This window comes from Nelumbo lutea, chromosome 6, assembly GCF_056320005.1.
Source record: "Nelumbo lutea isolate HS-2025 chromosome 6, American lotus-T2T, whole genome shotgun sequence".
In the NCBI taxonomy this organism is placed as follows: Eukaryota; Viridiplantae; Streptophyta; class Magnoliopsida; order Proteales; family Nelumbonaceae; genus Nelumbo; species Nelumbo lutea.
In genome coordinates, this window is record NC_142689.1 from 36,708,303 (window position 1) to 36,780,391 (window position 72,089).

Genomic DNA, 72,089 nt, shown 5'->3' on the forward strand with positions numbered 1-72,089 from the left:
TATCATTGCGAGATGTTCCCAATACATGGTGGGGATGTGTTGTGGGGCATTGCGGGGCAGAGATGTGATCTCCTCCTATCCATGGGACACCATAGCCACATACATCAAGAACATGTCCTAATAATGAATGAAGTGATGTTATCAATGTGCATTTCAATTTCCATGTCTAGGTGCAAATGGACAAGATCTTGATCCTATCCAAATTTTAATCTAATCAAATTTTGTTGGATTTGGATATACCTCTATATATTATTTATTTATTTAAAAATATGTTTATGTTGTACTTTTGTAATTTATTTTTATATTTTTTATATTTTTTATAAAAAGGGGTAATAACATATAAGGGCAACTTTTGGGGTTTAATATCAATAAAAGTAATATATTTAAAAATTTCAAAAATATGTTAACTTTTTAAAAATAATATCAATAAAGGGCAAAAAGACTGTTCATTTTCTTCTTCTTGACATTTGTTCACCAGAGCTACCATCCGCCGCCGCCCACCGCCGCCTCTGCCTCCAGCAACGTTACCGGAGGTGGCCAGAGGCAGAGGTGGCAGTGGCGATGCTGGTGGTTTCTCTGCCCAACGCCGCTACCTCCACCTCTGCCTCTGACAACGTTGCTGGAGATGGGTGGAGACAGAGGTGGCAGCGGCAACGAGCAAAGGAATGACCACCAGTGTCGCCGCTGCCACCTCCGAAAACATTGCCGGAGGTGGAGGTGGGCGGAGGCGATGGCGGACGATAGTGGCGACCGGCAACGAACGAAGGCTCTGGTGAACAAATGGCAAGAAGAAGAAGATGAAGAGTGTTTTTTCCCTTTATTGATATTATTTTTAAAAAGTTAACTTATTTTTTAAATATATCACTTCTATTAATATTAAACCCCTAAAGTATCCCTTTTATACTAGAAACCCTTATAAAAAAAGACGTGCATATACATGATAAAAATAATTAAAAATGCTTGTATTTTTAATAATTGATTAAATTTTATATGCCTATGAGTAGTTAAATCAATACGGATCAGATTCGAATACTTATTCAAATTAACTTTTGTAAGATTATGCTCGGATCGAATTGGATATAAATTTGCATCCCTAGCTACCCGTCTGGCCGTGTCCCACTCCCATCAATAAACGTGGGTAGGATCTTGTGTGCATACTGCGTAGGACATCTGAAGGCGTGTCCAGTCCGGATCTCCTACCCACAAGAAGTTTACAACCACACATTTAAAACATGTCCTCTGAATGGCAACATATAAGTAGGGAAGATGTTGTCGATGTAGCGATGTACAATATAGATGTGATAGATTTCTTGTGAATAGAGATCTGAACGCGTGGCTGAGTCTGGATTTCCTGTCCACCAGAACTCTGCCCACATTTGTCTCAATCATATATGGAGAACATCTCATCTTGTGGCAAGGGAAATGTTCTCAATTCACGGGGATAGTACATTATAGGTAAACGTGGACAAGATTCTCGTGGGCAAGAGATCCAGTGTCCGCATGGCCTAGTGCCCAAAAGGAAAATTTTTCACTCCCTGAATGCTGGACGAAGCATTCCAAAACATGATATATGTTCAGCCAGATTACGCGTACCAGTTGAATGCTTTGAAGGATACAGGAGATAGCCAAAATATATAAATCCAGCTTGCTATAGATCGGTCTATCATCTACGGCAAGAAAATGACATATGAAGGGAGCACCCTATACTTATTAAGAGTTAGGAATTCACCTGTACCGAAAATTGGAAATACATGTACGCCTTGTTTTAAAAGAGAAAAGATTACTTCTTATTGGTGTTTTTGTTTTAAGCCCCGTTTCGACGTCAGATCTTAGTTCTTTGTAACTTGTAAGTTAGAAATTAAATGCTTTTAATGAATTTGGCTTCTCAGAAGTCGAGTCAGAATAGTTTTGTTTTCATTTATTCAATAATTCGTGCATTAATTTCAAGAACCTGAGAAAACTGCTGTATTCTATTTGAAATCAACCTCATTACAGCAATGGTTTACGAGTCCCTTGAATCTGCCTACGAGGAAGAGTACAATATATAAATACAAAACCTTGTATTTTGTATTAATATAAATGATAAATTATGACTTTCAATTCGGGATATGTGCTACAAATTAATAATTAAGACATGTATAATTTAGGAATGATAATTTTTTCCATTTTTCGGATAACCACATGGGAATCTGTTTCGAATGGGATAGGGATGGGGATGAAAATTTTTCTCAATTGTTGTTTAGTTTCTTCTTCCATTAAGACCTACTGCTTTTCTTGACCAGCTAGGGCTAATTGATTTAATTCTCCCTTAAAGGATAAGGAATCAACGCTAAGACGACTTGAAGTCTTTCTCGCTTGTGTAACCCAAGTGGGAGAACTGTAACCAGTGCTTTATGTCGTATCCCTATGATTTTTCCTGGGTCATTTATGGCTTTCTTTTTGTATCTTGCCCTTAATCCATGAACCAGAATAGTCAACAAAATGTGCACTGGACTGGACCTGGTGTCTGCAGCCCCACCACTCTATAAAAACCTCCTTTGGGCTTTGGGCTTGAACACAAAACAAGAATACTACCTATATCTTTCTCACTACTTTCTGGGTTACTGAAGATGGCCTTTACAAGTAAACTCCCCACCTTCTTCCTCCTCTATTCTGCTCTCCTCTTCACCTTCACCCATGCAGCCCAATTTGAAATCCAAAACCAATGCGCCTACACAGTCTGGGCCGCTGCTTCCCCGGGTGGTGGCAGGCAGATTGAACGAGGCCAGTCATGGACCATCAACGTACCTGCCGGCACAAAGGGAGCTCGCATTTGGGGCCGCACCAACTGCAAGTTCGACGCAAACGGCCGGGGACGGTGTCAGACCGGTGACTGTGGTGGGGTACTACAATGCGAAGGTTATGGTGTCCCACCCAACACCTTAGCTGAATACGCATTGAATCAATACAATAACTTGGATTTCTTTGACATCTCCCTGGTAGATGGATTTAACATCCCCATGGACTTCAGCCCTACCAGTGGCAACTGCCAGGGAATCAAATGCTCAGAAGATATCGTGGGGCAGTGCCCAGCTAAACTTAGGGCCCCCGGAGGCTGTAACAATCCATGTACCGTATACAAGACGGATCAATACTGTTGCAACTCCGGGATCTGTGGACCGACTCCCTTGTCCAGGTTCTTCAAGGATAGGTGCCCCACTTCGTACAGTTACCCCAAGGATGACCCTACAAGCACTTTCACCTGCCCTGGTGGTACTAACTACAGGGTTGTATTTTGCCCATGAGCCCCTCTTAATGAAGGTGTGTCTCAATAAATAGCATCTTAATTTGAATCCGCCTGTAGCTCTGTAAGGATTCAATAAGTATGACGAAATAAAACTTCGACACATGTTTCATGTGTACTTGTTTTGTTGTTAAATTTCTGTTCTACTTGCTTGAAACATATTACTAGAGCCTTTCAAATAACACACATAGATCTGTGCCTACCAGTGTCTGGAATCAGATGGACAACTGACATCGTAGTAATGCCAGTCAAACAGACTTCGATATCATACCTTCAAAGTTTAAGCTGTTAAGAGTGTTTAGGTGTGGTCTTTCAATAAGTTTTTATTCTTTAATCAAGGTCTTTAAAATTAAAATCGAATGAAACAAATAATGGTCATGGGTTCGTATTAAGGAAAGTTCTCCAAAAGGCAACTCCACAACCACCAATGGAGTCTCTTAATCCATAATAGCACTTAAGAATAAAGGATATTTAGCAGTTGTTAATTATAAATCTCCTCCAATTATTAATAAAGGTTCTCACACTGATTTGGCAACATTAAATTAGAAAGAATTAATTAGCAGAAATTAGTTAGAAATTTTTTATACATAGGCTCCTATTCTTAGTTTCTTTATTTATTCTTTCATCTTTGTGTATATATATTGTTTCTATCTCAAACTGATTGACAAGTCAAATAATACAACCATTCCTTTATTTTTTACTCTCTCCCTGACATCTTTATCTATTTGGTTCTCCAGTTGAAAGGTCCAATCGTTCAAAAACAACCAAAATCATTGGGCGGTTCAAATACTTCGACCACCCAGATCAGTGATTTATTGACCAAATCAACGGTTTTTGGTGAAATAATGGTTCTGGGGTAAAAGAGATCAGTCACCTAGTTTTTCTGGGAAAACCATGCTCATGATACCTATGGGTTGATGCCTATCCCAGTTCTTCAGGAAAAGGTACCCAAAATGCTTTAATACTTGCAGTGAACCCAAGGATGATCAAACAAGCACATTCTCTTGTCGTGGTGGTATTAACTTCAGCGTTGTCATTTTCAGATGTTCACTTACGTGTACTATTGTAATTACTTGTTGATGAAGGGTGATTTGGCACGACCTAGCAGGAAGGGGATACATAGGCACGATCTGAACGAAGGATGACAGCTCAGTCTGGCAAGCCCAGTTCGCAGCATTCGTAGTTCGGGTATTTAGCCACCTCGGCCCAAAACCCGCCTCAACGTAGAGGCACCTCGGCACCCAATCCAGTTCGGGACTAAAGAATCAAAGTCCCAACTCGGACCTAATGAACCGAAGCGCCACATAACCGACTCCAAAGGCCTCACCAATACATCATGAATCTCTTGAGGTCACGATGGGCCAACAGACCCCGAATTTTCCGAGATCACGATAAGAATTTATCCCGATTCTGCCTGAATCGGATGTAAATGATAAACCTTATTAACGTATTGCTCTCCTTCAAAAATAGAACCAACTTATCTCCACAGCTCGAAGATCCCAGAGCTCTTCCATAAGACCCATGACTACTCCGGTATATAAAGACTTGAAATCTCAAGGCAAAGGTATGTATGGTTACTCTAATCACTAGCAATCAAGCTCTCAAGCATTCAGTTCGCATTCACAGCATAATTACTGACTTAAGCATCGGAGCGACCTCACCAGATTTGGTACTACAGATTCTCTGATACAATGTAACTTGTCAAATTCAAGTTACATGCTTGGCTGCACAGTCTAAAATTTTAGCGGATTGTTGCTAACTGCATATAGGAGACTTTTGATGAGCGGATTTTCGAATTGTACTCTCCTTCCCTCTCGTACAGGGAATCATGTTGCTCATGCTCTAGTTAAGTTTGCTTGTAACCACACACGCACTCACACTTGATCCTTTCTGTTATCTGTTCGTTGCAATGAATTTGCCTTAGGGCCCTTCAGAAAAGAAAAAGAATAAGTATTAAGAGTCCAGTCATGATTCACGAATGGTTTACTTTTCTATGAGTTAACGCACTGATCCGAAGATCATATTGAATCCAGAATAGACGATTGAAGTGGTCTTCTTTATATACCATGTGAGATCTTGTAGGGTAGGTCAATTGTCTCCATGTGCAATATTGAAATTTCAGTTCTAAACAGGCATAATGTAGAAGATAATGAGGCACAAGTTAGAAAATAAACTCTCCACTATAATTAAATGTCATGTACTAGAAGGAATGAGCTATTAATTCTATAAAGTCTTGCTTGGTGTCTCCTGAGATTTACTGTCATAGAGGCATCCCACACAAAATCACAATTTAAGCTCAAAACAAGTTCTCACTTCTCTCGAGCGAAACGATCTGGGGCCACTTTTCAACCTTCTATTTTGACTATCCAACAGCTCAAGGCTATGGTATTGGTATTGGTATTGGTATTGCCTTATCATAAAATTTCTCCAAACACAATAGATTCCAACCCATACGATACGTTACCATTTAAATATACTTTGATTAATTAATACTAGTGGCCCAGTGGGCATCAGCACGCCAGCGCCCCACAGCGGGCGCCTCATGCATTGGTAAGATGAGATGTTTTCAATATACAGTTGGGATGTGAACTCATCGTGTGATGTATGGGCTTTTGTTAATAAGAAGTTGAAGTATGATAATTAATTAATCTATCTATTTTATATATATAAAGTAAGGTTGCTCATCTCAAATCCTTTTTCTAATTTTTTAATTTTTTATTTTTAATTCTACCTAATTGTCGATTAAACCAATAAGGAAATAATATAGGCAATATCCCCTTACCTTATTCCTAAAATCTCTCTCTCTCTCTCTCTGCCAATCACCTAAGTCATCTTTTCTCCTAATTTTTTTTTTCTAAAACTTTCTCCTAAAACATCTCTAATCTATCTCACATGCCTAATAAAACATCTCTTTCTCTCCTCCTATCTCTCTCAATCTCTCTCCAGCTTCCAAATACTACTTGTTGGTTTGTAAGGCGTCTCCTGCTGATAGTAGCAGAGACTGGGAATCGAATCCCACCTATACCTAAGATGGGGGGGTACGGGTTTGGGGGATGAGTTACCCCCTATTGCTTAGTCCCTTAGAGCAAAAAAAAAACAATTAATTAAAAATATTATTATAATTATAAATAATATTTTAATATTGATGTTATAAAATCTATTTCTCTTTACATATGACACTGTGAGCCCCGCACATCACTATTTGTATTAATGCTAAAATTTGCCAAACACTATAGCAAAAGGATGGTCAAGAAGAAATGAACCAAGGGCCCAAAACGCACTATGCATTAAGAAGACAAAAGTGAATGGTTAGGTTCTTTGAATACATAAAAAACATCCAACCCCTTAGCTTCAACTACCAGTTAATACTAAACTAGACTGACCTGATTTGATAAGTTCAACTCAGTTATGCAAATCTGGAAATAAAAAGAGCAAATAAGAGAAAATTTCACTAAGTTATGCAATCAGTTCAACTCTGCAATCTCTCTCTCTCTCTCTCTCTCTCTCTCTCTCTCTCTCTCTCTCTCCATTCCTTCTTCTCTCCCTCTCGCCCCTGTTTCAGCACTGCCGCAGCAGCGGCATACCTCTCACCCTCCCTCTCTCTCTCTTCATCCCCTTCGTTTTTGTTGGGGATGATGGGGTCATTGTAACTTAGGAGGAGAAGCTCTGAGGCGCGTCTGAAGACACTGTCTTTAGAATGTTATTTTCCCCCACTCAGTTTTACTGAGTTTGCTATTGGGTTACAGGCAAATTCGTTCCCAGGATACAACAGAGCCTTGGGCGAGAATCTGCAACCAGCAAAGTTGAAGAGTCTCCAAAGAAACATTCTATGAGACTATAGCAGATCGGACTGAGAGAGAGAGAGAGAGATAATGAATTTCGAAATTGTGTGTTTTGGAGTCTGATTCATGCTCCTTAAATAATTTGTGAAGAGGTATGAGGAAAAGGTAGGTGCTAGTTTAGAGAAGGCACCTTGAACAGTCACAATTTCAACCATTGTGACTGTTTAAAAAGTTGTTAACAGTTGGTCACTATTAACTTTGAATTGTGCCTCTGGATCACACCCGATCAAATCATGACCGTTGGTCTCATCAACGGTGATCAACAGTCATCAACACACCAAAACTAGAGCAGCCCATCGTGAGCCACGCGGGTGCGCGCAAAGTGTGCCTCTAAAGCGCCTCATTGCGCCACACACACGTGCGCACGCGCGTGCGCGCGCATTGCGCGGTATCGAATCCCCATACTCTCCTCTACTAATTCTGAGTGTAAATCAGCTCCTATTGAAATATTGAAAATAAACCTTGTAATTATCCAATGTGGGACAAGTTCAAAACTAGGTTTTTTTTTTTTTTTTTTGTAAGAGAAAAACTGATTTTTCAACCAAGTGTGCAGGTGCAATTTCTCATGTAACTGACCAATCAAACCCATTGGATTTAATCTCTTATGAGATTAAAATCCAACAATCCTCCACATTGATTGATCAATTACATGGTTCTATCTCAATCCAAACTATTATGACACAGTTATGCATACAAAAGGTGTTTATCAACTTAAACCTCTTGTTAGTATAGTTATCTCAGAGCCTTGTCAAAGTTATTGGTGGTAAGACCTTAAACCAACTACTTTCAAGACAGACCAGAGACACCTATCACATAAAAATGTTCATTCTTTGCAAGAGTTTCAAATTTTGCTCAACACTGTTATGGCCATGTGCTTCTTTCCTAGTTTCATGAACAATCCCGAGAGCAAACCCAAACCCTCATGAGAAGCGGCACCACTTCTATGTTCACATAAGTGAAGCTCCACTATGTGTTCCGTTATTTGACACATTTCAGAACTTCATTAAGAGTTTATCTCAACGTCTCATCATAACGGACATCATTGTTTATGTTGTGATGGGAAATTTCTCAATGTCAGTGCTAACAGTCACATTGTTGTAACTTGTTGTTACCCATTAAACCCAATACTGATGGCTTTTCAGTTCAGGTTGGGTTACCATTACAGGTAACTAAGGGTTTTAATCTCATCTCTTTAGTTGTCATTCTTACCAATTCTCTGGCTAAACCCTTGGTAAGAGGATCAACCAAGTTTTTACTTGACCTCTTATAAGTTATAGTGATGACTCCATCTTGAATCAGTTGCCTAACAAATTCGTGTCTCAGACTTATATGTCTGGACTTACCATTGTAGGTACCACCGTAGGCCCTTGACAGAGTTGCCTCACTATCACAGTAAATGAAAATTGGAGGCATAGGACTAGGCCAAAGTTTTATATCCAATAATAAATTCCTAATCCATTCGGCCTCTTTTCCAACAACCGCTAAGGCTATGAACTTAGATTCTATGGTCGAGTGAGATATACAAGTTTGTCTCTTGGACAAGAGATCGCACCCCCACCAAGGATAAAAATCCATCCAGATGTGGACTTGTTATCTCCATTACCAGTAATCCAACTTGCATCAGTGTACCCTTCTAGTACAGCTGGATAATCACAATAAAACAAGCCAAGTTCCAAGGTTCTCTTGAGATACCCAAGAACTCTCCCAACTGCCTTCCAATGCTCTGCACCGGGATTATTTGTAAACTGACTGAGTTTACTTACTACAAATGTAATATCAGGTCTGGTACAAAGCATAACATACATCAAGCTCCCTACTACACTAGCATACTCAAGTTGTGTAATTGCTCTACCAGTATTTTCTACTAGCTTTATACTAGAATCATATGGCGTGCTATATTCTTTAAACCCTAAATGCTTAAATTTCTCAAGTACTTTCTCAATATAATGTGATTGGCTTAATGCATAGCCCCTACTATGCTTTTTAACTTTTATTCCCAATTTGGTATCTACTTTTCCTAAATCTTTCATCTTGAAAACAGATGATAAGTAGTTTTTAGTTTCATTTATGCCAACCATATTTGTATCCACAATAAGCATATTATCCACATAAAGACACACAATTACTCCATAATTTTCAGTGAATTTTGAGTAGATGCATCTATCAGTACTATTATGTTTAAAACCAAAAACTAGAATGCAAGAATCAAATTTTTCATGCCACTGTTTAGGTGTTTGTTTTAATTCATATAGTGATTTAACCAGTTTACAGACTTTCTTCTCGTTTCTAGGAAGAACAAGTCCTTCTGGTTGTTCCATGTAAACCTCTTCATTTAAAACACAATTTAAGAAAGCAATTTTAACATCCATTTGGTGAACAAATAAGTGATAAATGGATGCTAATGCTATAAGTGTTCTAATAAAAGTTGTTCTAGCCACTGGTGCATAGGTGTCAAAATAATCAATCCCTTCCTTTTGACTAAATCTTTTGGCTACCAATCTAGCCTTAAAAGTTTGCACAGTTCCATCAGTGTTGTATTTTCTTCTAAACACACATTTACATTTTATTGGTTTTGATCCTGGAGGAAGATCTAATAGTACCCATGTGTTATTTGACATTATTGAATCAATTTCATCATTTATAGCTTCCTTCCAAAAGGCAACATCTCTAAAGGTCATGGCCTCACTATAGGATTTTGGATCATTTTCAATGTTTAGGACAATGGGTATTTTATTTAAAATCTTCTCTCTATCAGCCTCAACCAAAAATACAATTGACTGAGTAGAGATAAAATCTGAACCTAAGTGTTTCTCTATTCTTTGTCTTTGACTTCTTCTAAGTCATATTGTATGTATTATATTTGTGTCATTTTTTCTTTCAGTCTCATTATTGTCAACAGGTATTGAGATCTGAGTTTCTTTGTCATTTTCTGTGGATTCATTTTCTGCAGGTTCATAACATAGTTTATTTTCAAAGAATTCAACATCTCTAGTTTCAATTATTATGTTAGACTCTAAGTCTAGAAGCCTATAGGCCTTGCTATGTTCTACATATCCAACAAACATACTTTTCTTAGCTCTGAGTCCTAATTTGGTTCTTTTAGGATCTGGACCTCTATAATATGTTAAGCACCCCCACACTTTTAGATATGTTAAATTAGGTTTTCTTCCTGTCCATAATTCATATGGGCATTTGTTATTAATTCTAGAAACAATTCTGTTATGTAAATGGCAGGCTGTTAGGAGTGCTTCCCCCCATAGGTTTAAGGGTGCATTAGCTTTTAACAACATGCAGTTTATCATTTCTGTAAGTGTTCTATTTTTCCTTTCAGCCAGGCCATTCTACTGAGGGGTATAGAGAGCAGAACACTGATGTATTATTCCAAATTCTTCACATAAAGAATTAAACTCATTTTAAAAGTATTCAGCACCCCTATCACTTCTGAGGATTTTAATTTTCTTTTCTAGTTGATTTTCAACTTCAGTCTTATATAGTTTAAACATGTCAAAGGCTTCATCCTTAGTTCTCATAAGGTAGACACATGTGTACCTAGAAAAGTCATCTATAAATGTTATGAAGTATCTCTTGCCTCCTTTAGTTAATACACCATTGAGTTCACAGATGTCAGAATGGATTAGTTCTAAAAGTTGAGAATTTCTCTCAACACTAGGGAAAAGTTTCTTAGCCATTTTAGATTTTACACATATTTCACATTTTTCAGTTGATTCATTACTGTAAGCAATTATACCTAGTTTGCTCACGTTCTTTATGGATTTAAAATTCAAGTGTGTTAATCTATCATGCCATAAAGAGAAAGAATCAACAATATAAGCAGAAATTTTTCCTTCATTAATACTTAATTTGAACATACCATTACAATCATAATCCTTTCCAACAAACATCCCATTCTTGGATATGATTAGTTTGTCGGATTCAAATACAACTTTGAATCCCCTCTTACAAACAAGATTTAATGAGACCAAGTTCTTTCTAATGTCAGGAACATGGAGAACGTTCAGGAGAGTCAGTGTCTTTTTGGATGTGAAGTTCAAATCTACGTTGCCTCTTCCAGCAACTTTGGCACATGTTTGGTTTTCCATCTGTACCTCCTGGCCATCAGTCACTTCTCCATATGTCTTGAATAAGGACTTGTCCTTACAAACATGGAATGTGGTGCCTGAATCAAACCACCATCCAGAAGACGATTCTGCCATGTTGACTTCAGTAATCATGGCCACGAGATTGTCTTCTACCATGTTTGCAGACTTGGTTCCACCTTTCCGATATCGACAGGCTCGGGCATAATGCCCCTTCTTTCCACAAACATAGCAGGATCCTTTCTTATTGTTACTCTTTTTGAAGTTCTCATCCTTCTTCTTTACTTATAATGCAGGGTTAGTCTTCTTCGATCCATTTTCCACAAAATTTACCTTAGAGTTCAGCATACCGGTCAAGGTCTTATCCCTACTGTATCTATTTCGAGACTCTTCTTCAATACGAAGGTGTTGCTGAATTTGCTCCAAGGTAAATTCTTCAGCCTTGTGCAGAAGCTTCTTCCTGTAATCATTCCAAGAGGGTGGAAGTTTGACAATAATTGCTCCCACTTGGAAAGATTTAAGAATGATGATGTTAAGGGATCAAATTTTATTGACTATCACTTGTAGTTCATGAACTTGCTCCAATATAGGTTTATGGTCGTTTATGGTGAAGTCAATGTATTCTGCAATAAGATACTTATTCATACCTTCTTCTTGCACCTTGTATTTGAATTCTAGGGCCTTCCAAATTTCTTTTGGAGATGTAAGTTCCTTGTAGAAGTTGTAGAGCCGGTCTGATAAGGCATTCAGTATGTGTCCTCGGCACAAAAGTGAGTCATCTTCCCATTTTGCTCTTTCCTTCTTTAGTTTCTCAGAGTCTTTGTCAGTGGGTTCAGGAAGTGATTTCAGATTTGGGTTCAACAGATAGTATAGCTTCAATGTGGTCAGAAAGAAGATCATCTTGTCTTGCCATCGGCTGAAATTTGCTCCATTGAACTAGTCTAGTCGAACAAGATCTTGGTTCATCATTTTGATCAAAGTCATGCTTACTTCCACCTCCATTACAAAATATCATTCTAAAATTGTTGGGGATGATGGGGTCACTGTAACTTAGGAGGAAAAGCATTGAGGCGCGTCTAAAGACACTGTCTTTAGAACGTTATTTGCCCCCACTCAGTTTTACTAAGTTTGCTGTTGGGTTACAGACAAATTCGTTCCCAAGATACAACAGAGCATTGGGCAAGAATCTGCAACCAACAAAGTTTAAGAGTCTCCAAAGAAACCTTCTATGAGACTATAGCAGACCGGACTGAGAGAGAGAGAGAGAGAGAGAGAGATAATGAATTTCGAAATTGTGTGTTTTGGAGTCTGATTCATGCTCCTTAAATAATTTATGAAGAGGTATGAGGAAAATGTAGGTGCTAATTTAGAGAAGGCACCTTGAACAGTCACAATTTCAACCATTGTGACTGTTTAAAAAGTTGTTAACAGTTGGTAGTTGGTGACTGTTAACTTTGAATTGTGCCTCTTGATCACACCCGATCAAATCGTGACCGTTGATATCAACGGTGATCACCGGTCATCAATGCACCAAAACCAGAGTTGCCCATCGCAAGCCACACGGGTGCACGCAAAGTGTGCCTCTAAAGCACCTCATTACGCCACACACACGCGTACGCACACGTTGCGCAGTATCAAATCCCCATACTCTCCTCTACTAATTCTAAGGAGTGTAAATCAGCTCCTATTGAAATACTGAAAACAAACATTGTAATTATCCAATGTGGGACAAGTTCAAAACTGGGTTTTTTTTTTGTGTAAGAGAAAAAACTGATTTTTCAATCAAGTGTGCATGTGCAATTTCTCATGTAATTGACCAATCAAACCCATTGGATTTAATCTCTTATGAGATTAAAATCCAACAGTTCTCTCTCCCCGCCCATTCTCGGTAATGCTGGCTTTATTATTTAACCCTTCTCCCACCGGTTAAAAATGGTGGTTTCCAGGTTCCACTTCTTGCTATTTCAGGTTTCAGCTTTCAAAAAATAAACAGAAGCTCAAAATTAGTAAACCTACAGAGAACCAAATTTAAACAAAAGATGATCATCTATAGCAACTCGTTAATGGAGAATTAAGTAAAATATTCGATAATGCATGGTTAAGCTTTAGTGGTTTAGGACTAGGGGTGTATCTCAAATCCATTCTTTCTGTGACTTATGTCGTTGAAGAGGTGTCTTAGAGATGTCGAGGCGGATCATGGGAACATCAAGTAGATCTGAGAGAAAAAGAATTTATAGTTTTCTACTCTTTGTTGATGACCCAAAGAATGCAGAACATGAATAACACGAGCTAGCTTGTGTAAGCCCCAAACTTGAAGAGGTGGAAACAGATCATGAAGGTTTCTTGGTACGGTGTTCCGTAGTCATCCGTTTGATTGTGATCCTCCTCCATTCCTTGCCGTCTAGCTTCTTCGTTCGAACCCTGGCTACAGTGATTCAAATTAAGTCTGTCTGCTGCGGGCTGCACATATAAAAAAGAGATGATTAGATTGAAGAAATTACACAGGAAAAAAAAGGACTTCAAGAAAATAGGGTTTTAAACGTACCTTGGAAGAAATTTCATCCTCGACCTCGTCCTCAATATTCATTTCCGGTGATGAATCCTTCGAATTGACAGCTATCTTCATGCAGTCTCCTTCGATCACAGTTGAGCCATTTGAAATTATCTGCAATAGAATCAAGAGACTTATTGGTGAAAAGAACTTTTGATAAATGGTCAGTTTTCTACCTTTCTGGTTCAATATTAAGTCTCCTTTTTGAAGAGGCTTGAAAATAATCCAAGCCCAGATCTTGTTGAGAGAAACTTTTGATAAATGGGCAGTTTTCTACCTTTCTGGTTTCATTTGGGTAGTAATTCATGAAGAACCCAACAGACTTATTGGTGAAAAGAACTCCTTAGAGCTTCAGGAGCAATGGATGGTTCAACTGCTTCAAGACGTCAGTTCGTGCCACAATGCGCCATCAACCACTGCTAGACATTCCAAAAGGAACCCAACAGTCGCTCGTTGTGTCTTTGACCCTATCCACTTACGCGATAGGGCCCATGTCCAGTGGCAATCATGTTTGTCAATGGTTTCCCAAGTTTTCGTGGATGCAGGCAAAACATCGAGCGATATCCCATCTCTCATATTCTTACCAAAATCTACGAAACACCGTTGAAGGGTCTCACAATGCCAACTATTAGATAAATGGCTAGGGAGAATAGCTTTGCAAACTTTGTAGAGAAAAAAGGGGGAGAGACAGAGAGAAACCGACGGTGAGAGGAAACAAAGGTGGAGAGAGAGAGAGAGAGGAGCGGAGAAATGGTAGAAGGAGAAGAGGAAACCAAAGGAGAAGAAATGGAGAGGGAGGAGAAAGAGAAAGAAAGAGGGAAAGTGGAAGGAAGAAGAGTAGGAGAGGAAAGAGAAAGGAGCAGAAGAAAGGAAGGGAAAATAGGGCAGAGATGCCGATGGTGACTGGTTCTTACCTCCTCTGATTCGTTCGATCAAAAGGGAAGAGAATGGAGAAAGAGAGAGACAAAAGACGAAAGAAGAAAAAGGAGAGAAGGAGAAGAGAGGGGAAGAAGAAGAAAAGGAGGGAGAGACCGGCGGTGAGCTGGTTCGTCACCTTGTTTCGGTTGAGGAAAACAGAGTATGGAAAGAATTAAGAAGGAGAGAGAGAGAGAGAGAAATAGGGGTGATCACTCGTCGGTAATGGCAATGGGTCTCCGCTGCGTCTGTTCCGTCCAGAAGAGTCACAGCTTCGTGGAGAAGAAAACTGCCTTTTTCCTATGTTTTTATTAATTGAAACCGAATGGAGAAAGGAGAGAGAGATGAGAGGTAGAGGGGGAGGGCTGAGAATGGAGAGAGTGAGGGCTCTCGGGATGAGGGTAATATTGGGTTTCAAAAAGATTTGATAGGTCATATGGGATCACATGTGCATACATTAACCATGTTAACACAGGCGTAAAGTTAGTCAATTCTCAAAAAAAAAAAAATAATAGAGGTAGTGTTAGTCAATTTTTTAACGATAAGGATAGATACAGTTTGAAAAATTTATCCTTCAAAATTTAAGCTCGACCTGAAAATCGATATTAAGCATAATTTTTAATGGATCTGGATCATGAGCTAGCTTATGGGGAACGATACTTCCATCTTTGTCCCACAACGTTCCTGTCTTTTTTTTTTTTTCATTCAGAGGAAAATAACTACGAACTAGCTACACACCCCAGAAAGACGCCATTGAGGAGTTCCTGACAAATCCTCCCAAGGATGGGGGATGGACGTACACAACCTCAGCAAGGGGGAATTTACAAAAAAAGAAAGAAAAATTTGCAACAAGTTTGAGAAATAGCTAAATTCATTAACTTATCAGCACACCTATTAGACTCCTTAAAACAGTGTAAAAGAGAGACAACACCACACTGAATTATTAAATCAGGTGTGCTTCGGAAAAGATTCTCAGCCATCCGGTTCGGGCATCGGCTCTGTTTAAATAAGAGCTGTAATGGTTGATAGAGAATCAGATTCGACAATAAGATGAATGAATCCCCCATGAGGAGCTTGTCGGAGACCTTTGTTAATAACCATATCATCAGGAGATCAAATTAGCCCCCACAACGTCCCACAGCATATTTTTACCGTGTATTGAAAATGTTTTCCCAAAAATGATGATATCATCATCAGAAAATATTCACAATATAAGTGGGGATATGGTGTGGAACGTTGTAGGGGGCTGATTTGATCTTGATCATTAGAGGCAATGCCCACCACACCATTGCTCAGAATGATTCCTCAATACACCTATCATTCCTGGGTTTCCTTTAGTTGCCCTAAGGTACACTACATTATAGAGATCATAATTTTTTGTTTGACTAACCCACCTTTCAAAAATTTTTGGTCTGTTGGCTGCATTTGTTATTTCTTATTTTAAAGATTTATCTCCTTTTTATTGTTAAAAACTTAAAATGTTCATGCAAATACTGAGATTTAAGTAATAAAAAGAAGATAAGTACTTAAAATAAAGAATGCCAAATGCATCCTTAAGTCATTTCTAAACCTAACCATGGTTATAGTTTTTGTTTAACTAACCCACCCTTCTCATGCTCTAAGGTTAATGAATAACAACAAATGAAAACCATCTATATATACTCCCTTTCTATCTCATACGTATACATCATGCATAGATACAGAGGATCAGTTTGGAAGGAGTACAAATACAAATATGTACAGTATAAATATATACAAAATAATACAAAATGGGAAATTGTCAAAAACTCATCATGAGTTTCAGCATTTCTCTTAAACTCACCATAACTTTTTAAAATGTCTAAAACTCACCATTTCATTAACATGACGTTAAAGAGACTAACGGCTGTTAATATATTACCATTTTAACCTTCATAGAAAAATATAAAATATATACATATATTTTAATATTTAGACATGAAAAAAAAGGGAAAAAGTTCAAAAAAATATTTTCAAATATAAAATACATAAAAACACAGAAATTATAAACAATATAAGAAAATTTATAGAAATTGCACACAAAATAAAAAGTTATTTTCAAATTGTAGAAACTATGGAAATTGAAAAACAAACTCAGAAAATATAAATTGTAGAAAAAACACCAAAATTATAGGAAAAACACAGAAATTACAAAAAAAAAATAACAAAAAGTACAGGAAATTTTATAGATGGTAGAAAATAGAAAAATGTAAAAAAAACAGAAATTATAAAAAATATTAGAAATTAGAAGAAAACACTAAAAATGTAAATAAAAAAGAAAAATGAAAAATGAAAAAGACCCTTTTCCTCTAACTTGCAATTTAAGGGTGATTTGGTCATAAAAATTGTTAATTATGCTGCATAAACACCTCTGTTAAGAAACATTAACGGTGCACTAACGGAAGGTGAGTTTCAAAAAATAAAAGCTTACTGACATTGTGAGTTTTAGACATTTTGAAAAGTTGTGGTGAGTTTAAGAGAAATGCTGAAAACTGATGATGAGTTTTTGACAATTTTTCATACAAAATATAAGGTTTTGTACTCTACATATTTGTATTTATACTCCTTCCACATTGAGCTAAAGAGACTTTTGTTATTTGAGGAAAATGTAGATTAAACAAGTAACATTTGGCCTTAGGTAATATGTTTCATGACATATGCATGCATTTTAGTGATATACTAGCAGGGAGTCGTGCGTGTACCGGGTTTATTAAAACAGTTTCAAGTAATAGAGTTAGGGGTACAAGTTGAATGTACCCAATTAAAGTCGGACCTGATTCAATCAATGCTTTTGATTGACTGTGTATTGAAATCCTCATCTAACATTGTCCGTTTTCATTATTTGATTATATATATGACAAAAGTTCTGCTGAGTCTTTAAAGTATTCTTTTTTTAGTTTGATATTATATAAAATGGATTAGAATTAATTGAAATTTTACCTTTTTTTTTTTAATAAAATTTACTTTTTCTTTTCTTTCGTCTACTTTTTCAAATCTATAGAAAGATGAAAATGTAGTTATATGTACATCACCAAATACCCTCTCAAGGGTCCATTTGGTTTATAGTCAAAATTGAAATTAGAATAAGAATCAAAATTTTTCGGAATTAAAATCAAGATATTGTTTTGCCATAATTTGATTCAGACAATAATCAAAATAAAAGTTAGAATCAGATGGAATGAGATTTCGTTAAAGGAATGACTATTTCTTCAAATGGGCCGGGAATGCCATTCCAGATACTTGTTCCCACGAATCAAGTGGGCACTTAATCTTTTCCGTCGCATAACATTTAATAGGTATCAAACTTTGGATTACGTGTCACCCTCTCGGCGACCACATAAAAAATTAGGTGATCCACCCATAAATAAGGGATTTTTTTATATTTCTTCTGTCCGGTAGAGTCATGCATTGGGAACATCCATTTTTAGAAGTGAAGATGCTTCCAATGTGAGGCGGGTGTGATAACCATAAAATGAATAGGCAAGACATCATACCAGAAAAATTTATAACCAATCAACCAATGTCAAAAAAGTGGTGGGTTTTCATCAAAATTCACAAAGGATTTCCGGTGTCATGTCCTTTTTTAACATCATAGATGTTTAAGCATTATAACAAGTATTTATAGGAAACCTAAGTGAAGGTCGACTCACATTTTTTGTGATGAGATTATTGTTGCCCTATGAAACAATTAAATCAAAGTCCTTGATTTGTTGCCATGGCCTCACTTTGAATTAGAGATGTCAATGGATCCATTTGGATGGATTGGATGGACGGATAAGATATATTGAATTTGGACAGATTGGACGGGCCAATATAACTTATTAGATTGGACCTGGTCTGTCTATAATGAATTTATATTGGATTGAGCCAATATCTGGTCCATTGGTAGAAGATAAGAACATAGATATCAATGAACAACGTTTGAGTTGAAACCAATCTAAACTAATAGAAATTTGAACAGATTGGACAGTCTCTGGACCAATCCAAAATGGTCCAAAATATTCATTGGACTAGATTGGTCCAGGTCCATTTGTAATGGACTCACATTGGACTGGACCAGATTGGATGAAATCCAATCCAATTGACACCCTTGCCTTGAATTGATGAAATGAATTCTTCATGGGGCCACTATAGTAAATCTAAGACCATGATTTTCTGTTTTAGACCTGGCTACTGCAATGTCGTAGCAAAAGTGAATTCAATGAAGGTCGATTGGAGACAAAATCACACATTGGGTGAGACCGAATCTATTCGTAAAAAAAAATTATTCCAACACTTTACAACACGATATGCATCTGCATATCACAGACGTAATGGGTCCTATTCTCATGGTGGCTCCTAGCTTCACAGTGAGATGTATAGACACATATACATCATGTTAGTACAATTTTTGTTGTGAGCAAATCCCATTCCAGTGTTCCTAACGTCCTACACATAAGGTATGGATGTCATGTAAGCCCCATATATCGGTGTGCTCAACCCATTGTTGATCCCATCAATTGAATTGTTCGAAGCATCACTTATTAATCAAAGTTTCATGTCCAATTTGCATGAAATGCACCATTTGGTCAAAAATCATCTAAGCCGAATGGTTGACCCATCTAACCTTGTCACCATATCACAGGTTACACACTCAATGTATGTGCAAATTTCGAGAAGTCATCACTTTGTGCTCAGATGTGTGATTAGGGTGATCTCTTTTTTTTTTATTTTGGGTATTTTTTTGAGATCTATGTGTCCTAAGGTGTCAAACCCCACTATTTTCATCAAAAATCCTTTTTTTTAATAAAATTGCATTTTTTACATAAATTAAACACAAAATAATATTTATATATACATATATTACATCTAAAAAATAATTATTTATTTTTCTATTAATAAAATATATATTTATACATACCTATGTTGATGTGACATAACCTGACTCGTTAGACCCAAATGGTCAAATTAATGACACACGACCCAGAGACAAAAAAAATTTGACCACCAAGTCAGTTTTTAAAACATTGCGATATATATACAGAAAACTAGTGTGTTCATTAATTTGCTCAGCCTACTATGCATGGTTGAGTCCCATTGTATATAACAAAACAGTCAAGAAACTTTCTCCTGTTTTTGATTTTTTTGTTTATTTATTACATGTCATTTTTTTAAATAACCAATTGGATGCTCTCCTTCCCCAACAATCTCTTTTCTTAAAATTTATGCTAAACTACCTCTCCTAGTTTCTCCTAAACCATCTCCAATTCCTATTTATCTCCTAACTTATCTCTAATTTAGTTGAGAATTTCTCTCCAAATTATTTCTAATTCATATTTATCCTCTTTGCCATTTTTTATCTATATCTATCTAAAGAAAGTTTAAATTAAAATTTTAAAATTTGTTCAAATATTTTAACAAATTATGTAATAACTTTCAAATATTTATTAAAAACATAAAAAAAATAATTATAAGAGATTTAATAATATTCATATTATTAATAGATTTATATTTCTACAAAATTCATAACGAAATTATGTACTAACAATATAAACTATGACTTTTCAGATTATCCAAATTAAATGTTATTCAAATAATATTAATTTAAAATTAAAAAATAAAATATTATTTCAATAGTTCAATAACAAAATATCTTATAAAACACTAAAAATAGCTAAATAGTTACATAGAAAAATATTCAATTATTTAAATATGTCATTAAATAAATATCTTCAATTAAAATAACGAGTATTTTTTAAAATTTTATATATTATTTGAATACTTAAATAACTAAATATTTTAAATAATGAAATATTTAACATAGTTATATTTTAAATAGCTAAAATAATGAAATTATGCAATAAAATAAAAAAAAAATCATAACATAACATTAAAATTAATAATAATTTAATATTTTTACAAAATCAATAATGAAATTATGTAATAATAGATAAACATTAAAATAATTATTGAAAACATAAAAAATAATTATAATAGATTTAATAATATTCATATTACTAATAGTTTTATATTTTTACAAAATTCATCATGAAATTATGTACTAACAATATAATTTATGATTTTCCAGATTTTTCAAATTAAATGTTATTCAAATAATAGAAATTTAACATTCAAAAATAATAAAATATTATTTCAATATTTCAATAACTAAATATCTTAAATAATAAAATACTCAAAACTTTTAAATAATTACATAGAAAAATGTTTAAATATTTAAATATTAAAATAACTCAATACCTTAAATTCAAATAATGAGTACTTTAAAATATTTTATATATTACTTAAATACTTAAATAACTAAATATTTTAAATAACGAAATATTTAACATAACTACATTTTAGATAGTTAAAATAAGAAATTATGCAATAAAATAAAAAAAAAATCATAACATAATATTCAAATTTATAATAATTTAATATTTTTCGAAAATTAATAATGAAATTATGTAATAATAGTATAAACTTTAAGATAATTATTAAAAACACAAAAAAAATTATAACAGATTTAATAATATACATATTATTAATAATTTTATATTTTTACAAAATCCATCACGAAATTATGTACTAAAAATATAAATTATGATTTTCCAGATTATTCAAATTAAATGTTATTCAAATAATAAAAATTTAACATTCAAAAAAAAAAAATATTATTTCAACATTTCAATAACTAAATATATTAAATAATAAAAAAATAAAAATTGTTAAATAATTGCATAGAAAAATGTTTAATTATTTAAATATTTCAATAACTAAATATCTTAAATTCAAATAATGACTATTTTTAAATATTTTATATATTATTTAAATATTTAAATATCTAAGTATTTTAAACAACGAAATTATTCAATAAAATAAAAAAATCTTAAAATAATAAAATAATAAGATAATATTCAAATTAATAATAATTTTATAATTTACAAATAACAATTAAATTATGTAATAATAGTATAAGCTTTAAAATATTTATTAAAAACACAAAAATTATAGTAGATTTAATACTATTCATATTATTAATAGTTTTATATTTTTACAAAATTCATTAGGAGATTGTGTACTAACAATATAAATTATGTTTTTTCTGATTATTTAAATTAAACGTTATTCAATTAATCGAATTTTAACATTAAAAAAATATAATTTTATTTAAATATTTCAATAAATAAATATCTTAAATTCAAATAATGAGTATTTTTAAATAGTTTGTATACTATTTAAATATTTAAATAACGAAATATTTAACATAAATATATTTTAAATAGTTAAAATAACGAAATTATACAATAAATTAAAAATTAAAATAATAAAAATCATAGCATAATATTAAAATTAATAACGATTTAAAATTTTATGAAATTAATAATGAAATATATAATAATAGAATAAATTATAATTTTATGGATTATTAAATTCAATTAATAATTGTAGTTATAAAATTTAAATAAGGATATTATTTAAATAACTAAATAATTTTTTAAATAACCAATTTCACTTAGATCAATTAATATTTCTAGAAAATAACTTTCAAAAAAATAATATTCATTAATAATGATTTTACAATCTTAATCTATATTTATTATATATTTAATATACTAAAATTAATATTTATTGTGTTCTCAGCAATTATTTATAGTTTTTTTATAAATATATTTTCAATAATTATCTATAAATCTATATTTGTTTTGTATTTTTGTCATACTTTATTCATTGATATTTATTAGAGATTAAACTATTATTTGAGATTACAATATTTACTGACTATCTTAATATATTTTTTAGTATTTTTGTAATTATTTTATTTTTATTAATTATTTATTTTATTTTTATTATCAATATATTTTCAATTATTATGCATTTTCGCTATAAATTTTTAATAATTCTTGGAGATTAAACTACTTTTATTTATTAGATATTAAAATATTAAATTAGATGAAATTAGGGCCTCCTTCGTTTAGCGGTATCACACTTACCTAGTTAGGTAAGTGTTTGTTGGGTAAAACTTTCCTAGGAAAGTTTATTTACCCATGTTCTTTTAGTTGAAACTTACCCAAGTAAATTTCACTTTCCAATTTACCCATGGTCTTTTGTTTCACCAACTTTCCTGGGTAAGAGGCCAATTTGTTACACTATTGCCAAAATTACCCTTTTGGCATAAATGAATGTTTTTTGTGGATGTTTTGTTTTATAAACCTATGTAATAGGTCCATGCCATATCGAAAGGAACCAAATCAATCACAAAACCAACCACTATTGCCAACATTATCCTTTTTAGAGGTTTTTTTAATAGCACTAATCATATAAAGATTTGAATTAAAAACAAACTAGAGGTCAAACCCTTATTTGTAGTTACAATGGGAATTAAAACAGATAGCTGCATATCGTTTTAACACATTTACTAAAATTCTAAAATGAGCTAAATGGGTTCAATTATCTGTACTGAAGCATTAGGGCAAAGAAGTCAAGAATATTACAAAAGAAGATGCACATTCTCAGAAATCAGAGAAGAATGAGATAAAGATTTGTGACTCGAAAACCTAACTAATCGAACAAAGTTAAATAAAAAACGAAAACCTAACTGATCAAATACTAGAACAATCTACTAGCTCTTACAAAAGCTATGAGATTTGCAACTTACTAGGTCAAGCTCGAAAGTTCCAGCAATGGAAGAGAGAGTGGAAGCCTGGAGGTGGAGGAGACGTCGATCTTTGCTAGCAATGCGAATGCCCTAAGCTTGTTAACAACACAAGGGTATTTTCGACTAATTAAAACACCCCACGATGGGAAAGTAAACTTACCCTTTCCCGCGTAAGTGGGCTTTAAACTTACTTGGGGGAAACTTTAATTTCCATGGGCCCCACACGTTATTGCAAAAAAACATGGGAAAGTTGGTCAACTTTCCCACCTCAACTTATCGATAAACAAACAAGGCCTAGGGGTATTGATCACGACCTAGTTTAGTTCGGTTGTAGGCTATTTGGCCAACCAAATCGACATGATCAGGTTGGGGAGTTGGCTACCCGAAATCTACTAACCATTAATGAAAACCATCTAAATTGGGTTGTATTAGTTTGGGTTGATTTTCGGTTTGCTCAATTGGTTTAATAGATGATATTGGAAACTTAATTTTAAATTTTTTAAATTACATTGATATTATTAAAAAATAAATTTATAATATAAAATATTTGAGACTAAGAAATATGGGAATTTCTCCACTTTCCCGTATTAAAAAATTATATTTAAAATATAAAAAATATTAATATATATCTATAATTAGGTCATTCGATTTTGTTCAACTTACAAATGGCCACAGCGAAACTTATCCCAATTTCAACTGGAAATATTAGAAACTGAGCAATTCAGGTCGAATTGGTCGGATTGGTTGGTTTTATAAGTTTGATGAACAAACTTAGCTAAAATAAATTATTGTTATTTTTGTATTGTAAAAAGTTATTAAAAGTGTTATAAAATATAAATAATTAATTATTTAAAAAGTTAGAAATATAAAACAATTGTATATTCTTATGTGTTTTGTTGATAAGCTTTCTTTAATAAATCCCATACATCACACGGGTCCCTCCTAGTGTCATTATAAAATCAAAAGAAAATGGATAAATAAACTTATCCGACTAAATATTTTCTATAAAACATTTACCTCCAAAAATGAACTTAGGGTAGTAGAGTAAGTTCACTTTTGAAAAACGAACAAGTACTTTAAAGTAATGATAGTTCACAATAGACCAAATTTAATCTCTACAAACGCCGACCCCGATGCCGATGGCGAGATATCAGGTGCATTCGTGACTCATGAGTAGATGGAAACTTCACCAGTAAAGGAAAGACCAGCCTTCGGCCTTCCCCAATCTCGACAACCTTTTGCAGGTCCCACACCTGAAGTAACTAGTCCAAAAGAAGTAAGAGGAAAGTTAATCTCAACCGTTTATCAAGTGATGTGACTATCATCTTCATTGGGCACTAACGTACACCGACTATCAAGTTGACTTTCCAATTAAACGAGTTAACTAGAACATAACCATAGCCCTAGGCCCTAGCCAGCGGATTTGGGCCGCGTCCAGCCGATGAAGTTGTGAGCCGATCTAACAACCGCTTGTACTGAACACCCTACTACAAATATAGTAATATACCTCACACTTGTGTAAATGGTTGTTTCCATAATTCCATTTGCTCCAAATTGATTGTGGAAGGAAGAGCAAAGTTGCGCGATTCGAAATATATCTTTGTTTCTGATCGGTTTCCTTTCTTCTGCATTCGAGGATGCCTCAAGGAAAACTTGAAGTTCTTCTCGTTGGTGCCAAAGGTCTCAAGAACACTGATTTTCTTAGTAAGCTTTCGAACGTCTTTCTCCAGAGATGATCTCTCTCTCTCTCTCTCTCTCTCTCTCTCTCTCTCTCTCTCTCTCTCTTGCTTTCGATTGATTTCTCATCTTGATCCTCGATTCATGTAGAAAAATGATGTTATCTTCCAGCCCTAGGATTTATATGGAGATTTTATGTAATTAATTGACGATCATCTGCTTGGTCTTCCTCAGATTTATATTCCATTTGCAGACGCTATTTTTGTCGTCAGAACGTTTAGTAATCCTATTAGGATTTGATTTGTCGATTATTTATGACATTTTCGTCTCAATGTAATCACTGAATTCCAGTTATGAGTTGTTCAAATATCATTTACACGGTTGATCTTACTATTTTATTAATCTTGAAATATCTTTTTCAAAATTATATTGATGTCCTACAACTATTTGTTGTTAATTTACTCAAGTATATCAAATCCTTGTGGTTTAGCTGTAATTCGAAATAATTAGATAGCATATTTCTCGTTTTCTTTCAGAATGGCCATTAGTGCCACTTACTTTCTCTACAATTTGTCGAGACATCATATTGATTGACTAGATCCTAGATTATGGCGTGAGAGGTTTGAATTTCTCTATATAGATGAAGGAAATTGGTATAAATTAGATGTTCCTTTCTTGGCTAGCTCGGTTCATTATATTTATATATTCCACTACATGTACTATAGATGATTAAGCTAGCCGAGATTATCTCTCGATTTTGCATTGAGTATTCAGCTTGTTTTCGACTGATACTTTGATGTTTCGAGCTCATTCTTCAGCATATCTGTTTTTGTTTCGCTTTCTTAAAATTGACAATGACTGCTGAACGGACTGCATGCAATTGTTTCAAGCTGATTTACGAGTGATGGGGAAACCGAAAACGCTGAATGATCGTTGATTTTTATGCCCACTTCTTTGATCTTGTCATTTTTTATTCTGAATTTCTGCAGATTGTAAATTACAGTTTTGCCTCGCCTTCTATGATTGGTTTCCATCACTTTCGACGAAGCTGAATTCGTTATTTGACAATGTATCTATACATTTCTTGGTCATTACATGAAGAAATTCCTCTTTTTAGTTGTCTACGTCTTGTTTGATAAGCTTTAGATGTTTATGACAGGTAAAATGGACCCATATGTTATCCTCACTTGCTGTACTCAGCAACAGAAGAGCAGTGTTGCGTCAGGTACATCTCTTGCTTGCCTTTCCGGTTGCCTATTGATGGTGTTGTTTTACTTTTCTCCTTCCGTTCATGTCTGTGTATCGAAGCCGGATCAAGCAAAAACCAACAATAGTACATCTAACAAATTAGTGTCTAAATTATGAACAATGCCCCTTTATGATGCATGAAAGGCTCTCATGGAACAGAGGAACCTAGAAATTAGAATAGAATGCCAATTAAAATAAGAAAAACAATACCTTTTTTTTTCTCTTTTTGATAGATTGAAAGCAATACTTCTGCAGCTCGGTTGGTCTGCAGTCTACTATGTCTTTTTCTTTGAAAATAAAATCTAGAAAACTAAAACAGGAGGAACATAAATAGACATGCCACTAAAAACTGATATTTATCAAAAAATTTATATCATTTTTCATTAACTAGTAATTAAGCACATGCATTGCACACGAAAAATTTTTCTTTATATTAATTACTTAAATTTTAGATATATCATAGTTAAAATAGAAATTGAAATTTAACAAAAGTAACAATATGATTAAAGATAAACTTAAATGCTTGTAGAAAATAACAATTATTATTATTATTATTATTATTATTATTATTATTATTATTATTGCATTTTTATCATAAATAAAAATAAATTATTTTAACAATTATTTTTATTTAATATGATGAATATATGACATCAAAAATGTTCTCAAATTTTTTTTACAAAATTCTGTACATTTTTATTTTTGGTGTTCTATCTTTTTTTAAATATTTATTATTCAATTATGACATCATGGGTTTCTTTGAAAAGTTGGACCATTAACCCACCATCTAGATAAGAAAATAGCTTTGCTTTTGGATTAGTTTTAAATTAGGAAAAATTATACTCGGAGTTGGTTGTACATTTAAAATTAAGCTACAAGTTGGTCCATAAACCAATAAAACTCTAACAATCAGCTCTACATTTCAAATTATAAAAACCTTCACCATGTCACTAGAGGCTTACGTGGTTGTTGCGAACATGGGACTCATTCTTTTTTTTTTCTTACACACTTATATGGTATTAATCAAATCATATAAAAGAATATGAGACCAACTCGGTATGGTTAAAAAATCATTACACCAATTTGATAAAAATTTCACAAGAAACTCTTGGCTACAAAATTTGCACCAGCTGGAGAACGATAGAGATTGGGGGAGATGGGGATATTGACCAAGAGGGAGAGTGAGGGAGAAGAATGAGAGAGATTGAGGGAGAATGATAAAGAGAGAAAGAGAGGGAGAGGTTTTGATTTGGCTACAGACTGAAGATGAGAGAGTGTGAGATCGAGAGATGACTATAAGAGTAAGAGAGAAGGGAGGGAGTGAGAGAGAAATTGAAAACCTATTTTTTGTATAGGCTTTTTATTGTGTCCAATATGGACTTAGAGTCCCATGTTTGCAACAGTCACATAAACCTCCGATGACATAGCAGGGGTTTCTATAATTTGAAATGTAGAGCTGGTTAGAGTTTTGTTGGTTTTCGGACCAACCTGTAACCTAATTTTAAATGTACAATTTTCTTTGGTTATAATTTTTTCCTTTAAATTATATATTTCATTTACATTATATAAAATATTTTTTACTTATCACACTTATTTTTTGTTTGTCCATGGTATCATTTGACTCACCACTAACTCACCATCTAAAAAGAAATAGTTTGATTTCTAGGTTGACATTAAATTTTGTATTACATTTTTATCATTGATAAAATTATTTCTTATGTATAAAAGTTATTTTTGTTCAATATAATAAAAACATAATATTGGAGATGTATCCAATGTTTTATTTTTTATAAATATATAGCATTAGATATGTGCCCAAACTTTTCTCTATCTTTTTTTTTTGTGATTCTTTATGTTTTCTATTATTAAAAATTTTATTATTTGATTATGACATCATTTCATTTTTAGGTAGATTTTAAATTTGGCATTCCATTTTCAATATTAATAAAAATACTTCTTACATTTCTTAGTTATTTATTTTAACTTTTTATTATTTAATTATGGCATTATTTACTAATCCATTTGATCCCAAATGGGTTGAATTGCTTGCCCACCATGGTAGGGAAGAAAATGGTTTTGTTTTCAAATTAATTTTCAAACTATTTATTTTTATAATATTAAAATTAATATTGTGGACTTAATTATAAGAATTTAATGATGAGAAAAATATATCTTAAATATAGAATTTAATTGAGAGAATAGGAAAATATTTTTATTTCCAATTGGTTTTAAATTTTACATTCAATTCCATCATTAATAAAAACAATTCTTATTTATCATACTTAATATGTATGTTAAAAATGTTCTCAATTTTTTAATTTCTATTTTTTTATTTTATCTATTTTTAAATTTTATTATTTAATTGTGACAACATGGATTGACCCATTTGACCCAAAATGATTTAATTTCTTACCACCACCTAGATGAAAATACTATTTTTGTTAGGTAGATTTTAAAAGTAGAAGCTTTTATGTTATTGGAATTATTAATTTATTAAGTATGGATTTAATTAATAGAGCTTAATGATGAGAATAAACAAAAATGGCTTAAAATTTATTAAGTACGGATTCAATGAACATGAGTGCAAGTTAATAACTTAAATGTTGGATTTAATGAGAGAGAATTGAATGCATTGAATATGTTAAAGTTACCACTTTTCAACTCATTTAATACCAAGAATATTATCCTATTTATCCTCATTTTTCATCAATAAATTTAAATATAGAGAGATAAATTGTCTTTAAAAAATTATAAAAATATTCTTGAGTCATTCATGCATTTTAAAATAGTATAGATTTTTAGTTTGTTGAAATAATAAAATATCCACGACTAGCAATAGACATAATAGCAATTTAAGTGGTTAATGTTCATGTGCCTTACAGCTGCAATGGTACATTTGCAGCATGCTTTTCTTCCAAATAGCCCCACTGTAAAGCATTTATGACTCGTTTTCGACTCCGTATGTACCGCTGATAATACATTGGGTGATGCAGGTCAAGGAACTAAACCAGAATGGAACGAGATCTTCGTGTTCACTGTTTCCCAAGGCGTTACGGAACTCCACATCAAAATAATGGATAGAGATAGATTTACTAAGGATGATTTTGTAGGAGAATCAACGTAAGTAATTCTGCTTCTATCGTTTCTAGATAAATGTGGAAAAAAGGGAATGAATCCAACTGAAATCATAAATCAGACTCAGTTAATGCTCATCCGGATGTCTGCCTTCTTTTTCCCGTCCTTGCAGCATTTCTTTGAAACCACTTTTTGTGGAAGGAAGCGTCCCACCGACCCCATACAGTGTGGTCAAGGACCAGCAGTTCTGTGGAGAGATCAAAGTTGGCTTAACATTCACTCCTGAGGTATATCTCTTCAATATATATCAATTTATTAACATGCACATCCGTGCCCTGGAATTTATTATGTTCGTGAAATGCAGTTTCGAAGTCATTTTTAGTTCAACTCACTAATAATATGATATTTTGATCATTTTAGTTTAATTTATTAATACTATTTAATATTCAAATTCAATTCGAATTTGATGTAAATCTGATAGACATGATCTCATTCAAATTCTGATCCTATATCTGATTGGATTCCAGTGTATGATAACTGAATAAAATTTTCTGCTAATTGCAGGATGACTATGAGCAGGGGTATTATGCGGAAGAAGAGAGCTATGGTGGATGGAAAGAATCTTCTTCATGGATTTAAAATGGTTAATTAAATGCTTATGACACTCTCTCTCTCTCTCTCTCTCTCTAAGTCTCTATTAAGGTTAGACTTCTATCGCCAATCTCTGTAGTTAACTTTCACATCATGCACATTTTGATTCTAAATTTTAGTTGAAATAGAAATTTAGAAATAAAGCGATAACTAGACCTTTATTGTTTGCATATTAGAAGGGAGCGAAGTTGCTTTATAAATTTTATATTTTATACATTCTAAAAATTTTTATTATTTAATTACAATTTCATGGGTTGGCTCTTTTGGCTTGGATGTTTGAATCAATTACCCACTTTTTTCATTAATAAAAACAAATTTTATTTATCACAATGAATGTGATATTAGAGACATTCCCAGTTTTTTATAATTTTTGTATTTTTATTTATTTTAAAAATATTATTATTTTATTTTAATTTTTATATTATAATTTTTGTTTTTCTAGATTGATTTTAAATTTTGTATTCCATTTCCCTTGTAATTACCTTTTATGCATATTACTTATTTATGTTTAACATAATAAATATACAATATTAGAGAACCAATTTTTTATATTTTATAAATATATAACATCAAATATGTGCCCAATTTTTTTTATATATTTTTATGATTCTTTGTATTTTTTACTTTTAAAAACATCTATTATTTAATTATGACATCATTTCATTTCTAGGTCGATTTCAAATTCTATATTCCATTTCTATCATTAAAAAATATAGAGTAAGGGCTTGTTTGTTTCCTCTTAATACCTCTTATCTCTTATCTCTTAATTACTTTAAGAAGTTTTAAGAGCATTTGGTTTTCATTTTGTTTTCAAACTAATAATAATAATAATAATAATAATAATAATAATAATAATAATAATAATAATAATAACATTAATAATGTTAATAGTAATAATAATAATAATAATATATTGATAATGAAGTTTTTAAAAACTAACCTTTAAATAGTTAATACTAATTACTTAATTATGTAACTATTAATGAAATAATATTTAGAAATTATTATTATTTTATTAATTATATATATGTTATTTAATTACTTAATTTGTTTATGATTTAATCATTTATTTATATTCATTATTTTAATTATTGAATTATATAACTATCTTAATTATTTAATTATTCATTAATTAATTGTGTTAATTAATAATTATATAAGAACTTATTACATAATTCATAATTTTTATTAATTTCACTTTTATTAATTATTTTATATTCATTTAATTAATTTGTTATATAATTAAACAAACTTTTCATATCTTTTCAAAATTCAACATTCAGATTTCAAATAACATTCTTTGCATTTAGACTTTATAACTTACAAAAGTTCACCAAAGTCCAATACACCTCTCAAAGTAATTATTACAGTTCCAAAGGCATTCAGACATCAAAACTCAATGCAAACGAACAGGATTGCAGATTGGTACCTTATACTTAGGCTATTGGAGCCCAAAAGCCTAAGATGCTGAGAAATGTTACTGGACTTGAAATTTAACCCATTCATGCCCATGTTTAGCTTTTTAGTAAAAAGAAAATGGGGGGCAATTGCTCTTTCAACAGCCTAGGCTTTTAGACCCTAGCAACCAAAGTTTTTCTATACTTTAGGGCTAGTCTCACTTTAGTACCCGAATTTCAAAAGGTACCCAAAAAATACCTGAACTCCCAAAAACTATCACCTTAGTCCAAAATTATTAACCGACATTAAGTGACATGCCAAAAGACACAAATTCCCTTCGAATGTTATCTAATTTTCTTTATGAACCAAATACACAAAAAACTGTTAGTTCAATTACTCGGGAGGGATACCTCCCAGTCGATTGAGCGCCACAAAGGATGAAGCAGAACACAATTTGAAACAGTCTAACATGGTTGCTCTATTATGTTTCTCCTAAATTGCCGTTTAAGCAAGTAGAATGCCACTATTGTCAATTCCCCATTTCACCACCTTGAATTTTGCCTAAACATCACCACAAAGGACATGCCTATCACCATGGCCATGTTTTTCTTTATTGATCATCTTAAAGCTCCATCCGAAAACATACTGGGAACTAGCTAGCAAACCCGTGGAGGAGAAAAAGCCCACATACATGGTATTGCGGAGGATAGGGAATAGATCCAAATTGGAAGGGAGAATTGGGCTATTGAGTTTTGAAGAAGAAAGTGAAAGCGTTACATTAAGAAGATAATTCATCGAACCATAATCTATCCACGCCTGAATTGTCAAAAAGGGGTAAGTCAATTAACTAAACCATAAAGGTAATGATTCAGGCATTAAAATTCACATGCTCTAAAAACCAATCCAATTATCAATTAATACTCATTGGGAAAACATGAATGAAGATGGAAATGAAGAGAATATGCAATGATACTAGGTAAACGGTAGGGAATGCCATGATGTTTTATGACAATGTTAAGCGTAATTTTAAGATTTTGAAATGTTTCAAATGCATATGACATCACGTACATCAAATAACTGACCGAATGCTAACATTAAGGCCTGAAGTGACAATTTTCAAGAGTTTAGGTAGTAATTGACACGTTTTGAAATTCAGATGCTCAAGACCTCAAGTGAATACAATGCAGTAAACTGCAATTTATCTAAAAATACAAGTTTTTAATGGATCGATTTTAAAAATATAAGTTTTATATTGTTAAAATTATTAGGTATTAATTTAATTAGTGAAATTTAGTGATAAGAAACAAAAATGCAGAATGAGTTAATACCATTATACCAATGGGAATTGAATGAACTTATAATATTAAATTACATTTTCTGCCTGTTACAATATATATAGGTCCATATTTTAAAAAGAAAGAGAATAGAAACACTACCCTCGAAACGCAAAGCGCAGTATTGTGTTGCCTTGTCCTACCTCAGACCTACCCAAGAAGGCTCAGGCCGTACCTTTGTGCCCATTGCCCGACACAGCCCTCTGATGACATCATTAATGCACCAGAGATGAATAGTAAAAGATGTTAACTATATGTTGACTCTAAAATTTAAATACAAGTTGAAGGTTCATTTCTGCTAAACGAAATGGGACTCTACAATATGATGAAATTTAGATATATTTCACTGAAAAGGGGGCTGAATTAGGAAAATCCCAAAATGATTTTTGAAATCTGTGTATGTTTTTACAGTCTATTTCCTACAGCTACATTTTTCTTTTCTGGTTTACCACTTTCTGCATTCTTTGTTTCTGCCCCCACTAGGTTGCTGTAGGACATTCTCACCTGAACTTGCCAAGCAATCATTTCCAAATGATGAGAATGTAGATTTCACCTGAGACTGCTGTTTCAATATAGGATTTTGTGGATTCCCAAACTGTAATATAAAATCAGTTTGGCAGAAGCTATCGAGTCCACGATTTGGCAATGTAAAGTCTCCATTACTCTGGTTTTGTGCTGTACTAAGCTGTTGGAAGTAATCCTCAATTGCCAGAGTATCCTCCACAGGAATTGCACCTGTAAGAGTCTTGAATGCAAATTCGAGGCACGGGTCTGGCCAAGTATCACCAAATGGCAAAATAAGAGGGGACTTGGGTTTCTCCTCACCTGGCTTTTCATTTTCAAGTTTACCAGTAGTATCCTCTATAAGAACTTGGTTCCCAAGGAGCGTTTCACCTTCCTTTGCTTGTTTATTGTCTGATGGAAGTTCTACACCTATAGAAGCACAAGATGTGGACTCTGATTCAGGATCGACCTTGGGAACACCAACCTGCTTCAATGCCCCATGACCCTCACAGGCAAGGGTAAAATCTTCTACTGGATTGCCTTCAAGTTTAGCTGACTGGGTGGGGGTGAAGTCATCTACCGTATTGGTTTCAAGCTCACCGGACGGGTTGGATGCAGCCCGACGTGCCCGATTGCTGGTGTCTAAATCTGATGTTGGCTCTGCTTTGAGCCCAGCAAGTCGTCTTGAAGCCCTGCGAGGCACATCTTTTCCAGCATTATAATTTCCTGAGCCAACACGAGTCTTCCTGCCTCTATGTTTTTGCACTCCTATCTCTAAGGAATGCTTTTCCACAGAAACCTCAGCTGCAGGAGCTGAAATAAAGCCATTTTCTGCATGGAAAACCTTCCCATGTTTTTTCTCTGATCCCTCAGCTTCTGGCTTGGGTAACCCACTTGAGTCCATAGTTTCCTCATCTGTAGCATATAGGAAGTTCAAATCAAAGAAATTTCTTGGGTAATTTAATAAAAAAGAGATGTATCTTTCAATGTAACCTATCTGTGTGGAAGTTTTTTAATTGAAAATGGGAAGGATAATCAAATGGAATAAAAAAGAAGATACTTAAGTACTTTATCGAGGTGTAGCTTAGAACTTTACTCTGATTTAAGATGCTCTCAGGGAGTGGTACACATTCTTCGGTGGCAGAGGATTCTATTAACTGTTGATCTACTGTTGCACTCGACTTTGAGTTCTGTCCCATCAGAAGGCATCTTCTTGTTGCATTGCCTTCTAGTTTCTGCCTTTTGGCTGCAGTAGGTGGCTAACAAAGCGAAGACAGAAGGATAAAGTAATTGAATAAAGCATATAATTATGCACAAGATACGATGGTAACAAAGAGAAGATGGAAGGATAAATCAAATGAATAATATGTGAATTCTGCACAAGGTACAGCGTGTAAAATTATGGCAAACAAGGATACAGGAGAAGTGAAATAAGCAAGTTGTTGTGACATTTACACGAGAATGGACCAATTGATATTTAAAAAACAATACATGACAAGGGATGCAGGAAGAAAGGCTGTCATGTCGGTATTTCTTGGTCTTTACAAATATTAAGAAAGTAAATTCATGCATATGAAAAAACAGAGGCTGTAAAGTGACCACTAGGAGGTAAAAACACTTGAACCACATTCAAAACTAGTAAAAACAACAGTACATAAGCACTGTCCTAGTCTATGGCAATGTCCTGCATAATTTGCTTGAAACTCTTGAATCTGTTTTCATTTATATTGCATTCATCCAAATAACAATTATTTGACTGCTTGATTTTGCAATTCCCTACTCTGTCTTTTAATTCTTTTTGGCAGACAAGCATTCTAGCAGCCTAGCACATTAATTATCTTGTCAATAATTTGGATGATAAAGAAATACAGAAAAAATGTAGTTGAGCAAATGGAGAGAGAGAGAGAGAGGGAGAGAGAGGAGATAATACTTGGAGGCCCAAGAACGCATACACTTACAGAGAATTTGTCATCTATAGAATCCATGTCATTGGTGCCTCTTTTCTTTGGTTTGATTGCACAGTTCTCAAGGTCTCCAGTTCCAAGATAGCGGAAAACATCCTTTTTAGAGCGGAATTCATATCCATTTACAGGATCAATGTAATACTGTACCAATTAAGGAAAATTAAAATGCATTCCGATTTTACTAGTTTTGAGTGGAAAAGGAACCATAAAACATAAAGCATAAATGAGATATGGTTGATGATGCTTCCAACCAACATAAGACCATCATGTACATAGGCATTACAGAAATCAGATGTTTAAGTTCATGAAACTAAGAAAGCATGTACACACTGAAACCAAACCAGAAACTGAAAGTAAAGATGGTACCGTGTCAGATTTTTTTGTTTTACATGTCTTCCTTCTAACTCTTATCTCCTTAATCCAACCTGGAGGCAACTCCTCTGTTACATCCTTCAGTACAACCTAGTAATTCATTGAAAAATCAGCTGCTTCATATTTAACCAAGTGAATGCAAATGACGGAAAAATTAGATATGTCAAACATAAAAAATACACAGTAAATAATGTTCTAGGAAACACACATTGCATGCAGACTGCATATTCTTGCATTCTTTCCTCTTCACTTCAGGCATGTAACGGCTTAGATAACGTTGCACCTCTTTCTTGGAATAGAGTTTGCAGCCTGTTGATGGAGCAATATAACACTGCAACAAGTAGAAAAGACACAATACCAATGATTTATTTCATTACATGATGGAAGACAATTCAAGAGATTCCTGAAATTCAATGAAAACCTGTCTTGGAATAGAGTTTGCAGCCTGTTAATGGAGCAACATAACACTACAAGCAGAAAAGAGACAAGTACCAATGATGTAATTCATTACATGATGGAAGACAAATCAAGAAACATCAAAATATCCATGCTATTACTAAGAAACTGGAAGGAGAGTATATTACCAAAGGAATGCATTCTTCTAAATTGCACATTAATATAACCAAATTGATAATCAATCTTAATGATATGGTAAAATAAATAGTGTCCCCTAATTACTAAAATTATGCAAGCTCAAGATATTCCCTCCAAAATGGCAATATATCTAATCCCAATATATAACGAGAACTAGAATTTAACCATATGCTAGAGAACTCATATTACCAATTCCTTGTTCCGATACTAATCGACCATAAAAGTTCCTTTTTTATAAGCCTAAAAGTTCTTATTTCTTCAAGTGCCTTGACTACAACCACAATTATTATTGTAGGCAAATTAAAACTGTTTTTAATTTAAATGTCTCCTGCAGTTAGGAAATGAGCTTAGCTGAGATGATGATTGTAAGATGGATGGGTGGCAAGACTAGAAAGGACAGAATTAAAAGTGAGCCAGGGATAGTCACAGTAGGTGATAAAATAAGAGAAAATAGACTAACAAGCACCCCATATGGAAAAGCCTCTCACTACTAAGCAAATGACAAGACCATATTTTGGCCTTTTGAGTTCATGAATACAATCATATAATTGGAAACATTTTTCTTTAAGGAGAAAAAATAGGACAGTAAAAGCTGACAAAACAATTCCATGAGCCTAATTCATAAAAAAAAAAAAAGTCCTTGAACTTACATGGAAATCTTGCATGTTAGACCCGGGCTCAGTGATTCCCAAACTGAAAAAAGACCTAACTACACCCTCCCTTGCAAAGGTTCCAAATAGGCTATCTTTTGATCTAGGAGTCCATCTAAACATGTCTAGCCCCAATGACAAAGCTTAATCTTTTTCTTGTGAAACTTCTAAGGAACCAAGTGCCTTCTACAGTTGCTTGCAGTGCCAATCTCCTTCAGCTCATTCCAACCTGAAGAAAAGGTCAGGCCTCATCATAGAGCAAGAAGTTCTGCTCTTATATAGGTTTCTCTGGTTGGAAACTGGGAAAACATAAGTGAGGAAATCACAAAACATGCACATACTTGTAACATTTTTTCAAAGGATAAGGTGATAACACTTGAAACTAACACCAAAAAGCAACTATTTTAGAAACAGTGTCAATATTTTAATTTATTCTTCTGGGGGTGATTAACACTTAAACACAACATAATAACATGGACCAATATGATATTACACTCAGTTGCAAGAAAATGTGCAATTGATGAACAAGCTTCATATTTAACAATCATGTCAATAGGTGACAGACATGACAAATAAAAGTGCAATAACATGGACCAATATGACAATTCAATCAAGGTATAAAGACAAGGTGCATGTAAGAAGCTACTTGTATATATGGCATACTCATCCTAACAGGCTTACATGCATGTGAAACAGAACCATAGAAATTATTTTCAAGCTTAACTGGATCAGGCTTCAGTTTTTACCAAACAAAAAAAAAAAAAAATCATGCTTCAGTAACCACCTTGATATAAAAGATTCATGCCCAACAATTTGATATTGTATCCAAAATCCAAGTATCCAACAACAGTAGTAGGAAACAAAATGACCCTCTCAAACAGTAACCACCTTGATATTAAAGATTCATGCCCAAAAATTTGATATTGTATCCAAAATCCAATTATCCAACAACAGTAGTTACAAATAAAATGACCCTCTCAAACAGACAACAGAAACAGAAGGTGTGAACACTAAAAGATAATAAATAATTAATAAGCAAGGACATTGTACCTTGTATTTCTGTCCAGCACTTGAACCACTCATTCGGGTTTTGATCTCCACAACCCAACCAGCAGGTAACCATTCTGGTGGATCCTCCATTTGCACAACAAGCTAGTGATTGACCCATCCCAATAGGTAGAAATTAGAGAAAGGTTACAAAGAAATAAATAAAAAAATAAAGTGAAAGAAATAGAAGACACTCAAACTCACTTCCATGTCTTTGTCTCTTGAGCACATTTTAGTTTGCCTTTCAATTGGTAGAGGCATGCAATTACAAACTCTCCAGTTTCTATATAACGAAGGACCCCATCCTTGGAAGGAAATTTACACCCATTTTTCAGATGAATATAATATGACAGATTATATAAATGGATGAAGGTAGTCTCTGTAGATCTGCACAATACTATTACCAAATAAAGTGGATACCCAATGTACAAGACAAAATCAGAAAAAGAAAAAAAACATATAAAGCAAAGTACCAGAAGCCTTATCTTTTCTTAACACATGCAATGCACGTACCTTTCTGCTTGTATCATAAACAAAACCCACAAGATGGCCATAATAACAAACCAAACAACATCAAAAATTGTTCAATTTGACAATATTTTACATAGTTAATTCTTTTTTCTTTGCATAGTTGTCAAGGCAATGCCTAAGGGATGCCTAGGCAACAAGGCACCCTCAGAGGCTCGCCTTGCCTAATTGCCAAGCAGTTTTGTACATTGTGCTATAAAATAGTTTTATATTCTTAATTTTTTTTTAGATTATAATTATAAAATAGACATTATTAAACTAAAATATTCATTTTGTGTGTTTATATACTAATATATTTTTATTATCTTCTTCTTCTTCTTCTTCCACCTTTCCTTTTCTTCTTTTTCTATAATAAAAATAGGGGTTTAGCCCCTATATTTTTTGAATTTTCTTTTCTTTCTTCTTTTCTTCTCATGAATATGTTGGTTTTCTATACTTTAGCATGATGTTTATACTTTTCTTATGAAAATTATGGATAATTATTAAGGAAACATCATTATGGAACCAAGAGAACTACCCTTGGATATATGTTTTTCACTTAAAAAAGCCCATTGTTTAGGTGACGCCTAGACGCTCCCTTGTCACCTAGTCTCACCTTGGCACCTTGAAAACTATGCTTCTTTCTGATACCAAGTTGTAAAAAAAAAAAAAAAAAAAAGAAATGAGAGAGAAAACTCTACCACAAGTAAATCATTTAAACAGAGACCAATGATAACATCAAAACCAATGAGTTTTCTGAAGGTACTTGTGTCAGAGGAATATGCATCATTTAGGTTGTACCTTTGAGCAAATAGAATTGATAGACCATAACAAATAGAAACAAATAAATCCATAAAAGAAGAAAAACAATTGACTTACTTGAAGCAATGAAATATAACAGATACTCTTGAAGCAATGAAATATAAGAATAAGGGGATTTCGCATAACAGACACTCTTGAAAAGGATTGCATAACAGACACTCTTGAAGCAATGAAATATAAAAATAAGGGGATTTCACATCCACAAAGAAAAAATATTGAACAAGATACATTGTTTATTACAAAGAATTTGGGCATATTGACAAAGAATAACTGATATCCTTATAATTATAATTCTCTTTATCCTTAAGTTTGTTTACTAGGCTCACTGGATCAAAAGTTTAATTTAAAGAAAATGCCATACACCTGCATTGTGTTCCTACCCCATATTTTTGGTCTTCCTACAATGAATCTAACCTGATTCACCAAAGATATCACTTTTTTCCCTTTCTTCCTTTATCAGTAACAAATTGAGTAATTTTATTAATATCCAAGGGATAATATATAATAAGTACAGAAACTGTTAAGCTGAGATCAAGAAGCTTTTTCTTTATTATCAATAACTGAAACTTTAATTCATTAAAGAAGAGAAAAGGTGTACAGGTTCAATTGGAGATAAAACAGCTTAACAAATCAAATATTACAATTGAGCCCAAAACATTTGATTTCTCCCAGACGCTGTTAGCTGATCTTTCAACCCATTAAATTCTTGCATTCATACCCCTAATTATCCATTTAATCTTCTTTAACTCATTTTTGTACATCCATAAATCATTCTCTTTGTTTTGCAGCCAATAAACCACCAGTTGAGAATCCCCTTCTATAATCAGCTTGTACACATCTAACTCCTTTACTTTAATGACCCCTTCCACAGCTACCATTATTTCAGCCCTCAAGGAACTCCCAATGCCAATCAGACCAAAGAAAATTGCCACCACCTAACCTAACTCATTTCTGAACTGAACAAATCTCCTAGACTGAAGGGGCCTGGATTCCACCTGTTACTGCCATCAAAATTCAGTTTTATGTACCCTCAGTGTCCAACCCAACTTTAGAGATGATGAGTTAGCCACTTATTATAGAATTCATCCACCAAGAAATCAGAAAATAGCTCTAGAGGCTTTAGCGAATGGACAGCTCTAACAATTATCATTCTATCAAGGTTTCCTTACTCTTTTCCTTTTCAAGGCAGACCCTTGCATTCCTCTCTTCCCAAAGTGTCCAGGTTACTACAGCTCATATACTTCTCCACATGACCATACCTCTCTTCTTCAATCAATCAAAAGAGGAGGGAGAAAAGAGGTTTGACATATTGGAAGGAGGGGTCCACCCATAACCAGAAAAAAAAGCAAGAAAGCAATTCTAAATACCAATAGCAAAAGAGAAGGAGATTAGTAAGTGAAAGCAAGATTCACCACTTGCCTTGCAAAAAACACACCAATGGGGAGATAAGCAAGTATGAGACCTCTTTTTTTTCTAGGAAGTCATAATAGGTGTTAATTTTCCCATGGTAGACCTCCCACCTGAAAGCTCCAATTTTAGGTTGGATTGGTTTTGCCCAAATCTTTTCACAGGAAAAGATTTAAGACGACCCAAAGGAAATGCTAGAGCCTTAAAAAAATGAGGCATGTGAAAAGAAGCCCAAAGGCGCAAGAGTCCAAATTCAACTGTCAAGTTTCAAAGGATCCAAATAGATACTTCCAAGAATGTTTAATAGATATAACACTGTTGGTGTGAAAATTTTAAGAAATTCTCATGCAGTCACTCAATCAAGTAATTGAATTTTTTATTATTTTAGGTAAGGCCCATTCAGGGAATCATATGGATTGTTCCCCTTAATTGCATTTCCACAAGAAAGTAAAGAGCACCTTTTGATTCTGACTTAGAGAAATGAATGCATAGAACAAAAGAAAAGAATAACAAAGTACTTCTTAAAAGGAACTTTTCATTTGCATTTCTTTTACATACTTCAAGTGTACAAGAATGAGACAAAAAAATACAACTGAAGAAGAATTCCTTCTTACTCCTTTCTTCACAATAAGTTGCAGTCAATCAGATAAAATTCTGACTGTAGACAGCCTCAATCCTCTAGATTTTGTATACAATAAAGGAACTGTAGTTAGTCAAATTGAATATTTGATTGTAAACAGTTTTTATCCCTTTGTTCATTTTCATTTGAAGGGAACCACATCAGCCCTTAGGAATTAGAATATAGATGGTTTAATCCCTAACTTGTCTTGATAGGGACCATAATCAACCAAGTAAAAGCACTTGGTCATAGATGGTTTCTTTCCCTCTATTTTCATACTTAAAAGCAAAAATAAAAGAGAGAGGAAGAAGAATACATAGCAGAAGACATATATAAGAAATACCTCCCCCAAGGTGAAGGACACCTGTCCCCCCCACTTAAAAAGAGGGAACTCCCATATGAGACACCTTTTTTAGTTTTAAAGATTTAGCTAAAACACTAGCCAACCCACTTACTTGGGTTATAAAATGTTTAAATATTATTTGGATTAAAAAAAAATCCTTCAACAAACACCAACAGGATCTCAGAATCACTTGAGCTTCCTCTGAAACCCATATCCCAGTGAAAGCTACTGCTCAAACTTGAAGGAACAACAAGTTTTGACACAAGTTTCCCTTTTAAGGAAGATAAAGCAAATAAATAAGGAAATTGATATTTCAAAGGGGTTGAGACCACCCATGTGTTCCCAAATTTTCACTGAATTACCCAAACAAACGTCATACCTGATAATAGGAAGAAACTAAGGAAGAACTTCATTGATAACCTTCCAAGGAGATCTCATTGTTGATCTTGCAGCAGCTCCGGCATCCCAACCATATTCCAACTAGCCATGTATACTAAACACCACTTTGTGCCACAACCTATCTTTCTCCATTGGAATGTACCCACTTTTCCACAGAAATGTACCCTCTTTTCCACCCCCAAAGTGGACTTAATCAAAGTTATCCCCCCCCCCAAAGAAATGTACCCTCTTTTCCACACAGCCAGTCTCTTTGAGAACCTCTTTACCACTGAGCTCCAAAAAGATTACTCCCTAGGTTTAGCTCTAAGCGATAAGCCTTGGTATTTCATTGGTAAGGGTGAAACCAAGCAACCTAAAATCCCTACAAAGTCCTCTAAAACCCTCTCATCAAATGTATCCCAGTAATACAGCTATTATCGAATTTTATCTTCATATTTGAGATCTACCCAAACAAAAGTACTGCAAGCCTTAGGTTTTTGATTGATCGATCATCTTCTGCATCACAGAATACAATAATATCATCTGCAAATAGCATGTTTGACCACCACCCTTTCTCCCCCCACTCTCCAACCCTTAAATAATTGTAATCTGTCTACCCACAAGATCAATCTACTAAGGACATCAGCAATAAGGGTGAAAAGTAACAGTGAGAGCATAAGCCCTCTACAAGCAGGAAAAAAGTCTACCACCAACCCATTGACCAAAATCAAGTAGTAGCAAGTCTAGACACAACCTCTAATCCATTTGCACCACCTTTCCCCGAACCTATAGCACTTAAGAACTTCTAATAAAAAAAACCCAATCAACCAAGTCATGGGCTTTCTTAATATCTAAGTTGTAGATCATTTCTTTCCCCCCAAATCTTTTTAAGTCTTTCACACACTCATTTGCAATGAGAATTTGATATGTGATTTTCCTACCATGTAGAAAAGCTCCCTAGAACTGGATGGTAACACCTTCCTAAGTCTCAATGAAAGCACCTTAGCAATAATCTTAGAGAGACTGGTAATCAAGCTAATCGGCCTAAACTCCTTTAGATGAGTGGCACCAACCTTTTTATGGATCAAGTTGTCAAGGCGATGCCTTGACACTTTTATAAAACACTTGGAGGCTCGCCCCACCTAATCACCAAGCAGTTTTGTACATTGTGTTATAAAACACTTTTATATTCTTAATTTTTTGAGATTATAATTATAAAGTAGACATTATTAAACTAAACTATTCATTTTTGTGTGTTTATATACTAACTTTTTTTTATAACTTTCGTATTTGTTAGGGTTTAATCAACACAAACATAGCTAAATGTTGTATTGAACCCTCAAAGACTTCAAAACCTGAACCAATAAGGAAGAACTTAAAATTTTGTCTACTCAACACATTCTCTTCTTCCACTTCTTCAACCTTTTATTTTCTTCTTTTCCTATAACAAAAATAGGGGTTCAGCCCCTATATTTTTTGAATTTTCTTTACTGTCTTCTTTTTCTTCTCATGAATGTATTGATTTTCTTTACTTAAACATGAAGTTTATACTTTTCTTATAAAATTTATGGATAATTATTAAGGAAACATGGTTATGGAACCTAGGGAACTATCCTAGGATATACTTTTTTACTTAAAAAATCCAACGCTTGGGCGCCCCCCCTATCACCTAGCCTTGTCTTGGTGCCTTGAAAACTGTGCTCTAGGATTTATTATATCCCACTCAAAAAAATCACTACAAAAGGCCTCTAGGAGTTCAACATTTACAATGCTCCAACAATCCTGGTAAACAAAAAAATGTTGTAAATCCATCTAGCCTTTGATTTATTTATATTTAATACTGCCTCCTTGATTTCCTCTCATTCAAGCTTAGTCTCCACTAAATCTTTAAGATTTCACTTAGTCTAGGCCAATCCATTCCTTCAACCAAGTTTCTTCTATTTAAAGGCCTTCTATAAATAAATTTGAAATGGTCCATAAAATCCCTTTAAACCCCCTCCTCTGATTGATTACCATACCATCCACCTCCAAAGAAGAAAGAAGATTCTTCCTCCTCTTACTGTTTTTCATTTCATGAAATAATTGTGTTTCCATCCCCTTCTTTGATCTACTTCTGCCTATAGTTGTCAAGATGTCTAGGCAATTCTGGGCGCCACTAGGGCACCTAGTAGCCTAGTTGCCTAGGCAATAAGAATTTTATAATATAAAGAAGTAACTTTTGGCTAGTTCCCTAGTTTTATATGCCATTCAGCACACAATATTAATTGAAAAAAAGTAGCAATGCTCTTTATTAAAAACATTAATTTTCCTATAAAAATGTAGCAAACCATCATATCAAAAAGACAAAAAAATCTTTTAAATATACTACTTTCATTATTGTCAAAACTAATAGCATAATAAGCATTTAATAGAAAAGTTTCACATTAATTACCAACTTAAGAAGGTTATTAACTTTATATGATAAAAATTCAAGATGGGAAATAAAATAGAAAAAGCACAGAAGCAGTTGTTTTATTTAATTAAAGAGAGAAAGGGTGAGAATTAAAAAAAAAAAAGAAAAAAAAAGGAAAAGGAAAAGAAAGCTCTTTACTTCTATTATTTCTTTCTTTTTCCATAGATGGGCACCTAGGTAGGTGCCTAGTTGCTTAGATGGGCATCTAGTTGCCATAAGTCAAGTCATTTGGGCAAAGTGAGTAACCAAGGGCACCTACGCAACGCCTTGGCTTTTGCATCTAAGAGATCTCTTTCAATAACAAATCTTCTACTTCCAGTTCTTTCCTCAACTCCCATCTACACTATTTGGCTTCTTCATCCAATTCTCCTAGAGATTCATTTGCTTCTAATAGCTTAATTAGTCTCAACTTCCTTTCCTATCTAATCTCCCAAATTGCTCCCTATTCCACCCCTTAATTTTTTCCTTTATCAATTTCAACTTCCTATGGAACCTCATCCCTTTAAATTTAGTTGTGACTTGACACCCTTCCCACCACTCCTTCACCCTTTGGTTAAACCCAGGTGAAACAACATATTTTCAAATCTAAATGGGGTCAGGCCTCCACCTCCTACACTAGGATGGAAAAGCAACATAGGTCAATGGTCAAAGGTAAGTACAGGTGAGGCTCTAGAAGTAAACCCACCCCATAACTCTTCCCAATCTGGAGTAAAAGGAAATACATCCAACTTTGAGCAAACTAGATTAACCTGCATGTTGGACCAAGTATAGGTACTCTAGGAATGGAGAATCTCCTTCAAACTACAATCATTTACAAACTGGTTGAGTGGTTGAACCTCTTCATACTTGTGGTTATACTTTGTCTAGGGTTGTTTGATTCTAAGGTAAGCCTAATGACATTAAAATCCTCTCCCCCCCCCCCCCCCCGAACACCAAGAAACCCCCCAAAAGTCCTCTAATATCCCAAAGCTCCTCCCGCATCACTTCTATCTCTGTAAGAGGTGGGGACATACACATTTGACAATACCCACTGAGCACTTCTATCCATCTATCTAAACTAAAATCGAGAATCTTCCCACCATCTCTTCTTTATTCATTGATCCACATGGTTAGAATGTCTCCAACAGCACTCTAAGAGGGTGCCATAGCCCATCTAACCCCTCTAGATTTTCATACACCTATAATCCATCTTTGATCTATTCCCCCAATTTAGTCTTGGAAAAAATACCACCTCAGGATTCTCCTTTCTTAGCACTTCCTTAACAATCTTCCTTTTCCTAGAGCTCCCCAATCCTCTCACATTCCAACTTACTATCTTTATATCATAACTCTTTTCACAGCCCTTGCATTCCTTCTCCTTTTACTTGAATCTTGTTCTCCTATCCCTCCCTTCCACTGAATTCTTCATCACCCTCTATGTCAGAAATTGATCTCTCAATTTCACTTATCTTCCTCTTTTTTTTTTCTTTTTTTTTTTTTTTTGATAGAACTCTTTCTTTTCATTTTTCCTCTTTACTTTTCCTTAAGTGAACTCTTGAAGGTCGCGGAGTGTTAACCTTGAGTCCCAGCTTTTCTGCAAATTCCATTGTTAAATTCTTCTGTCTTTTCTCATTGTCTTCTAGGTGAGACTCCACCCTTAACTCCTCTCCAGCTTACATCTTATCTTTTGAGGCTCCTTTTTCCAAATTTCACAATTCATCTAATTCCTTTTCCTTTAGCTCATCCAAAAACAAAGTTTTCATTTTCCAGATTCTATCTCCTTCCTCCCCATCCCCCAAACTTCCAACCACCACTTCCAAAGCTGCCGCTTCCCCTGCTTCCTTTTTAGTAACCAAAGTAGCATCCTTAGACAACAGTTGGTCTGCTGGAGCTCCTACAACACAAAAGCAAGGAGAAAAAAGGTGTTGATGAGGTCAACCAGATAGCCCAACAAATAGCATGCCCACAAAGGCTTCTAATCAGAAGCCTTCCTCCCACCCCCCTTGGTTGACTGTAGGTCCCCAAAAGAACTATTCCCATCAACACCTTCTCTGGAAAGAGAATCTGCCAATGAGAGCTCCCCCTCACCTTGCAACATAGAGAAAATCAATGCTGTGCCCCCTTTGAATCCTTGTAACAGGGATTGTAACAAGGATGATAACTCAGCACAGATTTGAGTTTTCATGCCAAATAGGACCAGAAGAAACAACCAAAATATTACCCTCATGAACCCAACTTGAATAGCACATTCATTCGGTTCTGAAGAAGTGCAAATTGTTTAGCAAGGGAAGTGGTTGTAAGAGATCGATCATGATTTTCGAGCCTCCATTGACCCGGACGGTTGGGCCGTTCGGCCTGGGAACCGTCCAGGCAACCAGTTCCATTTTACCCCAAACCCTGTCCCTAGCCAAAAACCATTGAACCAGTCAAAGACCCATTGACCCAGGTGGTCGAACCGCCGACCCATTCAATGGTTTTTGGCCGTTTTTAATTTTTAATTATTTTTTTATTTTTTTAATTTATTTTGTCAGAACGGGCTGTCCGTTCGGACCAGACAGTCAAACCGTTGACCGGGAAACCAGTGGCCATAAGGGTTCCTGTTCTGGGTTGTTTTTTAAAACATTGAGATCAATTGATGTGGGGGTGTACAAGTACAAGGCCAGGTTGTAATTTGTAAAAGGGTTGTATTTGTATTTGTTTTTTTTATGCTCCAATTTGTGTGGAACTTGCTTTGTACTTTTTTTTTATTTTGATAAATAACAGGAAACATTGTACTCTTTTGGCCTGCTGCCTACTTTGTAGGCTGCGTGGAGTTTTGGCATTTATAAAAATTCTTTGTTATTTATTATACATATTACTCTCATGATCCCAGAAATCCCCTCCTATACCTGAATCACTTGGATTCCCAATACTACAACCATCAAAATTCATTTGGATAACACCAGGCTGTGGAGGAGCTCATGGAAGAAGTAAGAATATTTGGCTCCCTTCTTATTGAAGAGGAAGCCACATACTGCTTCATTCTTCACCTTTTCTTCAATGATTTTTCTGGTTCTCCTTTCCCATGCTGCTCATAAGACTACAACCCTTACACATGATCACAATATCAAATATCCATAAAGAAAATAAAGACGATACAAACAAGTTTAAGACTGTGAGTGTTCTAAATTTAATGTGCTCTAACATATCTCACCTGTCTACTGTCTTCATTAAAACAGTGCCTATCTCTTGCAAAGACTATAAATGCAACTCTGACATATTTCTTTAAACATTTATGTGCTAACTCAACATGTAAATGAGATAACATGGTACCCAGACAAAATAGCAGTGTTGCATGGACACAGACATAGGAGTAGGAATCCAATGTATGTCCAATAGTCTGGAAGGAGTACAGATGCAAATATATAGAGTGCAAAACCTTAAATTTTGTATTATTTTGTATGTATTTGCACTGTAAATATTTGCATTTGTACTTTTTCCAAACTGAGCATAAGGGACATTTCTTAGGAGATGGATTCATCTTGTAAATTAGCTGTCCATTTATGTAAAATAAGCTATGAGATAACAAAATGTTATGTAGAAGTACCCTCAAGAATCTGTGGAGTGTCTGACTCAGACGTGTGTATGAGACAACACATCATCCATTTAAGAGAGTTCACACAACACTGCAAAATTGAAATGGTAGGCTGTTATTTACAGGGTAATTTTGGTCAACCTGAGTTCACAACTCATCTTTAGGTACCAAGGCAATGTTAGTATGGCTGTTTCTTCATGTTAATTTTACATGCAAGCAGATTTTCCATATCATGGATCGTGGTTTTTCTTTATGAATAAAGATCATGGATCATGTTTAGGTACCAAGGAATTGTTTGTATGAGTGTTTCTTCATATTCCTTGCAAAATTTGGTATTATCCTTTCTTGATAGCATGATGGAAAGAGCATTTCAGAAAATTATGCTCACAAAGAAAAAAAGAAGACTTCTATGTCTTTTTTGGTAAATAAGTAGAAGGATTCAACATGTTTAGTAATTTTCCCAAGAGGTGACAACCAAAACATGCAATAAAACTTTGACATTTATAATGACTTTTGAAATATAGGTTTTGCTAACATGCAATCTTGATTGCACTTTGGCTCAGTTTAGGAAGAGTGCAAATGCAAATGTGTTTGGTGCAAAACCTTATATATGGTATTTCTAAACCTTGTATTTGCACTCTTCCCAAATTAAGTTGATGTAACCGTTTCCGGTCACATATCATTTTTTTGAAAACGTACCTCGTCACCTCATCTGCTCCCAAGTGGCCAACGACTCAAGGGCTGAAGTTGAGCTCCCTAGCATAGTGCAACCCGACTACTCCCTGCTAGAAGCGATCTGCTCACCTTTGTAGACGACGATAACTAAGGAATTCATCCTCCCTATAGGAGATGATCCGGCTACCAGTAGGAACTGAATCAAAGAACCCGAGGGTGTTTACCCGACGAAGTCACTCCGATGGCTAAGTCAACACTTAGTAGTGAGCTGAGAATGATATTAGAGAATGAGAGAGCTAGAGAGCAGGGGTTACCACCTCTTTTTTTTCATCCCTTCGCCCCTGGGGGGGTGAGGCCTTTATATACTAGAGTCCTCGTGGGTTTGGTGGAGCAGTTCCTGGATTCCCGTTGTGATGGGACCTATTTTCGTGTTAGGTGGGGATAAAGCCACCAATCGGTAAAGCTGCCCATTTCCGCCTAAATCGGGGAGTGGGTGAGCTAATATAGCCGTTACAAGTCACAATCCCATAAAATGTGGGGTACAGTGGTGAGCTCCTTGGGGTTGTCATGCGGTGGTCGGTCTGACTAAGAGGTGAGCTGTCCGTAAGTGGCGAGCTGCTTAGTGGCAAGCTGCCTAGTGGCGAGCTGCTGTGCAGTGCCGAGTTGTCTAAGTAGCGAGGCTATAAGAGGGTGAGCTTCCTATGGCAAGCTGCCTGTGGCGAGCTGCCCGTGGCGAGCTGTCCGTGGCGAGCTGCCTGTGAGTGCTGCCTAGTGGCGAGCTGCATGTGAGTAACGAGCTGCATGTGAGTGGCAAGCTGCCTAGTTGTCACGAGGTTGCACCTAGTTGTCACGAGGTACCAGGTGTCACAATGTCACTGGAGGGCCAAAATCCGCCCTCATCATTTGCCCCCTACTCCCGAGCTGAAAGTAACTCAGCGAAGGGAGTAGATTTCTCCTTTTGGCTCATAATTCGACGAGCCCGTAGGAGTTGATTTAATTTCTTAGGCTCTGGGAGCTACTTGGAAGCGAGTTACCCGTAAGGCGCCGAGGTTTCTACCAGTTCGGTACTTTAGCCCTTAGACTCTGGGAGCTACTTGTAGTCCATTCTCCTTGACTTTGCCCATGCCAACGAGGCGGATGGGTCTTGTGCAGTATTGTAGCCCTTAGGCTTCGGGGAGTGACTCGTAGTCCACTCCTGAACTTTGCCCATGCCGCAGAGGCGAATGGGTCTTATGCAATAGTATTGTAGCTCGTAGGCTTTAGGGAGCCACTCATAGTCCACTCTTGAACTTTGCCCATGCCGAAGAGGCGACTGGGTCTTAGTATTGTAGCCTGTAGGCTTTGGGGAGCGACTCATAGTCCACTCTTGAACTCTGTCCATGCCGAAAAGGCGACTGGGTCTTATGCAGCAGTATTGTAGCCCGTAGGCTTTGGGGAGCGACTCATAGTCCACTCTTGAACTTTGCCCATGCCAAAAAGGCGACTGGGTCTTATGCAGTGGCAAGCTGCTTGTGAGGTGCCAAGCTGCCTTGGTGCCAAGCTGCCTATGAGGTGTCGGGCTGACCAGGTGTTAAGCTGCCTGTTCGGTGCTACATGGTGGCGCGCTACCAGTTCGGTACTTAGCCCTTAGGCTCTAGGAGCGACACGTAGTCCACTCCTTGACTTTGCCCATGCCGACGAGGCAACTGAGACTTAGCTTTCTGGCAGAAGAGGACTTAGCCTTTTGGGAGAAGAGGACTTAGCTTTTTGTAGCATGTTCCCACAGACGGCGCCAATTGATGTAACCGTTTCCGGTCACGTATCATTTTTTTGGCTAGGTACCTCGTCACCTCATCTGCTCCTAAGTGGCCAACAACTCAAGGGCTGAAGTGGAGATCCCTAGCATAGTGCAACCCGACTGTTCCCTGCTGGAGGCGATCTGCTCATCTTTATAGACGACGAGAACTGAGGAACTCATCCTCCCTACAGGAGATGATCTAGCTACCAGCAACAACGGGAGCTGAGGAACCTGTAGGAACTAAATCAAAGAACCCGAGGGTGTTTACCCGGCGAGGTCACTCCAATGGTTAAGTCAGCACTTAGTAGCGAGCTGAGAATGATATTAGAGAATGAGAGAGCTAGAAAGTAGGGGTTACCACCTCTTTTTTTTCATCCCTTCGCCCCTGGGGGGTGAGGCCTTTATATACTAGAGTCCTCGTGGGTTTGGTGGAGCAGTTCCTAGATTCCCGTTGTGATGGGACCTGTTTTCGTGTTAGGTGGGGATAAAGCCACCAACCAGTAAGGTTTCCCATTTACGCCTAAATCGGAGAGTGGGTGAGCTAATAAAGCCATTATAAGTCACAATCCCGTAAAATGAGGGGTACGGTGGTGATCTCCTCGGGGTTGTCATGTGGTGGTCGGTCTAACTAGGAGGCGAGTTGCCCGTAAGTGGCGAGCTGCATAGTGGCAAGCTGCTTAGTGGAGAGTTGTCGAGTGGCGAGCTGCTTAGTGGCGAGCTGCCTAGTGGCAAGCTGCCTGTGCAATGCCGAGTTGTCTAAGTTGCAATGCTATGAGAGGGTGAACTGCCTCTGGCGAACTGCCCGTGGCGAGCTGCCCTGTGGCGAGCTACCTGTGGCGAACTGCCTGTGGCAAGCTACCTGTGAGTGTTGTATGGTGGCGAGCTGCCTAGTTGTCACGAGACTGCCAGGTGTCACAATGTCACTGGAGGGCCAAAATCCACCCTCATCATAAGTCATTGGTACTATATACGCTAATTGTTATAATATATAGCCACACCGTACCTAGAAGAAAAAACAACTAACTTCCAGCTATGCAAGTAATTACATTTAATATTTTATCATAAAAGGAAAAGAAACAAAAATAACAAAACAGAAAATGCAATGAATGAATTTAGAGTATGGTAATTAAGACCTCAAAATACATTGATGTTTGGCAGTCCTTGTTAGGCATTACACAAGTTCAATTTCTAATTGAATATTACTTTAATAATATTGTTAAAATTTTGATGGAACCTTGTATAGGTTTCCCTTCCTTTCCATACCTTTTCTTTCAAACCAAACACAGCCTAAGTGGAAATGTACCAATTTACCAAAATTTGTGTTGAATGTTGACAAAACAAGCACATATTAATTTAGCAGATCTGGCACATATTACATAGCCACACATAACTTGTGTTTTATAGGACACAGGTACTTTGGGCAAACTGAAGGGTCCAGCCATCATAGCTTATGGCTGAGTGCCTGTTTGGGTGGGCTTAAGTGCAGCAGCTTCTGGGTGTCCAATGTGCAGGGCCCACACGGTCAACCTATAAGATCTGTTTAGTGAAAATTTTGGAGAGTCAAATTGGCTATCGATCAGCCAGTTTAAGGGTTGTCCGCTCAGGCTGTAGAACGGGTTATCCGAGTGCCTTGCCAAGATTATCTGACTTCTTAGGTAGCTAAGTCAGTTCACTCAGTTGTCAACAAACATAGCTTGTGTTATTTATGCAGCTCTTAACAAAAGCACCATCTTCAAAGCAGCTGAATCAGCTTAGCCGAACCAAAGATTATCTTCAACTCAGCCCTCCCAAACAGGCCCTGAGAGGTCCAGTTATAATAGATTGTAGTTTATACATTAGTGTTACAAGAACCAAAAGAATATGGCTGACGTAGTTGCAATATTATGTTATGAAAATTTTACCAGGTAAAAACTCCAAGACCTTCCCATCATCTAAAGAAAGTAATCTCAAATAGATCGACTTCTTTAGGTAGCTCCATGAAGCACACCAAAAAAAAATGTATAACCCCATGAAGAAAAAAAGACGATCAAGGAACAAAATGAAAAATCATTTACGAGGGTATTTTAGTTAACTCATGTAACTACAAACGGCTATAGATATGCTTCATAAAGATAGCATCATACAAAACTTGTTCAAATTCCCTTGTAACCATGTGATCAAGAAACTAGACCAACATCAGTAACCAGGAGGTTTAGTCAATTCTGTCTCTTTACCAATACAAAGTATCTATAGCTTATTCAGATAGAAGTTTGAACATGAACAAACATGCAAGCCTTGTTTTTCTCAAGTAATCACATCCAGTTTCTCTAGCATTCGATGAGTAGTAGTAGTAGTAGTAAATAGAACCAATGAAGTAAAAGCAGCATTATCAAGGTAAAAAAGTCAGACAAACCCAGTCAAAAAGCGTAATCACTTTACCAACAATCATGATATCTAATACAACTTAATCAACGCATTCAGAATTCAATCTACCTGAATCTCATACCCAGAATTCCAAATCTGGTTTGTATTGAAAATAAGCACAAGATAAATAAGCAACGATTCAAATAATCAAAGATTTTACACTTTCCTAAGCTCAAACCCTAAAATTCCAACAAGTTTCAAGAAAATGAGCTGAAAAGGGTAAAATCACCTTATCCTTCTGCCCAGTCCACCGCACTTTAACCTCCGTAATCCAGCCAGAGGACAGCCAGCTTGGCTACTCATCCACAGCCATCTCACCGATATCTGACGTTTTCCGGCTATAATCACCGGGAAATATTACTCCTTTCCCCGAGGATCTACAATTCGTAAGCTCACCCACCTCTTTTCTCTGTCTCACTCTCTCTTCCCCCAGCTCCCTCAGTCGTTACTCAACCTCTATATGAGGTAATTCGACAGTCAAACGGAAGCTCACCCCAATCAGTCGAACAAAACCACGTGTTTCGAAACCCAGAGCTGCGAGTTGAGAGCCGCGAAACGTGTCGAAAACTCGAAATTAAAAAAAAAAAAACGTGCTTTGTTTCCTTTTCCTGTTTTCTATCTCGTACTCTCTTATGTCTCTCCGGTGGGGGGAGTCCTTCAGCTTCAGGCAGGTAACAACGGGGCAGCCGACCAGCGAGTTGTTTGTTGGGCGATGTGTGGAGTTTGGGAATTGGGATCCTCAGTCCGATTTCGTACAGTTGAATTGAAAGAAATGGTTTTGTTTTTTTTTTTTATTCATTTATTATATTAAAGAAATACCAGTAAAGAACCAAAGATGTGAGAACTGTGGAATGACGTTAGTAGCCCCTGAACCTTTTTGCGGAAGAACTGAGGTCTAGATTTCTGTTCTGCTTTCTAATAAAAAAAACTGATTTCTTTTCTGCTTTGGATAGATACTGGATGGAGATTGTTGGCGCACTCGTGACACGTGAGACTCTCAACACTGATGAATGATGATTGTGCACGGCCAGCCCCCGTCTTCACATCCCTCTTTTTTATATTTTTTGTAATCGTAAGTTTCTTCCATCTTAATTTTTATTTTTTTTTTATCTCTATCGAAATTAATCTTTACTTTTTGATGGTAGGATCTGACCTTATCGACCAGTTAATGAATCATCCGATGAGGTTTCTGTTTTATGATTTGTTTTTCTTTTTACAGTCAAACCTATTACTTGCAAGAAAACAAAGCGTTGATTTATAGCTTCTATAATACAGGACATCTAATTGCTGATTGCATAAGCTTCAGCCTTTTATAATTAAAATTCAGTTGGACATTATCGCCGTTAAAAATTGGGATACATCTAAGAATAGTTTTCAAAACCGGATCAGATAGGACGGTCGGACCAGAAAAACCAGGAACCAGTCAGGCCAGTTCCGTTTTACCCTATAACTGTTATTTTCCTAAAAATCATTCATTTGGTCAACAAATTATTGACTTAGACGGTCGAACCATTCAAACTGTTCAACAGTTTGGCTGTTTTTTTTTTTTTTTTTTTTTTTGTCAAAACAGGCCGTCCATTCGGTTCAAAGGTTGGGTTGTTCGACTGGGGAACCAGACCCCCTAACCAGTTCGTTGTCCGGTTCGATTTTAAAAACTTGCATCAAAGGTTCAAAATATTGATACGATATATCAGGTAGTATCGATAGTTTTTTTGTTTTTTTGTAAATCCAATTTAAAAGGGTTGGTTTAAAATCCGTCCACCCCTAAACTGGTCAAAATCCCAATACACCCTCTGTAGGGGCATATCATGATATTTTGAACCTTGGATACATCATGCATATAATAATTAAAAATAGTAAAGAAGTTACCATTGATACTAGTTAGCCTATGCAATATCCATGTCTGGGTTAATTAGTACTTTTCATAGTCTGAGCTAACTGCTCAATTAAAGGTTTTGTGTTCAATAGAACATTAGTTGTACTAATAATATAAAAGTTTTCGTTTATATTTCATTTACAATATTAATAAAGGTGTTAAATGTGTAGCTATATTCATTGAGTAAAAATGTCTAACAAATTACTATAAATAAATAAGTATGGATAAATTGTATAAGTAGCTATCAACAAACATTTATCAACTTGCAACTCTTTGAAGTATGCTACAACTCTCCATAGAAGAAGTATATTACCAATAGGCGAAAGAAAAAAGCATTAAAGTCCAAGTGGTTTATATTGTTTTACATTCTTTTAAGTTTTAGGACTTGGTGTAAATCATGTGTAAGATGCACGTTTTGGGTTATAAACTCAAAAATAATTAATCTAAGTTTCGAAGCCTATAGAAACATATTTTGAACCTTTAAAATAGAAATACCTAAATTTCTAAGGTTGTGAATAGTGAGTAGTCGACTACTCATTATCTATAGTCAACTACTCATGACAATCAAGGCTAGTGTTTGTAAAAACATTGATTAGTAACCGATTACAACAAAATGATGAGTCAGGGACCTACCTAGTTGGGTTGGACTGAATCGAACCAAACCGGCCTAGTTGGGTTTGACCTACCTAGTTGGTCCAGTTCAAATTCAAGTTGTTTGGCCGATTGAACCGGCCTAGTTGGGTTGGACAAGTTGGTCACCTCAAACCAATTAGCCATTATTGAAAATTGGCCAACTCAAGTTGTATCAATTTGAGTTAGTTTTCAATTTGGTCAATTAGTTCAAAAGATTTAAATTTAAAGTTAAAAAGCTATAATGGATTAATTAAAATTTATAATACAAAATACTTTAAACTAGGAAATATAGGATTTTTTTCCACTTTCTCATAATAAAATATTAAAATTTAAAATATAATATATTTATGGTCAAGTCGATTCAATTTTGGTTAATTTACAAATTGCCAAACTGAAACTAACCCAACCTCTCAAGTTAGCATAATAGTTGAACTGTAACTGATCGTAAAATACTAAAAAGTAACATATTCAAGTCAAGTTGGGTTAGGTTGGTTGGTTTCATCGGTTTGATGAACAACCCTTTTGGGTATAAACTTCTAGTCAACTATCAAAAGGAAGTTGTCAACTATTAGAGAAAAAAGATTCCTTCCTATAATTGCTAGTTGACTACTAGGTTTTTTATCACAAAATGACATAATGACAATGTAAATGGTTTTTTAGGTCTTTGGCTAGCATACTAGCCATGTTCCTAAAACTTCATTAAAATGATCCAAGGAAATTTGATTCTTTTGGGATCTTCATAAAGATAAGAGAGGTTTTCTAATTCAGCCTACTCCATCACCACTATATAATTAATGTCTTCAATTAGAAAGAAAAAAGACCAAATAAATTAAAATTAGGAATCTATTGGTCATGGAAAAAAGAGAATAATAATTTCACCCAAAATATTAATAGAATGAGAAAACAAAATAAATAACGAAAAATTAATAGAAAAATAATCAACTTCATGAAATAGATCAAGATTCATATTAAACTCTCATTTCATTCTCTAATAATGCATATTTTAGTAAATACGGCTAGTATAGAAGAGAATCAATTAGGGTTGTCCATGGGTCAGTTTGGTCGGTTATACAATATTTTGGCAACCGAACCGAACATTTCGGGTTGGCTATTATGCCAACCGAAGCTGATCGACAAGTAGCATAAATCGATTTGTAAAAATTCTATCAGGTGCTTAGTTTGGTCGGTTTAAACCGAACAGAGATCTCCATTAATATATTCTAACTTTGGATACTTTTTTCTTGTACTTTTGTAGTTTCTCGTAAGATATAGCTTAGTGTTCTATTGGAAATGATATAAAAAAATTAAAAAGAAAATCATTATGATTCCTAGAGTTATAGGTTCAGGACAATTGTTATGATAGCAATCATCATTGAAAATTTTGAATATTTTTATTCAAATATTAAAATAAAAATTAATGAAATTGTAGGTCATGGGGATATGGCTAAAATAAGCCTAGGGGGTAGGGGCTAGGTTGCAGACACAATAGAAAGTGATAGGTCATTTCATTGTAAAATGTGGTTTACAAGAAAGTTGGACATTTCTTACATGAGAAAGAAATATCACTTTTTTAACGGTTATACTATATCACACTATATATAGTCATTTGGGTTAGTTTTACTCGGTTTATAAATTCATAAACTGCAACCCAAACCGATCAGTCGGTTTATCTATATTTTTTAACCAAAGCTGACAAAAAATTTAAGAAAACTGACCAACTCGGATCGAATTGGGTCAGATTGGTCTGTTTTACCCAATTCAGGAACAACCCTAGAATCAATCTAATACACCTATTGTTGATAATCAATTTTAACCTACTACACCTATTGATGTTAATAGCTCCCTACTCAACCCTTAAAATTTATCATCATTGGGTGATGATTCTACAACTCTAATATTAAGCTCCATCTATTTAACTTAACTAGTAGATGGGGTTACTAGTAATGATGAAGCAAAGCAACCAAGGTTAGTTCCACAAATGTGAAATATTTCAAAAAATAAAATGTTAATGGTTCATAGAGAGCAATATGTAATAACTGCCATAAGGCATTTGCTGTTGGAAGCAAACATGAGACATGTCACTTGAATATCATATTAAAATGTATTGTCTTAAATGAAAATAAGCAAATTTTCAATAAATGATCTTAATTAGAAATATGATATCATATGGGAATATGAGGTTGGAACTTATACAATTGACTAAGAAGTGTCAAGACAAGTGCTTTTGAAAATGATAATCATACATGAATATCCATTGTCCATAGTGGACTATGATGGTTTTTGGAGTTATTTGACTAGTTTTAACCATTGTTTAAAACCCGTTGCCAAAACACAATAAAGAGTGATATCATGAGATTGTATAAAGAAAAAATGGCAAAAATGATGGAGATTGATGAAAATAAAGGTACAATTTTTATTACTACTAATATGTAGACCACAAAACATAAAAAATGGTACTTTGTTATTATAGGACATTAAATTGATGATTCTAAGACCATACAAAAGCAAATCAAAAGGTAACCATGGTTATTTTATTTTTAATTATTTTTTTATTTTAAATAAAATGTTTGCTTTTTAATTATTTTTTTTATCATAAGTTTTGTTATGTACTATCTCCACACACAAAGGATGTTATTATTAAAATCTTGATGAATTATTTTATTGAGTGGACCATTAATAAAAAATTTGCACACACACTTAGGATAAGTGTTTTACTAACGATAGATTGCTAGATAATATAATAGAGATATTTTTTAATGGCCTCCTCTTATTGATACATTTTTTTTTCATATGAGGTGTTATGCACATATTTTAAACTTGATCATACAAAATGGGATAAAAATGATTATTGAAGATGTTATAGAAAAAGTGTGAAATAATGTTATATATTATATAACTACACAAAAAAGAATGCAAATATTTGAGCATCCTACTAAACAAATATGTATTGCACTTACAAAAAAGCTAACTCTTAATATTAAGACGTGATGAAATTTTATATATATGATGTTTGAGACTGACTTATTTTACCCCAAATGTTTTTGAACAATTGAAGAATACTGTAAAACTCTAAAATTGTTGTTCTAATGATGTAGAATGGATGATTGTCCTAATGATGTGATAGAGTTATTTTCTTGGATATTTTATGCAATGGCAAATCTTTTTCTTTCCAAAGATTTATGAAATTAAATTGACATTGAATGAACTAAGTTTAAATAGAAGCTTAATTATTCAAGCTATGGTATTAAAGATGATTATGAAACTTAATAAATATTAGTGCATGGTACATGGCATTATAGGTGTTGTTACAATCTTGGAAGGTATAAGACTTATCTCCTCCAATATTACTATTAAGTGTGTAGAAGTAAAACTGAGAAAGAGGTTAAGAGAATTGTAAAAATTTGTATTTGGTTTGTAATTATTAAAAAACATTTTAAAGAACAATCTGAGAAAAATACATCTTATTAAGAAATCATACACCCAAGAGAAAGAAAAGATGTATGAATTTAACATATTTATTTGTAGTTTTAAAAGCACAAAAAAAAAAGAATCTTAAGTCTAAAATGGATCATTATTTGGATGATGATTTTTTACCTTAGGGCCTTATTTGGTGGTACTTTTAAAAGTATAAAACTACAAAAAGTACCAAAACGTATTTGTTTAATTTTACTTTTAAAAAATATGAAGTAAAAGTAGAAAAAATACTGAAAACATGAATTCAGCTTTTGATACTTTGTGTTTTTTTGCACTTTGACATACTTTATATTTTTTAAAATGTGTACATTAACTACACATGTGATAGTTATACACTCTATCATATGGTAGCATATGAATGTCATGTGGAAGTATATATACATTAATGTATTTAGTGACACATGACATTCATTTATATTGTCACGTAGTATTTACATATCATTAATCTAACATTTAGATGCTATATAACATTCATATATAATGTCACGTGGCATATATATGCAATTATGTGATATTTAAATATAATTAATGACACGTATACATTACATGATATTTAATATTATTTACTTGCCTCAAAATCACATGGCATTTATATATAATACCACGTGACATCTACATGTCAATAACCCATATTCAAATGCCAAATGAAATTTATATATGATATCACATTATGCCATATATTATTGGCTTATATTCAAATGCCATGTGGCATGCACATGTATAAAACATTTTGTTGTATTCAAATACTATCATTTAGTTGTATTTTAAAAAATTTTTATTCAAACGATTTTTAAGTGAATGTATGAAACAAAAAGTATACCATATACTTTGTACTTTGGTATTGTTGAAAGAACAAAGCACAAAGTAACGTTTAACAAGGCCTTAAATGGTCCAAAAAATCCAATTTTACAAGCAATTGGTAGAGACATTTATGTTATTTTGGTTAACTAGTTGCTTCAAAATCTACGTTTAATATAAGTGATAGATTGGTGAATCCGCAATATAGTAAGCTCTTTCCAAGTATTATAAAGGCATTGACATGATGCCAAAGTTGGTTACTCACTAAAAAGAAAAGTACATTAATACTATTGCACATTTACTAGATATATTAATTTTGTTACATGCTTTATACATTTACTAGATAGTGATATGTATTTTATATTTTGTGTAGTTTTGAGTTTTTGTTTCAAATTCAAGTGTACACAAGGATGTAATGATATTACTTATTGGAACTCATTTCAATTATTTAGAATTTTGTGTTTTTATGTTATTTTGGTCGTTTATTGTTTTACATATAATGGAAAACATTTATTAAGTTCTGTAGCTTTATTAATTTTTGTAAATTTGAGTTACTTTTAGTAACATTATTAACCTTATTAGGAGCGGGTTCTAAACCCAAATCACTAACCCAACCCACCCCATCCTCAAATGTAGGGAGGGGAGGGTTGGGGAGGGTTTTACATTTTCATGTACATGGAGAGTTTAGATTCCAAAAATTTAACCCATTATTGGTTTTGGATAGAGTATGGGTTAAGAGGTTTATTGTGGTGGGGATGGTGTAGAATTTATAAAATCCTCCCTGAACCCACCTTATTGCCATCCCTATCACTTTCTATATAAATAGTTAAGAAATTCTTAGTAAAAATGTATGATCAACATAGCTCTCCTTGCTCTCGCTTTGTCCTTTGATCTCTTCACTAATCAACCAATCAGCTCAGTTTTATAACTTCTTTCTTACTTATTGACTTAAGCATTAAGAGAGTTCACCCTAAGTACATACCACGGGATATTCTCTCTTTGTAGGTGTAGGGAATCGACCTAAGTATCGTCACGAACTAATGAACACAAAACTCTATGGACTTGGTTATTTCTGATCGTAGTTGTTGGTCCATGACATTACTTCATTGATACATGAGTCTATCATCGTACATTAAAAATACACAATTTTTTCTCCTACTACCTTTTTTGTAAACATAGGGTTCATTTGCATTTTGCTCAAAATTAAATTGTCTTACAGTTGAATCCATCTTAAACCTGATGTTCCAACTTTTGGAATGATGCTTTAGCCCATAGACTGATCTACTAAGCTTGCACACCATGTGTTTCTTACCTTTGGCAACAAAGTCTTCCAATTGTTATATATAGATATCTTTTGTAGGATCTCTATTTAAGAACACAATCTTAACACATATTTGCATGATCTCATAATCATAGTGTGTGGTTATCTCTAATAGTATTCTAATAGACTTTAGCATGGCCATGAGTGAGAAGGTTTATGTTGGAATAGTTTACTTTACATTTATATTTTTATTCTACTTAGTTAGGGTCAGTTTGTTTTGTTTAAATTAGTTTTTTTATCACTGTTTATGTACTTTAACTATAATAGGGGCACAAGGGTATTTTTCCTTTTAATTATGGTCGCCCTATATATAATATTATAATCTGGCCCCACTAGATTGAGGCCAAACATTTCTCTTCTCTTCTCCCTCCTCTCTTCTCTCCCTCTCTCTCTCTTTCATTCTTCTTCTTGTTTCCTACTATTCTTTCTTTGTTAAGATGGTATCGACAGTTCTATTGGGTTTGAGAGCATATCGAACAAGGTTTTTCCTCTCTCTTGTTGTCTTCTCCAAACTTAGATCTAAAAAGTTGACTTATATAACCAGTATAAGTTTTTCTATTTTTTTCTCTCTTATCTTGGTCGTGTACCAAGAGAAAACTCTATGAAACAAGTCTACTAAATGCTGCCAGAAAAATTGTGAGTTTCAAACCTCTTTTTTTGTGAATCGTGTGATCCTATACCTGAGAGGGAGATATCTATAGGTCATGGATGACCTATTATTTTAAAGTTTTAGTGTAATTACAATGTTATGAAGATCTCTCCTAGTGGTTAATGTGCTTAGATAATCTGGAAGATTGGTAAGCTGGAATTGATACTTTTGTACAGGTCTAAAATCAATCAAAACATTCCTTTTATTGGAGAATTGGTGCTAGTTTGTGTTCAAATTGTGTCTAAACCGAAGTGTGTGCATGTGAACTGCTTCTCTGGTGTGTTTCTAGGATCTTTTTTTTTTTTGTGTGTCAAGAGGGATCCTAAGTTGTGTCTTGAAACTGAATAGTGAATTTAACCATGTCCTCTAAGAATTCTACAACATCTAGGGTTTCAAGAGGTCAAAACGTAGGAATGGCAATGGGGCGGGGCAAGGCTAGGTTTTGCCTGCCTTGTACCCGATCCCGAATTAAAATTCCTTGCCCCATCCCCACCTTGAACCCTGATGGGGCTAAAAATCCTAACCCCATCCCTGTCCCCACGGGGAACAGGGATCCCCAACTTTGCCCCACCCCACCCCGGTTATTCTTACTTGGATACTTATTAATTTATTATTTTTTTATTTTTATGAAACCAACCTAGAACTATTTTATATTATGCAATACAATATAGTATAATATAATATAATATATATTAGCATATATTAATAAATAAATATATATATATATATATATTATGTTTTATAATATAGTCGGGGTGGGGTGGACAAATACCATCCCTAATCCTAAAGTTACAAGTTTTACTAGAACCCACACAAAACCCGATCAGTGGTAAAAAACTAGCCCCGATCGGGGAGGGGCAGATTGGGGCCCTACGGGGACAGGTGAAATTGCCATCTCTATCAAAATAGAATGAGTGTGGGGATGGATATGAGTTTCCCCATGGTCGTAATTCCCTTCAGTGGACTAAACTACCTTGAATTGTCTAGGGGAATTAAACTCTACATTACTGCCAGGGGAAATAGGGTATATTAATGGTAAAGTAATGGAACCAAAGAGTAGAAGTGCTGAACATGATAGATAGAACCAAGAAAATAGTATGGTGATGTCGCTTCCATGTTGCCACAAGTAAGGAGGACATTTATGTGGGCTGAAATATCTTGTGAAATATGGGAACAAGCGAAATCTAGGTATTTGGAGCTAGTAGAGGCACTATGCAAAGATATACCAATTGCAAGATGAATCATCCATTTGCAAGTAAGGGGAGAGAAGTCTCTCAATGTACTACTCAGATCTGACATCAATTTGGAATGGACTAGATCATTATCAAAATGTGAATTGGAAGAGTAATGAAAATGCAAAGGCCTACAAGTCACTTGTCTCCCAGCAATGAGTATTTGCTTTTCTTTTGGGGTCGAATCCTACATATGAATTTATTAGGGTAAAAATCTTGGAAAGTAAGGACTTACTTTAGTTCAGGAAGTTTATGCCTTAGTTCAGCCTAAAGAAAGTAGAAGAAGTGTGACAAATTGTGTAGAGAGAGAGCTGGTTGCACTAGCAATTCGAGGAGGTAAAAATTCAAATGTTGGAAGCTCTTTTAAGAAGGGTGATTATAGAAGATAGTGGGTGAAAAATACAAGCTTTAGTGCACTCACTATCAGAAGTTCAAGCACACTAGAGACACATGTTGGGACCTCCATTGGAAGCCTAAATGGGCTTAGGAATTGAGTAAGAAATCAACATTTGATTAGAGTAAGAAGCCAGACCAGCAAAATCAGAAGAAATATAACTCAACAAATGTGGCACTAGTCCCATGGTGCCTCAAGAGCGACACTCTAGTTCTGACCCCAAGGAAGAGATTATCAACTTTTTCCATGATGATTTGTAGTTATATGGTAGGGCATTTCGTCAGATGGATTTTGGTCCTACTCCTACCCCCTTTGCGTCTACATCAAGTAACACTACCACTGTTTCCATGTGTCATCTCATACATCTAATTCCCCCTAGATAATTGACTCTAGAGCCTCAAATCACATGACTGATAAGTCAACTTTATTTTAGGCATATAACCTCCTCTTTGGGAGAGATAAGGTGAGACTTGGCTGATGGATCATTCTCCACCATAGCCGGTCAAAGAACCATCTTCCTTTCTTTCGGTCTTATCCTCTCTAATGTGTTGCTTGTTCCTAAATTACCTATCAATTTACTTTCCATTAGTGGTATTACTCACTTCTTAACCTTAAATTGTTCAATTACCTTATTTCCTTCATGTGTGTTTCAGGATTTGGCCTCAGGGAAGACGATGATGAAGCATGGTGGATGGTCTCTACATGTTGGAGAATAAAGCCAGTCTTGTGGCTATAGAGTCCTTAAATTCATTTAGTGAGAGTAACACCTACTTATGGCATAGTTGTCTTGGTTATCTTTCTTTTGAGTCATTAAAACTTATGTTTTCAAAATTATTTAAGTCTTTGTTAGTTAGTGAGTTATAGTGTCAGTCATGTCAATTGGGCAAACATTGTAGAAGTTTTTTTCCTTTAAGAAATAAAAGATCTGAATTTTCATTTTATATTTGCCTATTCTGATGTTTGGGGCTCTGTTACTCTACTTTCTAAGACTGGATATATGTATTTCATTACTTTGATTAATGACTATTCTAGGTAACTTGAGTTTATCCTATGCGATCTAGAGATGAAGTGCCAAAGATTGTGAAAGATTTTCAATGCATGATTTTTACTCAATTGCAAACTGAGATTCATATTTTCCAGCCGGAAAACACAAAATGATACTTATATAATGATCTCACAGAGTTCTTTGCTTTGTATGGATCTTTTCATTAGAGCTCTTATGCAAGGACACCCCAACAAAATGGTGTCACTGAAAGAAAGAATTGTCATCTTTTCAAAGTGGTTAATGGGTTATTACTCCATATGCATGTTTTGAAACTCTTTTGGATAGATGTCATTATGTGTGTTGCATATATCATCAACCGTATACCATCTCGATTACTGGAGTATAAGGCCCCATATCAACTATTGTTTTCTATGACTCATCTGTCCCCTATTCCAATGCGTATCTTTGGGTGTCGTTGCCTTGTTCATGACTTGACTCCTATTTGCGGTAAGCTCGATCCTCGTGCCATTCCTTGTGTTTTTTTTTATTACCCTTTATTTCAAAGGAGCTACTAATACTATAATCTTGCTTCATACAAGTACTATGTCTCCATGGATGTATCCTTTTTTGAAAGTCAACATTTTTTCCCAGTTTCTCCTTAGGGGGAGAGTAGGGTTAAGGAGAAACAAAACTACGCTCAATTACCTCATCTTCCTAATCCTCTTTTATTCTATGTCTTCTTTCACTGCCACAAGATCTAGTAGGGTTCAAGAGCAATGGAACTTGAAACTATGCAACCAACATCATCAGACTCGCCATAGTCAGATCTTCATCATCAACCAGGTGTACTTGTTCCCATTGATATGCTTGATCCTCTTGATGTTGATCCCCCTGTTATTAGTGATCTTGATGTTTCTATTGCTAAGAGAAACGGTGTTAGATCTTATACTACTGATCATCATATTTCTCACTTTGTGTCCTATGATCATATCTCACTTTCATATCATGTGTTCATTTCTTTCGTTGACAGTGTTTCTATTCTTAAGAATGTGGTAGAAGTTTTATCCAAACCTGAATGGACAGATGCAATGAAGGAAGAAATTAATGCCTTACACAAAAATGACAACTAAGAGTTGGTGGATTTTCTTGAAGGAAATGAACCAATGGAATGCAAGTGTGTGTTCACAGTGAAACATAAGGCTGGTGGTATAGTGGAAAATTACAAACATTACAAGAAAAAGCTTTTCTAGCGACAATTTTTGAAATGGTAGAAGGGCAGCTACCGCTAGAAATGTGATTCTTTAGTAGTAATTGATTACAATAGCCGCTAAAGACTAAGCGACTACTATTATAGAAGAGGCATGAATTTAATAAGTTTTTCCTCCCCCATGCACCTTCCTTTCCCCATTTACTCTTCTCTCTCTCTCTCAATCGAACTTTGCACTAGCATCTCCTTGTCAATCCAACTTCACACCACCGGAAGGCATCCAATCATAGGTAAATCTCTTTCTCTATTCGACTTCACCAGACAACACCAATTAATGACAACAATCACAGGTAAATGAAAACTCGGATTGAATATGTATGTTTTCTATCTTTTTTGTTGGAAGGGGGGGCTAGACCTTACCCTTAACACCCTCTATACAAAGATATGAAGAAAGGCTTTGTAACAATCACTTTTTGTAACGTTAGCATTCATCTTGATGTTCTAGCCTTTGGACTATGGAGATCAAATTTCAATCGATACCTAGATCGGTAAATGGATTGGCGAATACATTGGCTAAGCAAGGGGTAAATAGAGGGGCAATTGTCTTGGGCTGAATTGTAACTTTTTATTTCTGGATGAATAGAGGTGTAAATGAAGATAAATAGTTTGATTAAATTCTACAATGAACAAATTTGAAGTTTCTTTCCATTTTATCCGCAATCCCAACTACCACATGAGATGGAGTCTAGAGTTGGGTTTAAGGTGGTCCTACTGCAATAAGTTTATTTTATTGTTTGTATGCAAAAGAAAATCATAACAAGCAAAACTATTGATAAAATATTTGAATAGAAGATTTCCATAATTTGACTATTGAGGAGTGTGCTTGATGCCATAATGAAGCATTCATGCCTTGGATTTTCTTCAACCAATCACTTAGTCTGCTATGTGCATTAAAGCTTAACTTCAAGAAATATTAGTACTAAGTGACCTAATCATGTCTACTTACCCAATTAAGTAACTAGTGGATCTACTTACCCAATATTCAAATTATTTTTTTCCTAACATACAACATTTACCTAGTTATGTAGGTTCATTGTTAGCACAAGTTCATTTTTAATCATGAAGGTGTGTAACACTCCACAAGGATTTGTTCTTGTCTCACTCAACCAATTCCCCCAAGTACTGCTGAATCAGATCTCATATTGTCTCTCCCATGTTGATTATTGAGGCCAGCTTCACTACATCTTTCTTAATTCATTGAAACTAGTAGTACATATTAGAACACAAAGACCTTGGAGCATATTTATGATTCCATGTTGATTATTGTTACCCCAAACAAGCTACCTCCAAATGGCATGGTTAGAGTTTCAGAGCTGGTGGATATTTTTTATACATCAGCTAAGAAGGTGGTAATCTACTATTTTGGATTATGCAAATCTTTATGTATTCATAATGCCTAAATTCAAGTAATTTTTTTTGATAATTATGTTTTCCAATAAAATTACATATTCTGTTCTCAACTGTGCAAGTTGTAATGTCTCATGGTTGCAAACCACTTACTATGGGTATGACCATATTTTCGATGCATAGCATTTTTCTTGATTAATAGATGTTTGAATGGCTACTATTTTGATCATAGTTCCCCAGGTATATATCAGCATTAGGTATTAATTCAAATGTCCTACTTGCTTGGGCCCAACCATTGGCTGCATGGTTGTAGAGTTCATTTGACAATGTTTTTTCCTAAAAGGAATTGGGCTATGTTTTGTTCATATTGAATATTAAAATAATGCTATGCATTTTAAATACACTTGCTTACATAAATTGGCATCGGTAGTACCATATTAGTAGGAATTTTGTGAATTCCTGGCATTGCATAAGTAGTTGTTGTAACGTAGATGATATCTGCTCAATGCTTTTACAGTTCTAATCTTCCTCTATTTCTTAAAATTAAAAAATTATTATTATTTTTTTCTCTTTTGATCAGTAACAAATGCAATTTTTTTTGATAAATAAACATAATTTATTAGTAAACTACTGAAATATGAGAAGAGGTTGTCGTCATACAACTTAAAAGAAAATGAGAAAATGACCTTGGTTTCTATCCCCTATACAAATTGCATTTGGCCTAAGGCCAAACTTTTATCTAACCCTTGGACTCATTGAATTTCCAACTACATGTCCTTTGAAAACCAGTTAAAGTTTTAAAGTATTTGATATCTTTTCTATAACTCCACAAAGATGCTTTACTTCCTTTCATTATCCTTTTGATCGCAACATTGGGAATTCCTTTAATGACCAATTATTCAACTCTCATCTCCTTAGTGTTTCATACTCCGATAACTGTTCAAGTTTCCTTCACCTATTGGACTTAAAAACATTCTACGACTGAGTCCATTCTCATATCCTATCACTCTCCTTACCGTAAAAATCCAGTTCCACCCATATTGAGGTGAAGTTATGCATCCTAGAAGTTTGGTCTAGTTCTAAATGATAGAATCAGATAACATTGTCTGTAAAAAATTACTAGTAATCTACAAGCCTTGATTATTACGACCATGCATTGAAAAGACATCCTATTACAAATTGCAATAAGAATACAAATTTTGACAAATGATAGTTGAGTCTAAGACTCTAAGCAAGATGGGGTTGTATTCAGACTCTTCTGAACTTTTAAGAATGTTGAGGCCAACAGTGCAACTATTCATAGGCTGCAAATGAGATGCACAATTAAGGGAATTTTTGTAATTTTATCAAATTAACATGTGCTAATGAAAAGAAAGGTATGAGAATCAAAGAAAATATTCTTAGAACCCTATTCTCAATCTTCTTCTTCTCCCTTCTTATTTTTCTGGTTTCTCCTATTTATATATATATATATTTTTTGACAAGTAAGAATTTACAATTTGAAGAAAAAATGTTTAAAATCTAAAATGAATCGAATGAATGCTTTGCAATCTGTAAGTCAACTACCAGAAATTTTTGCACAATCCACTACAAGTCTGTAAATCATAGTTTCCAAGTCATAATTTTTAGCTTTTTGTTTTTCTACATTTAAGAATTCATCTATATCCTTTTAATTACCATTTAGTTATTTCATTACCATCCTATGATTGACATTCTTGTCCTACATCAAATAACTGGGATCAAAATTGGATAATGGCTTTATTATCCTATTTGTGAATTATTTGATCATCTTAAGACTGTCCTACATCAGCTTGTTGGGGCATCTTATTGCAAAATTTAATCTATAAAATGTCTACCCTTTTAGTTAATGTGTTGCCTAGGTATCAACGGAGCATTCTTGTGGCTTGTTTCATAGGTGACTAACTAAGTAGATGATGAAAAAAAGCATTTTAGTGGACAATGCATAGTTAATTATTCTTGATAATATAGTGCTGTTGGCCTGTTTAATCCATTTTGGGTTTATATTAATACAAGGAGATCTAAAAGTCATGGCTTAATCCAATTGTATGTTCATATGTATGCTACTTTGAACCAAGAAGGTTATTCAAGAATCTTATGCATGTCTGTGTATGTTAACTAGGTGATAATCTACTTTTCTAGGCCAAAATTCTTAGGGAAAATGTGAGTATTTCTTATTGCAAGCTTCAAACCTTATTTGATTTTGTTAAATTAGTTTTCACCCCATATATCTCCTACTAACCATTTAGGCCATTGTTCCATCAAGAAATTCATTATTGTAACACTTGTTAGATATTTCTTGCAGTGACATATCTTACAAGAATTTTACAGGAGAGTCAATTCTGAACTGTATAAGAAAACCAAACATGTAAGTCTCTCCAAATTTGATATTTATTAGTTCATTGTCCCATTTTTTTCCTTTCTCTTGCAAGCTTCCTCTTTATTTTGTTTAATAGGAAAATGATTGCTAGTTATTCATCTTCAAATAACAATTCGTAAGTTCCTAGGTCTTCATAATTCTATTTACTTCACTTGGGAACCATGTTGACATATTTATCTTTAAGACTCTTGTAGAATCGAATGGTGCTTAAAGAAGGATCTTCCATGCCCTAGAAAATTCAAGTGTAAGTAATCTGTTTTAAGTAATTTTCCATTTATGAGATCCTTGAGTTCTTATACATTTGGTGCTATATTTTACCACTCCCATGAAAGAATTGGTATTTATCGATGTGATTAAATGGAGTTCATGTTATAAATGTAGATCCTTCCTTTTTCATTAATTGTAGCAGCCCAAAGGAGGAATTTGTTGGGGAGAAATATGAAGATGACTCAGCATGGATGGATCCATCATGCTTCTACCAATCTAATGAGAAATGGGCTTGTAGTACCACGAAAGATTACTTGGAAACTACCATTACTAATTACAATACCTTGAGCAATGCATTGAACATGACTATTCCAGGAATATACAGGACAACCCGTCTTGCCCCTTTGTCACTTGGGTACTATGGATTTTGCTTACTGAAGGGGAATCTATATAATGAAATTCCACTTTGCTGAAATTATGTACAGATAACCATACATTTAATAATGTTGGGGAGCACATTTTTGATGTATCAATTCAAGTGAGTTTGTTGAAAATTGCTAGCATTTAGTTTTTATTAGAATAAACTGTCATCATTCATACAGTCACTAATCTCATCTCTTAGTGTTGATAATCATTTCCAACAGAAGATAGCATTTAGTTTCATCCTTTTGTTTATGAAAAAATAGAAAATTCATTTAACTTTTTGAGTTCATTTATGCTTTGTATTTGAAGAATAATGATGACAATTCTTCTCTTGATGAAATTTTTGATGTGTTGTTGCTCCTTGCAAGGTCAAAGGCGAAAGATTTCAATACTGCCAAAGAGGCTAATGATTTTGGTAGAAGCATTGTTAAGGAATTTAATGACATCATTGTTAGTGGTAGCACTCTGGAGATCCACTTGTACTAGGCAGGAAAAGGGACTACCTTTGTTCCAGCCAGAGGTGTATATGGACCCCCTTATATTGGCCATATATACAACGATTCGTAGTAAGTTTATCTAGACATTTAATAATCGGGGGCCTCTTTCCTGGTTTCCCCTCTCAACAATCTCACCATAGTGATCATTTCATGTTGTAGATCCTGTTCATGGGCTTTATATCGGAGCTACTATTGGAATTGTAGCTGCTACTTGCATGGTTATTGTATTGATTGTGATGTTCCTTTGGATGAAATGTCACTAGGAAGGAAAAGACCTAGAGGACGAAGGTACAATAAATGAATTTTTATCTATTTTTTTTTATTTGAGAACGATTTTGGCTTTTGTATAAAGTCTATAGAGTATATAGTTTTCCTAGGCATTTCTTCTAGCATTTTGTAAGTAGTTCATGTGATAGGGCCTTATTCTTGGTAGGAATGTGTTTCACATTGTTAAAGTTATATATGCTGCATCATAGGAATGAATTCTTCAAATACTAAAAGTAAATTATAGGCCATCTCTTGATCCAATAGCTCAACTTCCTTAATAAAATAGTAATAATAGTGGATTGGATTAAAATTCAGATACCACTTCTCTATTTTTTCTTGATTTTTGTGCAAAAAATTCTAGGAATTATTCCCAGGCACCAAACCAACCCAGAATCCTAAAATCCTTAAAATTTAGGTCTCTGGCTGGATGAAACAAAGACTTGGGATATGGCAATTAGAAGATTGAGTTACCATTTTCATATGATTCAATTAGTAAGTCTAAATCATTTCAATCTAATAGAATCAAAACACACACACACCCACCTCTATTAGGCTTTTGTCTTGCACTGTTAGTCCAAGTTCAAATCAAGAGGCCTACATCAATATGGCAATAGGCCTATACCTTATCGCCAAACTCCACAAACATATCTAAAAGATTTGTCTAAGCAAACCAAAATATATAGTACAACAGAACACTAAATACTATATTTACAGTCAGAGTCTGGTGTCACACATCAAAGTGGGATGGATAGAGTAAATAAGATCTAGATCAATTCATTTCCACAAATTAAGTGTTTGAAAAAGTCATAGTGGTCTATATTAAGATTGATTTCTAGAAATTTCTGAACATTGAATTTTGTTGCATAGAGCCAAAAATTTTTAGTTAGATGCCAACATTTCGTCACAAGGAAGAACCATCATATTTAGCTTTGAACTTACAATTGAAATAGTAAACAAAATGAAATTCCATTGACTTGGTGGAGTGAAAGGTCAAAAGCGGGGCTCAGAGTGGAAAATGCTGAAGAAAGACCGACACCTCAGAGTAGAGTACAAAACTAAGGGTATCCTAGCAAATAGTTGAATCTGCATAAAATTCAATCAATCTAGGTTTGGGTTGGGGACGGGGGATTAAACAATGAAACAATTGGGCAACCTACTTGTTTCATCCATTACAAACTCCATCTGAATGAATTGTCAAGAGAACACCAAGTAATACCAATTCCATAAAGCAGATTAGCTCCGTGTCTTGCATAAGGGGTTCAATAAACTCTCAGCTTTTAGCAAAAGATTTAACCATGCACCTTAGGAGATGTGAACGGTCAACTCATCCAACTGGTAAACCTAACCTCCTAAGAAGGTAAAGGATTACAAGGATTAATGACCAATGTACCTCATCTTAGACATGCATAGAATATTTTGTTGATTTATGCAACCTCGAGAGCAATCAAAATTTCAAAACCACAATAGATGAGTATGAAGTTCATAATGGAACTAGGAAAGCTTATGTAGTTGCCCATTCCACGTCTT

The 72,089-nt window shown here is 34.6% G+C and overlaps 3 protein-coding genes and 1 pseudogene across 11 annotated transcripts; 2 read left to right on the plus strand and 2 right to left on the minus strand.

Annotated features, from left to right (window-relative positions):
* The first annotated feature begins 2,543 nt into the window (after nt 1-2,543).
* On the plus strand, nt 2,544-3,418 carry LOC148848564 (protein P21 pseudogene; annotated as a pseudogene). Its single transcript, XR_016100450.1, has one exon. The product of XR_016100450.1 is annotated as a protein P21 pseudogene (transcript).
* A 9,831-nt stretch (nt 3,419-13,249) lies between these two features.
* On the minus strand, nt 13,250-15,117 carry LOC148848565 (uncharacterized). The gene is made up of 3 exons (XM_088951518.1): nt 14,051-15,117; nt 13,768-13,887; nt 13,250-13,682 (listed from the first exon to the last, which is right to left on the minus strand). Exons 1-3 carry the CDS (start codon nt 14,078-14,080, stop codon nt 13,512-13,514), a joined length of 321 nt encoding a protein of 106 aa, XP_088807644.1. The 5' UTR covers nt 14,081-15,117; the 3' UTR covers nt 13,250-13,511.
* Nucleotides 15,118-24,763: 9,646 nt separating this feature from the next.
* On the plus strand, nt 24,764-30,240 carry LOC148848566 (elicitor-responsive protein 3-like). Of its 2 annotated transcripts, XM_088949789.1 has the most exons (6): nt 24,889-25,048; nt 26,011-26,090; nt 26,181-26,246; nt 29,263-29,389; nt 29,517-29,631; nt 29,909-30,240. In XM_088949789.1, the coding sequence occupies exons 3-6, from the start codon at nt 26,186-26,188 to the stop codon at nt 29,981-29,983; spliced, it is 378 nt and encodes a 125-aa protein (XP_088805915.1). In that variant the 5' UTR covers nt 24,889-25,048; nt 26,011-26,090; nt 26,181-26,185; the 3' UTR covers nt 29,984-30,240. The 2 variants fall into 2 exon arrangements, with proteins under 2 accessions (XP_088805914.1, XP_088805915.1); XM_088949788.1 differs by lacking the exon at nt 26,011-26,090 and having other exon boundaries at nt 24,764-25,048.
* Nucleotides 30,241-32,957: 2,717 nt separating this feature from the next.
* LOC148848567 (uncharacterized) lies at nt 32,958-53,600 on the minus strand. 7 transcript variants are annotated; one of them, XM_088949797.1, is made up of 10 exons: nt 53,024-53,228; nt 47,952-48,030; nt 38,063-38,245; nt 37,862-37,963; nt 36,812-37,040; nt 35,776-35,898; nt 35,562-35,657; nt 35,190-35,336; nt 34,328-34,490; nt 32,958-34,146 (listed from the first exon to the last, which is right to left on the minus strand). In XM_088949797.1, exons 5-10 carry the CDS (start codon nt 36,932-36,934, stop codon nt 33,173-33,175), a joined length of 1,626 nt encoding a protein of 541 aa, XP_088805923.1. In that variant the 5' UTR covers nt 36,935-37,040; nt 37,862-37,963; nt 38,063-38,245; nt 47,952-48,030; nt 53,024-53,228; the 3' UTR covers nt 32,958-33,172. The 7 variants fall into 7 exon arrangements, with proteins under 7 accessions (XP_088805923.1, XP_088805922.1, XP_088805916.1 ...); XM_088949796.1 differs by lacking the exon at nt 47,952-48,030 and having other exon boundaries at nt 53,024-53,562; XM_088949790.1 differs by lacking the exon at nt 36,812-37,040 and having other exon boundaries at nt 38,063-38,163; nt 53,024-53,535.
* Between the last annotated feature and the right edge of the window lie 18,489 nt (nt 53,601-72,089).

Bases quoted from the DNA above. Each gene is read 5' to 3' on its own strand.
- LOC148848565 (XM_088951518.1), bottom strand. From the start codon at position 14,080: ATGAATTACTACCCAAATGAAACCAGAAAG. The intron at 13,888-14,050 runs GTAGAAAACTGC...ATTCTATTGCAG, and splicing joins ACCCAAATGAAACCAGAAAG to ATAATTTCAAATGGCTCAAC. The intron at 13,683-13,767 runs GTACGTTTAAAA...TTATATGTGCAG, and splicing joins AGGATGAAATTTCTTCCAAG to CCCGCAGCAGACAGACTTAA.
- LOC148848566 (XM_088949788.1), top strand. From the start codon at position 24,982: ATGCCTCAAGGAAAACTTGAAGTTCTTCTCGTTGGTGCCAAAGGTCTC. The intron at 26,247-29,262 runs GTACATCTCTTG...TGGGTGATGCAG, and splicing joins GAAGAGCAGTGTTGCGTCAG to GTCAAGGAACTAAACCAGAA. The intron at 29,632-29,908 runs GTATATCTCTTC...TGCTAATTGCAG, and splicing joins GCTTAACATTCACTCCTGAG to GATGACTATGAGCAGGGGTA.
- LOC148848567 (XM_088949790.1), bottom strand. From the start codon at position 48,006: ATGATGTGTTGTCTCATACACACGTCTGAGTCAGACACTCCACAGATT. The intron at 37,964-38,062 runs GTGAGTTTGAGT...GTCAATCACTAG, and splicing joins CAAGAGACAAAGACATGGAA to CTTGTTGTGCAAATGGAGGA. The intron at 35,337-35,561 runs GTACCATCTTTA...TAATTGGTACAG, and splicing joins AAACAAAAAAATCTGACACG to TATTACATTGATCCTGTAAA.